This window comes from Macrotis lagotis, chromosome X (genome assembly GCF_037893015.1).
Source record: "Macrotis lagotis isolate mMagLag1 chromosome X, bilby.v1.9.chrom.fasta, whole genome shotgun sequence".
Classification (NCBI taxonomy): domain Eukaryota; kingdom Metazoa; phylum Chordata; class Mammalia; order Peramelemorphia; family Peramelidae; genus Macrotis; species Macrotis lagotis.
In genome coordinates this window covers 227979663-228051751 of record NC_133666.1, presented here as the reverse complement: position 1 = coordinate 228051751, position 72089 = coordinate 227979663, and the positions used below count along the sequence as shown (strand labels likewise).

Genomic DNA, 72089 nt, shown 5'->3' with positions numbered 1-72089 from the left:
TTTCCAGAATGGTTGAGTCATTCACAACTCCACAAAAATGTGTGTAAATGTTCTTGGCTTTTTTCCCAACTCTTCCAATATTGATGACTTCCTTATTTTGTCATCTTTACCAATTTGGGGGGTTTAAGGTAAAACCTCACAATTTTACTGTTCATTTCCCATGTTATTAGTGGTTTAATCAGTATTTAGGAAAAAAGCTTTGATTCTAAAGTACCAGAATGTCTTCATAAAGATGTTTATTAGTCAATATTCTGGTAGATCAGAAGGTATTGTAATTAATATACCTACATTTTGGCAAAATGTTTTATGTAGTCTCATACTATTACTGTAGAAAGATGTGGACCATATGATCAGTTGTATTGTTTTGGAATTGACTTCTAATTCAAAGAAAAGTCATTAAAAGCCCAGCCATTAATGGTTTAATGCTAACTTGGAAAGAGAATTCCAGGATAATGTCTTGGAATCTGTAGTTACTTCTGCCATACTTAATATTCTTATCAACAATATGGTTAAAGGCATAGATAGCATGCTTATCAAACTGACAGATGTCACAAAATTAATTAGGAAAGCAAATATTTTGGATGACCAAGTAAAGATCTAAATCAATATTGAAGAATAGTTTATATAATGATAGCAATTTCATAAAAACAACTATAAAAGTCTAAGGAACTCTGATCAATGCAATGTCAACCCTATTTCAGAAGACTCATGATAAAACATTCTATCTACCTCCAAATAGAGAGATGATAGACTCAGAGTGTTGTGGATATGTGTTATGTCTCTGCTGTTTGCATGTGCACACATATATTTGTATAAATGGACAGTAACATGTTTTGTTTGACTACACATTTGTAACAGGGAAAATGGATATTATTGGTGATTTTTTTCTCTGAAATGTTTAAGTTTGTTAACTTTAAAATACAACTGGGTTTATTAAGTTTGTTAACTTTCAAATACAATAGCAACAGTAACCCTACCTTGAAAGACTAAAGCATTGGTCTGAATATAAGAAGATGAATTTAGTAGGGATAAAAGTCTTATACATGGGTAAAAAAAATAACTTTCACAAGTATAAGATATAGGACATATGGATAACAGAAATTTTCCTGAAAAAGTAAGGGGCTTTTAGTAGTATGGAACAGGTATCAAAGAAATTAATGCAATTTTTGCATTATAAGAGAGATGGCTGCAGGAATAAGGAGCTGTGCTCTGACCTAGTCAGTACAAATCTGAAGCATTTTGTTCAGTTATTGGCACTATAGGAATGACTTTGGTAGCTGGGTCTAGTGGCACAGCCTGTTATTCCCAGCTGTTAGGGAGGCTGAAGCTGGTAGATTTCTTGAGCACTGGAGGTCTGAGCTGCAGTGGCTATACCAACCAATGTCCTTACTATGTTCAGTATTAATATGGGAGGTCCTGAGAGTTGGAGGTCCCTAAGTTGTCTAAGAAGGGACAGAGTGGCCAAAGGTCAGAAAAATGTCAAAAAACTCCTATGCTTATCAGTAGTGGGTTTGGGTCTATCAGCAACCCTTATATTTCCAAACTGGGCAAGATAGAAAGAGTGGGTCTTTAAAAAAGAAAAAAAAAGAAATTACCCTGATAAGGAGAATATTTTGAGAAAAGCAACCAGGATGTTGGAGGGCCTCGAGTCAATGTCATGATAACAATTAAGCAATAAGTATTTATTAAACATCTATATGCCACTTTCCTTGTATAAAATGAAGATACAAATAGAAATAAAGCACTCTCTGCCTTCAAGAAGTTGCCATTCTACCAAAATGCCATCTAACATTCTACCATTATCCCAGTATAACATGTACTCATATAAGAGTGTGCAAAATCTATGCAAAATAAAATGAAGGTAATTGGAGGGGAAGCATTTGTAATTAGGTGTGATGGGAAATCAGTAAAGGTCTCATGTAAAAGTTGTCATTTGAGTTGTTTTGGGGTTTTTTTTGCAAGGCAATGGGGTTACGTGACTTGCCCAGGGTCACATAGCTAGGTAATAAGTGTTGGATTTGAACTAGGGTCTTCCTGACTCCAGGACCAGATCTTTATCCACTGTGCCACCTAGCTTCCCCTTTTTGAACTATTTTTTAAAAAGAGACTTCAGCCTTTGTTTAAAGTCCACAGTTCTTTATGTTGTTGTTTGTTTTTTGAAAGGCAGTGAGGTTAGGTGACTTGCCCAAGGTCACACAGCTAGGTAATTATTAAGTGTCTGAGGTCATATTTGAACTCAGGTCCTCCTGACTTCAGGGCTGGTACCCTATTCACTGCCACCTAGTTGCCCCAACTCCACAGTTCTTTCTCTGTATACAGGTGATATTCCATTGCATGTACTCTAAAATTGTCCCTTATTGCATTGATGGAATGAGCAAGTCCATTAGGGTTGATCATCACCCCCATGTTGCTGTTAGGGTGTACAGTGTTTTTCTGGTTCTGCTTATCTCACTCAACATTAGTTCATGCAAGTCCTTCCAGATTTCTCTGAAATCCCATCTGTCTTGGTTTCTAATAGAACAATAGCAATCCATAACATACATATACCACAATTTGTTTAGCCATTCCTCAATTTATGGATATTCACTCGACTTCCAGTTCTTTGCCACCACAACAGGGATGCTATTATATTTTTGTATGAATGATATTTTTACCCTTTTTCATGATCTCTTCAGGGTATAGACCCAGTAATGGTATTGCCGGATCAAAGAGTATGCACATTTTTATTGCCCTTTGGGCATAATTCCAGATTTGAGCTAACTTAAAAGAAGCTAAAGATTCTAAAAGACAAAGGTAAGGGAAAAGTATATTCCAGACATAGGAGACAACTGTGCAATGACTCTGAAATGAAAGTTTGCTCGGCATGTGTGAGGAACAGCTTAGGAGCCCCATTAAGGAGGAATGTAGAGTGAATCAAGGGCGGGGGTAATATATAATAAGCCTGGAGAGGCATGTTGGAGCCAAGTTGTAGTAACTGCCATGATATTAACTGTGGATAGTGAGGATCAGACAAGGTGACAAATCTGGGAGTCACTGTGATCTGAGTCCCATCTGACTCCAGCTTCAATTTAAGTAAAAGTTGAATGAATGTGTCTTCACTGACTTGAGCAAAGCATTTTCCTTCTCTGAAGTTTCATCCTCTCTAAAATAATCAAGAAATTGGACTCCCCCCCCCAAAAAAAACTTTAAGATTATTTCTTATTCTATCATAATACTTGGAGGAGTTGAGAGAGGGAGTTTGACTTGGAGGCCAGGGGCATGCTGAAGCCAACTCTATGCTAGCCACCCTGTACTTGATCACTCCAGTTTGCATCTGCTGCCCAGCCTGGTTTCAGTTCCACAATGCATACCTGTTCCAGGATAAACTCATCACTTCTAATCTTACCAACAGACATCTCAAGACTTGATTAATGCCACCTGCCTCTTCTCCCCTTGGATTAGAGGGCTAGAGGAGAATATAAAAATTCTCCCAATGCTTTCCTTCTTAGAGGACAGAAACTGAACTTTCAGTTCATTCCACATCTGCTGCCCTGACTGATATTAACTCCATGGAATAAGATACTCCTGAGCCAGATACTTTCTCTTGCTCTCCTGTACTATAGTTTTTCTACCTCCTTTTTACTCATTGTCTCTCCCTTTTACATTGTAACCTTGGTGGGGGCAGGGACTCTTTTTTTATGAATGATTATTGGATTAGACCATTAAATATTCAATGTGAGCATTTACACTTTAAAAATCAGCAGATACTATAAATCAAGGCTTCATTAATTGTTTTAATGATTATCTAGACTTAAAGTGATATGTTGTGTGCCCCCTTCAGAGTTAACTCTGTTACCAAATAGTTGTAAAGCATTTACCCTGCACATCATTGCTTACAGTTCTCTTTCAGATTTACTCCCCCTAAAGCATCTGTGTGTAAAGATTATCATTTGCCTTAAAATCCAAATAAATAGGCTTTCTCAGTACTAAATATAGAAGAGACAAAAAAACCCAAAACAAAACACCTGACATTAGCAATTTGGCTTTTGGGTTTTTTCCTTTTTTGTTTTTATTTCCTTGGACTGAATGCTATCTGTGATTTCATCACCATAGAGTACTACCAACATGAAAAACCCCTTCACCAATATAGATCTAGGCAAACAATTAATCTTTAACTTTTATGGTCTTATACTCTGAAGTTGTGACCCTGTTCATGGTCACACAGCAGGTAGTATCAGAGACAGGACTGGAAACCAGGTCTTCTTGACTTCTTAGCTGTCACATTCTCCAATACTGCAGTGGTATCTCTAAGTATAAATAATAATTCATTTAAATAATAAAACTTCCAAATATCTTGATTTTTCTTGAGGAATAGAGTGTTACAGTCTCTTCAGAAATGGTCTTGTGGTATCTTGGGATATTTGTTTCCACTCATAGTATGCTGTTTGCCCCATTCTTAAGGTTGCCTTTGGCACAATTTACCCCAGCAGAGATTTGTAGTGCTTACCCTACAAATATGTGAAAAAATCGTACTTGTAGCTTGAACCTTTCCTGCCTTTCAAGACTTGTCATGGGCCACTTCTTTGCATCTTCAGTATTGATAATCTTATCAAGTCCTGTTGGTTCAGTTATCATCTCTAGAAAGATATCTTTCATATTTTTTCCCCTAAATTCCAGTATCAAATCTCCTGCTCCTGGCTGGATAACTTTATTTGGATGACCCACAGACATCTTAAACCTAACATTCAAAACAGAACTAATTATCTTTCCCTCAAACCTATCCTTCCTCTAAACTTCCCTGTGCATGGAGTTTTTTTAACTTTTTTTGTATTATGCATTCTTTTGGGCTGGTTGAAACCTTAGGAACCTTTCATAGAATAATATTTTTAAACTCATAAAATTAAATATATAGAATTACAAATTAAGCCATTTATACTGAAATGTTACTGAAATATAAAAGAAAAAAGCTCACAGAGCTCATGCTAAAACTCTTGCTTTGGAGGGTGCCACAATCCTTTCCAGTCACTAGAGATATTTGTTGTTATTGTTATTGTTGCTGCTATTTTGTGCCACACTATGCATGATTTGAGGCATGAGCCCTAAAAACTTCCAAAAATACTTTTGGGTCTCTCTCCCTCGGGAAACCTAAGCAATTAAATTTGTTATATGGAGTCATTAATTTAAAAAATTTATCCTATCCCATGTTTGATTTCATAGGTAGCAAGAACAAATCAACTATTATTGGTCTCATTTTCTGGGGTCCAGGAGACAGGACCATGGAATTCCTGCTCCATTCATGCCTCCAAATGCTTTTTAGGTTAAATCGTAGAAGTACTTCTTCCTTCTCCCAATCAGTCAAAGGGCAATACTACCGAGTCATGTTTCACCTACAGTGCTTTAGCTCTGTATTTGAACCAGTCATTACATCTTCAGGCAGATGTAACCAGGACTGCTGTAATGATCTGACAAAAGACTGATTCTTTCAACGTTACCAGTCGTTAACTTCCTTAGACAAGATAGAACAAGCCATAGTCTTCAGACAGTTCATCCAGGAGGAGCCTCTCTTTGACATAGGAAATCCCTTTTTCACCTTTGTTCATGACAATTTTATTTTTTCCACTGTGTCAAACTACCAATTTTTCCAAGTCAGCACTTCTTAGTTGGACCAGGGTTTTTTTTCATTCCACAGAGAGGAACTAGTATCTTTTTCATTAATGATTATTTTTATCAGAGGTCCACAGAATAGTCATTTCTAATTGAGAATTTTTATGAGCTAGCTTATTCTAAAACTAAGAACTGGGAGAAACAACGACTGAGTGTTGATAAAGCTACACATTTCCTTTCCTATTATTTGAATCCCAAAGTTTCTGGTTTGAAGTTTACAAACACAGTTTAAGCAAATATACCATTTTCTTATGACAAGTATACAGCAAAGTCAGGATAGCTGAAAATGGAATAGATCAAGAAAAATGCCTGAAAGAGGAGAAACAGACTATTTAGATCAAAGGTTTCTATTCCCAATTTACTGAACACTTTGGTAAAATGTTGCATATTCTCTCATAAAAAGAGATTATTACTTTAAGCTGTCTTTGCTTTTCTCTAAATAGTTCTATTTCTATAAACTGAAAAAAATTAACATCAGGAACAAAATACTGAGAAGAACTAGCTCTCACTATCATGTAAGCCACTAGTCATTTTGCAAGTTCCCCTGGAGGGTCTCATTAGCCAGAAGTCAGAAGCAACTATCTGCCACATAGCACCAGGTTCTGAACAGAGGTAGAGTAGGACATGGTTCTTGTACAATGGGTTTTAAATCTAATTAGGCCAACAATATAAAAAGATACAGGGAAATTGGTGTGATAAACTCAGAGGAAAGATAAGTGACAAATAACATGATGATCTCACACCAATCTGTCTTCAGGTAGCCTTAGGGTGGTCAAGCTAAAGCATTGCAAAGGAACTTTTGAAGACAGATTGAAAAGAAGGAAGGGGAGTGAAAGGATATTACCAAGTGACACATGAATGCATAATGGAACAGAATCATGTATAGGGCTCAAGTTTTCTCAATATTTTTCTGGAGTACAAAGTTAAAGAAGCAGATTTTGGAATGAGAGCATTTTTGTAAAGATTTAGCTGAGAGTGACCGAGAAAGGGATATAACAAATTGATTGAGCAAGTGATACAGAGTATTAGTACTTTAAACAAAAGGGTCTTAAGGGATATTTGGAGAGGAAATTTGCCACATTGAGTTAATTATACACGCTTTCTAACCCAGGATTTTTCTCTCTAGTGGTGGTACCAAGAGACCATGCTTATATAACTTCCTTTAGATCAACCTCAGAAGGTAGGGTAGAAGTTTTTTTTTAAATCTGAGTTTTCATTAGACCATTTATGGATTTGCCAGTTCTCTCCCTTTGACAAGAATTCAGATCATCACTATTAGGAAAGAGTTCCTTAAAGTTGTTCCCTCTTGTACTTTCTGCATCTCACTTTTTTTTTAATCTGCCCTCAGTTAGATTTCAATCTTATTTCTTCTCAGCTTTCATCTTTCCAAATCTAAGTTCTATTTTTCTTTTTTAGTCTCTTTTTAGCAAACATTTCCCACATTCTTTGATCATTTCATTTTCCACTTTTCTGACCTTCTATCAATTGTATTTTTTTTGAGATAAGACTTGTAGAACTTTGCAGAATCATGGTTTTATAAGAGGAAAAGAAAATAGTATCTATTTTGTTCCCAGTTCTTTCCCAATGATTCCCTGCAATTTATTGCCACAATACACAACACATGAAGTAAATGTTACTCTTGACTCTCAAACATATCTTTAGATTGACAGGGAAGAAGACTCCAAGATTCACCTTATCAAAAATATATTCTCGGCAGTCTCAGAATTGCCTTATTATCTCATATTTATTATCTTTAACCAGAAAACTATTCTTCTGAAACCATAGACAGTGCTAAGCATTTCCACAGAATGGAAGAAGGGCTGAGAAGATGAAGGAAGGCATTAAAGGAAGGAGAGACACAAACACTGCCATATCAATTGCTTGCCTTCTACTGTAAGCATTTATGCGAGGGGAAAGAGGGAAGCCAAAAACAGAGGTTAATGTCATTTCCTAGAACTCTGAGACAATGAAGTGATTTAATTTCCAAATCCTGGAGTCTTTATAAGAATCTAACTCTTCATTTGTGAATGCCAATTACCTAAAGGCAACAAAAGCAGTTAGACTAATTATCTACCAACAAACAATAACAGCCCTACCTCCTTCTTAAACATTCCAACTAAGTCTACCCCAATAGATTAAAAACTATGGCATAAAACAACTCAACAACTAGAGCCATAGTTTGTCTTGCTATAGTGCTGTGTAAAGTAGCTTCTTCTAATTACTGTTCTTGATTCATTTCCTGGGTTGCAATGGACAACTCATTGTCTTTTTAATTTTTTAGTCTGTTTATATGATTTTCTAGTTTTTCACTTGGTAAATCAAAAAATTATTTCAGGAAAAGTTAATAAAGTAATTTTTAAAGTTGCTCTTAATATATGAATTAGAGTTGTTACTTGTTACAAGTACAAAACTAAGAGGGGATTAATAGGTCTTTTCATCCAGCCTCTTACTCAAATGACATTTTACCATCTCCTCAGGAATGTTTCACTGAAAATGATTAATCAACTTTCTCTTTCAGACTATTAGTGACCGAAGCACACTACCTCCTGATACAACCCATTTTACTTTGTAGAAAATTCTAATTGTTATGAAATATTATCGAGCCTACTTCCCTGTAGTTTCTACCTATTGGTGCTTATTTTTCTTCCTCTTGGGTCAAGCAGAACAGATCAAAAGCCTATTCTATATGATTACTTTTCAAATATTTGAAATCTGTGATCCTCCTACTTGGTCCAAACATTTATTTTTGGCTAAATATCTTTCTACTTAACCTTCTATGCACTGGGATATGTCATTGGATCCAGTCTTGAGTCTATAGTCCAAATCAACCATATTTGAACTCAGATTTTTCCTGACTTAAGGTCCAGAGTTCTATGCACTGTACTACCCAGCTGTGTGACCCTCAGAAAGTCATTTAATTACTTTGGTTTTCTCAACTATAGGACTAGACAATGAGTCTCTGTAAAAATGGAAGTTGTATTAAAGGATGATTGTGAGGAAAACTTTTTTGTAAATTTTAAGTATGGAAATTCAGTGATCATTATTATTATTACTAATCAAAATGTAATTAAAATTCATTGAATAATTTTAAACATTAACATATTATGTTTACATAATGATGTAATATTTTTTTTACTACAATAGAAAATGACAGTAAGCTAAAATAATTCCATGTCTCAGATTCATGTCTCAATAAACAAATAAAAATCATTTGGGCCTAATTCTTCTTTAATAAAGGTTTAGGGGATTATGTGACTTCATACTAGTTATTCAAGAAATGGTTTATGTTATTGGTCATTCTCTTTTAAAGCTAAATCCTAGAGAAGATCATTGGTGGTTAGTTTTTTTAGTCACGTCTGACTCTTTGTGACCCCATTTGGAGTTTTCTTGGCAAAGATACCGGTATCATTTGCCATTTCCTTCTCCAATTCATTTTACAGATGAGGTAATTGAGGCAAAGAGGATGAAATGATATGCAGCAGATCACACAGCCAATAAGCATCGGAGGCCTGATTTGAACTCAGCAAGATGAGTCTTCCTGACTCCAGGTGTAATACTCTATCCACTATACCATCTAGCTGCCTCTTTGGTTACTAGTAGACAGTGGTTATTGAGAAGAGCAAGGTGGGGGGGGCTGGCATGGGGAGGAAAAGATTAGAGATAACAGAAAAAGATTCTCTATTTCATAGTGTTCAGTCTCCTGATGAAAAGGAGAATCACTGTCACTGACTAAGGTGTTCCCTTTTCTCAACACCTTGATAATGCTTTATTTGAGGAATGAAATATACTCTTCCACTCCATTGCCCAAGGCAAGTATAGAATGAAGAAGTAATTCTCTTACCCCTGAAACAGGGCACACTCTGCCACCTTCAAACGTCACCGTGCCTGTATCTTTTATAGGTCTAGAGAGAGGGCAAAATAAAAACCATTAAGTTTATAGAGGAAAAGGCCATAAAAATGTTATTAAGATGTTTTTCAATCCTATTTATTAGTTATTGACTGTCCTGTCATATAAAGTAAATCAGGATAGTAAGATTATGTCACTGTACCTCTAGGATTCCTCTCCTACATTTGCAACTTGATGTGGTTTTTATTTTTCAAATGAAGTCTATAAATCAGAATTTTTAATAACATCAACAATAATAATGTATTAAAATATATTAAATTATATATTAATATACATATAAACATATTTCTTTAATAATAGTTAGCATTTATATAGCATTTTAAAGTTTGCAAATCATTTTTGGATAAGGGAAGAGCATAGGCTTTTATTTAGTTTCTATATTTCAAATACTATTTGAGCACTTTTATGAGATAGTTGTAATTATTATCCCCATTTTATACAGATGAGGAAGCTGAGATTGTGGGAGGCTAGGTATATTGCCCAACTTCTTGCAGGAAGCAAATGTCTAAAGTAGGATTTGAATGCAAGCCTTTCTCAATCCAGGTCAAGTACTCTATCTACTGAGCCACCTTACTTGACTTCTTAAGTAAGTACTTGCTGAATTCACAGCACTATTATCTAACACAGATATTGAACTAACATAATAGGTCATCTCATCCAGGCTCATATCCAAATGATGCATCACCATCAATATATTTCTGAAAAATGATTAATCAGCTTACCCTTGCTGAATATTGGTGACAGAATGCATACTACCTCTTGAAATAGTCCATTTTACTTTGGAGGCAATTCTAAATGATACACAAAATTCTTCTTTCTTTCAAGCCCAGATCAAGTCCCCTGTAGTTTCTATCCACTGCTACTTATTTGGGACCAAGCAGAATAAATTGTCAATAAATAAATTATTACTAAATTGTATATGTGCACACATGCATGTGCACACACATGCACACACACACACACACACAGTCAATTCAAAACCTGTCCCTGAATTTCTTGCCATCTAGTTCAGAGACACAAGATGTAGAATGAAGAATATGTGGAATAATAAGATGAAACCATAGAATGTCAATATTATTCAGGATTTGAGTGGCATCATGAAACAAATAAAAGCTAAATTAACACAGAAAAAGGAATATTCAAATCACCTTCTTTGACACTGTCTTTAAGCCTCAGTTTTCTCATCTGTAAAATCAAACTTCTAGTCCTTACCTCATTGGTGATTGTGAGAAACAAATAAAATCATATACTTCTATAAACTCTTTTGTAAATTAAGTTCCACATAGATTTATGCTATTTTTCTAATGTCTTCTGATTCATTTTTATAGACAATAATAATGATGACAACAACAGTAAATATAACATGTAAATTTGCATTAAGGTTTGCACAACGCTTTACAAATAATATCTTAACAACCACCCAGGAGGTACATGACATTCTTATCTACATTTTAAAGATGAGAAAACTGAGACTGACAGAGGTTAAGTGCTTCTCCTTTTCATCAGAGACTGAACACTAAAGAATTTTTGTTTCCCCTAATCTTCTCTTCCTCATGCCATCCCTCCTTGCCTTTCTCAATAACCATTGTCTGCTGGTTACCAAAGAGGCAGTTAGATGGTACATTAGATAGAGTATTGGGTCTGGAGTTAGGAAAACATCTTGCTGAGTTCAAATCAGACCTCAGATGCTTACTGGTTGTGTTATCCTGGGTAAATCACTTCATCCTCTTTGCCTCAATTTCATCATCTGTAAAATGATGTGAAGGAAATAGGAAACAATGTCTATATCTTTGCCATATACTTCTTTGTAACCCAATTTGGGTTACAAAGAGACAAATATGACCGAACAGCCAACCACCAATGAACTTCCCTAATTTGGCTTTAAAAGAAGGTTACATGACTAATAAGTTTCTAAGCAGGATTTAAACTCGGGTCCTCTTGATTCCAAGTCTGCCCCTCTAGGCACTGGTTGGAGTGTGGTGGGAGGAGAGGGGAGGAGAGGAGAACTAAAGTACCATATCTAATGTCACCCAGAGAGGTAGTGATACTGCTTGCACTTGAATCCAGATGACTAGTCTATTGTTCTTTCCCATATATGAATGCCTCAAGCATTTGCGTGGCAGAGCATAATCAAACTTAAAATTCTGTGGTACAAACCACTAGAACCAACAAAATTCTGGGATTTCAAGGATGTTATTGAATTTGTAATCAAGTTCAGTAACTTCAAGCTTAGGTTTGAAGATTGAAGCACTTATATTTTCAATTGAATATGTATGTTTTATAACATCGACACAACCTTAAGCAGTTTTACATTCATTCTTCTGTTATAATTCTAAACTTAGCTTTTTTAACTTTTGTAAAGTAACTTAATGTGAGGAATATAATTTGTTACTTTCAAAATTTTTTGATTTTTGAATGAACACCTAATTTGCTTTTATTGTAGAATTAACATTGTAGAATAGGCTATGAAGAAGAACTCTCACAAAGGAAGTTACTCGAGCTGGTTCTTAAAGGAACAACTTCTGGAAGGATTTAGCACTAAGTTCCTTAAAACAGGGAGCCTAAAATAATGGAAATTGAAAGGAACAAAACAAATGAAGTCAAAGAAACCAGAATGAGTAAAGCTTGTGGGGACACTAGCAAGATGAGTCTCAATAAGGGTGAGAGAATCATATTTGGAAGTAATGAGAAAGATTTGGATAAGGAAGGTGAGGCCAACCTATGAAAAAAAATCTTTGAACTAAGATTCAAGGCTTGGATGCTTGGTATTGTAGACTATCAGCAGGAGAATGATATGATGAAAGCAGTGTTTTAGCAGTTCATGAATTCAAATATGGCTTCTGACACTTAATACCTGTGTGACCTTGAGCAAGTCATCTAACCCTGTTTGCCTCAGTTTCCCCATCTGTAAAATGAGCTGGAGAAGGAATGGCAAATCACTCCATCATCTTTACCAAGAAAAACCCAAAAGGGATCATGGAGAATCAGACATGACTGAAAACTGAAAATATGATTGAAAACCTCAATACTAACAAAAGTATTTTTAGATTTACCTGATAGTGATTATGCATGCCATAGTAGCCTTGATAATTGGAAAGATTAAAGGAAAGAAGACTGGTTTAGAAACAACTCCAACCAACCAGTTGTGAAATGGTGAGGTTGTAGATTAGGATGTCACTGACCAAAAGGTAAAGAATACAATAACAGAAGAGACATTGTGAAGAAAAGGGAAGGAAGGTTACAAGTATTTATTAAATGCCTGTTATGTATCAGATACTATGCTTAGCATGTTACAAATATTATCTCATTTGATCCCAACAACTCTGAGAGGCAGATGCTATTATTATAATACTCATCTTACAGTTAAGGAGGCTCAGACAGTAAGTGATATTCCCAGTATCACTTCACTACTAAGTATCTGGAATTGAACTCAGATCTTTCTGACTCCAGGCCCAGCCAGCAGCAATTTAAACCAAAATGACTGGGAAATTGATTGGCCATGGGAGAGAGAGAGGAAAAATAAAAGATTTCAAGCATAAATGACCAGAAAGCATGATGAATATTGGATTTTGGGATAGTAGAAGATCAAAGTTCACAGTACACAACTCCCCTTGCCCTCATGAGTGGGTTTCCCATGGAGCTGGGTCTCTGCTAATAGGCATGTGGTTCTCTTCAGACTAAGCCCTCTGATCATGATCAATTCAGCTTTCTTGTTAAACATTATTATCCCCTATTGTAAGAATTCCCTAGAACATCTCAGCCAGAGAGGGAAACACAACTCCTTCCTGACCAGGAGGTATATGCCTTTCAGTAAGGTCAAAGTACCAGTCCCAATGGGTATTTCTCATTCTGCTGGGCTGACAGAATTAGATACAAACATATAACATGCAATCATGTTTTACCTTTATTTCTAATTGGCTACACTCTGCTGATCATAAGCATTTACTAATAACTAATAGGTATTCATGCCACCCTGTAGGTATCATGCCATACATTTTGCTAATTACACCTATATTATCAGTGACCAAAAAAACCCCTTTGACCTACCCACCCACCCTCCAACTGCAAGGCTGATTGTTCCTGTCTGTTCTCTACCTAGCCCTTTTTCCCACTGTGATGTGGCCTTGAAGCTAACCTGGGCTTTTCTTATCCCTCCTCATTTCATGCTCTGTTAGGTATAGCTCATCTTCTTTCTTATTATTGGACCTTCACCACCACTACCCCCTCCTAACTTCTGTACTGAATGGGAAGGGAACTCCAGGCAGCTTCTGGCAAGACTATTATGCTCACCATGACATCCCTATATCAGACAGTGACACTCTGGCAATTTACACTCTACAATAATCCCACCCTCTCTTAATCTTTGGTCTCTCCGTGGGCACTGGTTTCTTCCACACTGCCTTCAAACATGCCCAAATCATTTTAAAGAACCTTCACTGGACCTTACCATCACCTCCAGCTATCGTCGTTTATTTTTCTTTCCTCCCTCAACCAAATTTCTAGGAAAAAACTAACTAAACTTATTATTTTCATTTCCTCTCCTCTCATTAACTCCTCGGTTATTTGACTTTAATTGAACTTTATTACTCAATTGAATTTACTCTTTCCAAAGTTACCAGTGATCGCTTAATTTTAAGAAGATTTACCTCATAGTGTATCTAATGGCCCTTTTACAGTCTTCAACCTGCTTGACCTCTCAGCTGCATTAGCCACTGAGAGTTGCCCTCTCCTCTGGTACACTTTCTCTTTTCTGAGCTTTTAAGACCTTGATCTGCAACTACTTTTCATGCCAACTTGACTATTCCTTCTCATTTCCTTTTCCTAGTTCATAATTCTTATCCTGCCCACTACTGTGGGTGTTTTCCATATGTCTCTAACCTGCCCCTTCTTTCCTTTTCTTACTATTCTCTTTGTCTGTCTCTCTGTCTCTGTCTCGCTGTCTCTGTCTGTCTCTGTCTGTCTCTCTGTCTCTCTCTGTCTCTCTCTGTCTCTCTGTCTCTCTGTCTCTCTGTCTGTCTCTCTCTCTCTCTCCCTCCCTTCCACTTAACTCCCATGGATTTATCATCCATGCAGATGACTCTCAGATCTTTATATTTAGCCTAATCTATCTAGTCTCTCTACTCACCTTAACTTCTTATCAACAATCCCATATCATATCAACTACCTAATGGACATTTTGAAATGGATGTCCTAGCCAGGTACAATGGCAAAATACCTCAAATCTCTGCTACTGGGAGCTGATGCATTTCCAGAATTTGGAAATTCTGAGCTGCAGTGGGACTGAAGTCTTTTGGGTGTCCACATTAAATATAGCACCAATATGGTAAGTATTTAGGAGAGACAGAGTTGTGGGTTACCTAAAGGTACAGAATAAGGATCAAAGTAATCCAGGTCAAAAATGGAGTAGATCAAAATTCTCTTGTTGCTTAATGGTGAGGTCAGGCCCATGAATATTGAAGTGTCAATTATGTCTCATTCTTTAGGCCCTCTTTTGGGGTTTTCTTGGCAGAGATACTGGAGGGTTTGCCATTTCCTTCTCCAACTCACTTTACAGATGAGGAAACTGAGGCAAACAGGATAAAGTGACTTACCGGGGTCACATAGCTAATAAGTGTCTGAAGTCAATTTGAACTCGATGCTTCCTAATTCCAGGCCTGGATCTTTATCCTCTAAACTACCTGGCTGTCCTTCTGTCAGTTTTAGACCTTCATTGACTTTCTTTGGGACTTTGAAAGTGATTTCCTAATTTTACTTTCTGCCTCCAGTTTCTCACCATTTCAATCAATCCTCCACATAGCTGCCAAAGTGGCTTTCTTTAAGAGCTATTCTTACCATGTTAATGCTCTCTTCAATCAAAATATAGAACTTTCTGTTTAATTTTTTGACCCTAATCTAAGGCCTCAGTTTCCTCAACTGTATAATAACAGCACCTACTTTGTAAAGTTGTGACAATTAAATAAGAAATTTATAAAGTGTCCTCTGTGAAAAGTGGGGAGAAGGCCAGTTTGATAAGAACATAAAGTACAGGAAAAGGATAACATAAAAACTAGAAAGATAGATTAGGGTCAAAAAATTAAACAGAAAGTTCTATATTTTTGATTGAAGAGAGCATTAACATGCTAATAATAGCTCTTAAAGAAAGCCACTTGGACAGCTATGTGGAGGATTGATTGAAATGGTGAGAAACTGGAGGCAGAAAGTCCAATTAGGCTAAATGACTTGCCCAGGGTCACACAATAGCAAATGTCTAAGGATTTACACCAAGGTCTTCCTGGCTCCAAAACCCTCTCCACTGCAATCCAGGACTCTTTTCCATTGGCCTGATACATATCTGGTCACTGGACTCAGATAACTCCTGAGAAGAAAGTGAGCTACAAAGGGAAAAGTAACAATTCCTCCCTGAAGGAGTTTAATGTTCTATCAAGCAGAGACAATATTTGTATAGATATGTGTGTGTATACATATACACACCCACATGTGAAATATATACAAAACATATTGTGTATATTTTTGTAAGGAAGGCACAAGTCACACAGATCACAGAGACAGGATCTGAACCTAGGTCTTTTCACTACATATCCAATGTTTGACTCTTTTGTTTAAGAAATGTTGAATCCAAGGTGCTTAGATAGAAACATGTAAATTAATTTAAATCTCAAATGAGAAGTCAGAACTTTGAAATAACTGTAGGTGAGTCCAATGACAGAATAAGATTAAAGACCTATTAAGGGAGAAGGAGAGAGACCCTTGAAAGAGACAAAGAATCCAGGATCAAAGAGATAAGAGGAGTGCCAGAAAAATACAATATCATAGAAGATTCATTCATTAGTGTTTATACACTAAGCTCTCTAGATATTTTTAATTGAATATTTTGTAATGATTGATAATCTATTCAGGACAATAATGCATCATATATTACTTCCTATAGCCCCTAGCCTGGTGGTACACATGCTCAGTACTAAATAATGTTTGGGAAATTAATTTTCCATTTCACAAAAGTGATGAATTTTAAATGTTTATGTTTCTGGGTTCTTATTTAAATTTTCTGATATCATTTTGAATTCTCATGCTGTAAGCCAAAGTGTTAGACATTTCCTTCAGTGATTCTCTCTTGTCTAATTCCCCCTGGCAAGGTATCTTGGTGTTTATAAGACTTAAATCACTGACTCTCTTTGGCCAAGAGTAGGTTCCAGGCCAAGCCCCAGATGATCATTGTTTGAGTTCTAATTGGCTCAGAGTGAATGTAAATAGCAGTTCTTTCTGTTTTGGTCAGTAACCCTCATGGTTTTCCCCTCCCAGATTTATTTATTTTTTTTACTATATTACAGGGGTCACTCTTGTTCTCATGTCTTTCTTATATAGCCTTAAACATTGAAAAAGCATTTCCTCAGTCAGACTAAGACTTTTGTTTCCAGGACCCTCTCCTATTGTTCTGATCCATATCTGGCACTGGACTCAGATGGCTCCAGAGGAGAAAATGAGACTGGTGATTTTGCATAGCCCCTCCCTTTCCTTAATACAATTCACTTGCATGTCATGGAATCATGTCCTTAATGTTATGTTTCTCTTTGAAAATAAAGGACAATCAAAAAACTGTCCTGACAAATTTCCTTTCTATTTGCCTCTAACCTTCAATTGCCAAGTAAAAGAGATTTTTTTCTATTTCATTATCAGAATCAATATTGAAAATGAATCCACTATCAATATGTCCTTATGTCGGTTCTGGTTGACTTTGACCCATTAATAACTTTTTGAAAGTCTTACTAAAGACATTGCATTGTTTACCCATTATGTAGTCTACAAAGATCTCATTTCCTGATTTATTGATGAGAATGTCATGTGGAATAATAGACTTGTTCAAATTGAGATAGATTATAACTTTTGTTTGTTTTTTTTCTTCTGTCTAATACCCTTGTCATTCCAATATAGACGAATTATTTTGACAGGATTTCTTTTTCAGTAATGCCATATGTAAATATATATATATATAGTTTATATTGACTCTCTGTGGATATAGGTATAGGACACATTATTTTTATATGTATTTGAAATTGAAGTATTTAAAAAGTTAAATAAGTTTATTAAATTAACATAAACTAGAAAAAAAAGCTTTTGTCCCTATTCTGGTAAAATAGAAATGGAAAAGGAAGATCTGATGAGTAAAACAAAAAATAAATTACATAGGATTCGATTTGGTTTCACATACAATACTAAAGAAAATTTTACAGTATATTATAGTTAGTAAATAATTATTAAATATAAACTGAAGACAAATAATCCTTACCTATAGAATTCAGCTTTGTCCTGAAGTGGTTTGGCCCTAGGGCTGCTCTGTTAATTAAAAGACTGACATTCCAGTCTTGTCTTACCTACTTTATAGCTGTGTGATCATGGGAAATTCATTTAAGTTCCTAGGGCTATCAGTACTTACATCTGTATTAATATACTACAGCCAACTCAAAAATTTTTCAGAGTTAGCATTTATGCCTTGGAAATTGGCAAATTCTCTATATAAGAATCAGGACTTGATTCATTGTTTTGTTAATTATCTAGATTTTAAAAAGTGATAGAAAAATGTGATTCATTCATATTAAACTTAAAAGTGTTTTAAGTTAATTTTTCTTCTTCAGAGAGCTGGGAGTTAAACATTAACCAACACATGCCTATGGTATGTATAAAATGAGAATATTATTTGCATCCATTTTCCTCGTGAGATTATTGTGAAGAAAATATTGTCATTTTACAAATGCGAATAATTATCTCTAAGTCGTTGTCAATAGCATAGCTAGCTGTATAGCAAAAGAATTAGATTTCATAGAATAGTACAACATATATAAATCATATTTCTATTTGGAATTTTGATTGGTAAAGCAAGAGAACTGATGAAGAAAGAAAGAAATATTTAGGAAATTCTGAACTAAAATTAAGACTAATCTTTAAAGGGGGCACTCTGTGGAAAAAAATAGAACTTGCTTTTTATGTATCAATAATTGAATTAAAATGTGAAGCATAATAGTGCCCTTCTGATTTTAAAAGTAAGTAATCAAAGATACAGGTGGTCTTTTATTTGTTTTAGCCTAGAAGACTTGTTTTGGTGGTTTCTTTTTAGACTAAAAATAAAAAAATGCTACAATAAGAATATAATGCACGGGAGTCTGTGCCTTTGCTATTCCGTTTTACTCGTTCAGTTGATAAATGATAGATTTTAGTCTTCCAAGCTGTCAATTTGACACCTCTCAGCAGTACTAAATTCACTAAAAAAGTAATCATATTTTTATTATCTTATATACTTTCAGAAAGTAAGTAAACTGGTGATTTTATTAAGCATTTATTAACTTTGTCACTGGTTTGTGCCTTACCTCATGCTTAATGGTAAACATCAGACTTGTACATTGTAAGGATTTGAAACATATTTCTTAAATGGGGAGGACATAGAACATGTCCTGAAGGACAGAAGAAAACAGCACTGAGAAAATAAACATGTCGACATCCCATAAAAATGAAAATGACAATTTCTAGAGAAGAAAAATTGCTTTTTTCTCTCTTCCTAGATAGCACAAAGTTTTCTTTAGGAATCTTCTAAAGACTAACACTTAGGACAGTGACAATAATAAAGAAGAAACAATAATTAATTATTGTGGTAAAGAGGCACATTTAAGATGAACACTTAACTTAAAGGACATGATAGAAATAAGAACACTAGTAACTCAGACATTCAATAATCTGATATTCCATGGTTCCTCTTTAAAATAAAATAGATACTTCTATGTCAGTAAAGTAAAATTTTTCTTAGAGGTGGTTGTTGGGTTTTCTTGGAAAGATAATATAGTAGTTTGGAATTTCGTTTTCTAACTCATTTTACAGACAAGAAAACAGTTTAGTGACTTGCCCTGGATCACACAGTTAATAAGTGTCTAAGGTAAAATTTGAACTCAGTTCTTCCTGATTCCAGACCAAACTCTCTTCCCACTTTTCCTCTTATAATAATAACAATAATATTAGTGCTTCATTTTTTGACATCAGGGAGGTGATGCCATGACAAGCACATGAATTGGATTTGAGTGAGGGGTTGTTGTGCTAAGTCATCAACCTCATTCTCTCCTCCAAAGCAGAGATATGAATCAGGAAGACTTGAGATGGCCCTGGATGTGATGCAATCAGGGTTAAGTTACTTGCCAAAGATCATATAGCTATTAAGTGGCAAGTATCTGAGGCTGGATTCAAATTTCTGTCCTTCTGACTCCAAGGCCAGTGCTCTGTCCACTGTACCACCTGGCTGCCCTACTGTTCCTCTTAACTGCTTAGAGATAAAAGTTGAGAGAAAACTTCACTTCACTTTCAAGAGAAAAGATTAGCCCTATATTTCATTTACCCGGCCAATTCTAGTTACAACTCATCAGCTAATAATATGTTTCTCTTTCTCTCTTCCATTTTCTCTTCACTCACTTCTATGTGTGAATTTAGTATTGTCCTACAAATCACATTCAACAAATTCAACCTAAATGTATCCACATTTTCTTCCTTTAGTAGATATTAACAAGGAAAACACTTAAAATGTGATTTTCATCTTTTCTATTCCAAATGACCCCCATGGATTATTGTAAAGAGCTTTAATGCTTTGAGATATTAAAGTCATAGCAATCAGATAATTCTGACCATGGTTTAAAAAAAGTGTGGCACTCCTTAAAGGATCTGGGATTTCATTCCTATGGGTGTTTCCTCCTTCAGTATTTGTGGTTGCTTTCTTGAGTTGATGTGGCCAAAAAGTTTCATTACCCTTACTGTCTCTGGTGCTTAAACTGACATGGAGTCAGAAACAGCATTGGGCTTGAATCCAAAGGCACTGGATTTAGAGAAAGAAGGGCTGAATTTGAATAATGGCTCTGCCACTTATTACCAGTGTGAATTAGGATAATATCACTTATGCTAATATGGGACTCAAGTTTCTCACCTGTAAAGGAGGGGTGAATCCTATGACCCAAAGTGAAGGTTCTTCCAGATCTATAGATATGATAGATAGATAGCTGTCTGCTAGCTAAGGATGCTCAGAATTAAAAAAAAAAAAAACTAACCCCATTCTTTGTTTTCTTTTTTTTTTGTAATTTTTGTATCTTTTTTACATTGAATTTATCCTATGCCATAAGGAAAAACTACTCATTATCACCTCTTTTCTGGGTTTTTTTAATTTTTATTTTTTTATTCTTATTTTTGTACAATGATTTTTTTATACATTACTAAAATATTCTTGTTTGAGTAAACAGAATACACCCTCCCCCCACAAATATTGACCCACATGAGCAATAAAGAGAAAAATTTAAATTTAAATTAAAAAAATAATAATAATAGGGGCAACCAGGTGGTACAGTGGATGGAGCACTGGTCCTGGATCCAGGAGCACCTGAGCCCAAATCTGTTCCCAGACACCCAACAATCACCCAGCTGTGTGACCCTGGGCAAGCCACCAGAACTCCATTGTCCTGCAAACCACCCCCCCAAAACAAAATAAAATAATAATAATAGTAGGGGCGCCCAGGTGGCACAGTGGACGGAGCACTGGCCCTGGAGTCAGGAGCACCAGGGTACAAATCCGGGCTCATGCACCCAACAAGCACCCAGCTGTGCGGCCCCAACAAGCCACCCAACCCCATTTGCTCTGCAACCCCCAAAATAATAATAATAATAATAATAATAATAATAATAATAATAATAATAAAATATGCATCAGTCTGTGTTCCAACACCTCCAGCTCTGCCACGAGTAGATCACCTTCTTTAGGATAAGTCCATCACAAAAGCTACTTCCATATTTTTCCACCATTGCCATTGCTGATCGCAACTCCCTCCATTTGTACTTCCCCACTACCATATACTACATTTTCTCTCTCCTTTCACTTTGTCCCTCTTCTTAAATGTGCTGTAGGGTAGCTGAGTGGTGCAGCAGACAGATCCCCAGCCCTGGAGCCAAGAGGCCCCGAGCCCACATACCATCCCTTAGACCCAGCAACCAACCAGCCCTGTGGTCCTGGACAGGCCATCCAATCCCAGCCCCTTGAAAGAAGTAAAAAAAGAAAATGTGTTATATCTGACCATTCTCCCCCCATGGTCCACTCTCTCCTCCATCACTCACATCCCCCCTTTCCCTGTTCCTCTTCTTTTCTTCTTATTCTAGATGTCTATACCCCATTGACTATATATATACTGTTTCCTCTCCTAGTCACCTCTGATGAGAGCAAAGATTCCCTTGCCTTCCCCCCTTCCATATCATTGCAATAGCTCATTGTAATAAAAAACCCGTTTTATTTTCAAAATCTATTCATTGAATACATACCTTGCTCTGGGATGTGTAAGTAAATGTTTAACAAGCCACTGGGAATGGGGGGAAGGGGAAGAAGAGAAGTTTACACATACACACATATGTTTTTTGAAGGCAATTGGGGTTAAGTGACTTATATGTACATACTTTTAAGTTTAATCTGAAATATTAATATTTTCTCCATCACTCTGAAGTTCAGACAACTCACAGGATAATAAATCAATCTCTGTTTTGCAGTATTTGATGATTTCTAAGGTTTAAATGCTCAAAATTTAACAATCAACTTTCTTGAGTCATTTTGAGATGGCTCTGGTACATTCATAGGCTCTTTCTGCCTTTATTCTTTGCCTCATCATGACCTCTAATCCCTCCACTTCTCTTTACTTTAATAAGATCTTGGACTAGTAGCTAAAGGGGACCTTACAGGTTATCCAGTAGGATCCCCTTATTTTGCAGACGAGGAGCTAGAGCCCAGAGTTGTCACTTGCCTAGGATCACACAGTAATAATAGAGAAGAATTCAAATCCAACAATCCTTCTATTGTACCACACTACCTCCCCCATTTTCACTTTGTCTTCAGTTCTGAGCTTGAAGCTTTAGTTATCCAGTTCAACCCCCTAGTTTTCTCTACCTTTGAATCCCTTGCTATCTCAGGTCAAACCATGCTAAGGCCCAGCTAGATAACTTTTACCTTCAGCCAAAACTAGAAAAAACTGTCTTCACTTATTGCCTCCATTTTCTTTTCTCTTCTTCATTCCTCAACCCATTGCAATATGACTTCTGCCCTCAGACCTTTGCTGAAATTGCTCTTTCTAAAATACCAATGATCTCTGATAAATTGGAAGACAATTTCTTCAGCCTCTGCGCACAAAGTCCCCAAATTATCTTGTATCTATTAGGTTATATCATGTAAATGAGGCAAATCCAGGTGGTACAGTGGATGAAGTTCTAGACCTCAAGTCAGGAAGACATGAATTGAAAGCCTTCTCAGAAACTTATTTTCTCTCAGACTCAGTTTCCTCATCTATAAAATGAGAATGAAATGAGTGAAGATTGAGTGAGATAATAGGTAAAGGACTTTACAAACTTTTTGAGTGCTAATATAAATGCTAATTACTTTTATTATTTTGTATTACAAATGTAATTATCTGTTTGAATTTATCTGTCCTTTTTCCCCTTCTGAAATTGTAAACTCCTCTAGGAGAGGAATTATTTATCTTTTGTGGTGCAGTGGATAGAGCACTGGCCTTGGAGTCAGAAGGACAGGAATTTGAATCCAACCTCAGACACTTGCCACAGCTCTTCTTTCTCTAAATCCAGCTGTTTCTCCTCAGATGGTGCCTTTGGATTCAAGCCCAATGTTGTTCCTGACTCCAGGTCAGTCTAGTCACCAGAGATGGTAAGGGTAATGAAACTTTTTTGGCCACATCAACTCTAGAAAACAACCACAAATACTGAAGGAGGAAAGTGGGCATTGAATTAATACTTGTAGATTGATTAATTTCTCTGAATCTCAGTTTCCCCAAATATAAAGGGAGGTAATAACATCTTCTAAGCAATATTGTCTATGACACAGATTTGATATGAGAATTGAATAAGATAAAATATATAAAATTATTTATAAACGTTAAGGCATTTTCATGTTTCATGAGCTAAATATCAGCTGACTCAGTCTTTAGAGTTCTGGACTTGGAATCAGGATGACTACCATGGTTCAGATTCTGCCTCTGACATTTATCTGGTACATGCCCATGAGCTGGACAATATACCTCTATGAGCTTCAGTTTCCTCTACTGTCAAATGGGAGTAATAACACTGTAGTCAATGCTTCAAGAGTTCTTTATGAGGCTCAAATAAGATGGCATGTTAAGGAACATGCTTGGCTGACCAAATATGGTAGCACACACTCATAATGCCTATAAAGGCATTAGAAGGAAGGCTGAGGTCAACACTGGAGAATTTTAAGGAGAGTTGAGGCTGATCTTTCAATTCCACTCAGTCCTGCCCAAGTGTCGGGATCACCCCATAGAGGGGTGAAGCCAGGGGAATGCTGGAACCAGCTTGTACTGGGCTAGTGAGAAATGATTGTTAAATTACCAAAGTGAGCATCTCCACTTTGGAAATGGGCAGCAGAGGACAACTAGGTGGCTTAGTGAGTAGAGTTCCTGCCCTGAGTTCAAATGTGACCTCAATCACTTACTAGCTATGTGATCCTGACCCTGATTGATTCTAAGGGGAAAAAAAAGGAAATGGGAAAACACTATAAACCAGGGCTTAATTTATTGTTTTATGGATTGCTAGATGAGGAGTGGGAAGCATCTGGGCCTATACTTTATAAAGCCCAGGAAATTATTTGGAGTGGCACTGCCAATGCAACACAGACAGGACTTGAAATTCAATAAATGTAGCAGCTTTTTAAGGTTGAATTCATTAAATGTTTGACCAAATACAGCAGGCTAATTTTAAAATTTTGGCACTTGGCAGAAAAAAGATTCCTCACCCTGGTCTAGTTTTACAAAAGTGATGGAGAAAATGTTAATAATACATATTAAACTTAAAAGTGTATCCTACACACTGTTGTTGTTTTTGATGGCGAGCCAGTTGTTAAGCATTTACCTGCACTCTAAGTATTGACCACACCTACAATTTTGTAGAGCAACAGACTACTGTTGATTGAACTCCATGCTTCACAGATTTGTTATAGGATTCAAAATGAGATAAATTTTGTGCTTTGAAAAACTACTATATAAATGATAAATGTTGTTGTTTGTTGTTGCTTTGTGGTTCTAGCCAGGCATACAATGGAAGGCACCAGTATCCTTGATTCCAAATCCCTTTTCATTTACTTAGTAGTGGTAGGGCTGAAAAATAAATGAGCTCCAAATAAATCTGATGGAATTGCTAAATCTTAGCAAATTTTAGAGGGTTTGACTTTGAGGTGAATAGAGAATGCTCTGGGAATAGAAAACTCTTCAAGGGAAGATGCATTTGTTTTGTATGCACATTCCATTGTCAGGAAAAGATCATTTGCTAAATTGTTGATAATCTAGAGGAAATAATGCTTTTCTTTTGGTGCAGAGGAAAAAATGTTGAGTTTGGAGGCGGAAAATAAGGGTTCAAATCATTTTCCACTTCCTACCAGTGCAACCTGAAGCAAATCATTTCTCTTTGTCTCTGTGTCTGTGTCTATGGAGTTTTTCACCTAAATAAGTAATTTACTTTCTCAGCTGACTATATCAGATAGCTCTTATGCTGAGGATGAATTTTACCTGTGTAGGTAGGTAAGCAATGATTCTCCTTTTTCTAGTATTGCTAGGATCCCATACTTCCACAATTCTGGATCAGCAAAAGCACATCCAGTCTAGTCATTTGAACAAATAATTGAAGGAATCAAGCAATGCAGACAAGGCCAAAGAGTCAACCATTATTTTCCCTTAGCAACAGCTCCATAACTTTATATTGATTTGGTAATTGTCATTCTAGTTGATCAAATAAAGTACTTGAAAAAAATAAAATCCTCATTTAAAATAAGGATCTTAAAAAAATAAGGATCCTTATTTAATGAAAGTTTCAGTCTATTGTCAAGTTGTCTATTGTCCAGTCTATTGCACCACAGAGTGATGACTATTGCTAGCTATTTTAGATGAATTCCCTAGAATTCCCTAGACTCTACTCGACATGAGGGCAGGGAGGATGTTTTATTCTATTCTGTATCTCCCTTTTCACCACCCACTCAGCTGGGAGGTGCTCATTAATATTTGTTTAATTACCCAATAAATGAACAAATAATGACTGTTGAAATTATGAATTCAGTGCCATGTTTACACACTTTAAATTTAAAAACCCTGCTATAGAAACTATGTAGTAGTATTGCAATTTAATATACTTTGTGATCAAGAATCCTACTTAGAAAAGGTTTATGACATTAATCTATGAACTATACAATTTATTAGTCACAATTTCTTCTTATATAGATCCAAGAAGAGATTTATAATGAAAAGTACCAAGAATTCTGTAATTCTAGGTAGTTATTTAGATCTCAAGTAAGCCAGTATTTTGTTATTTAAAACATGCAGCACTGGGTGACGAGACTTAGTGTTTAAATACTTAATTCATGAGATTAGGACAATCTGACATTTTTTTCCCATTTTCAAGTTCACAAGACAACAAATAGCATAACTAGTATAAAATATTAGGAAATGAATATTCTATTTCTTGAAAATATTTTTATTTTTGTGAATAGTGAACTCATGCAAATTCTTTTACTTTTCAGATTGGATTTGGGTCAAACATTTCCTTTATTAGGCTACCTTCTCATCCTTCCCAAATTTGTTCTCTAGTCCCTATTTGTATTGTCTCTCTCCTCCCATGACCCTTCTCCCCTTCCTTTATTGCTTCCTCGCTCTACCTCGCCCCCTTCTTTTTATTCTTGCATTTCTGTCCCTGGCACTTAGCACGGTGCTTAACTAATTTTTGTTGTCTTGTCTTATTCTTTGTTCAAACACTGTTCTGAATCTCTTATTTAACTCCTTCCCCTATTGTTTATATAATTTTAAAAACTTTATTTCCTTCTCTTTTTCTTTTCTTTTCTTTTTCCTTTGTCAAACTGCTAACTGATAAATAAACAAATTTATATTGACATCATTGAGTCCTAAAGAGACTCTGGTTCTCTAAAGGTTATTTAAAAAATTCATTCTTCCTGGTTTTCCCAAGATGGAAGTACTTCAAGGACTTTATTTCTGTCATGGGATCACAGAAAGGAAATTTTAGAGTGGGAACAGATCTCAGAGATGATCTAGTCTGATCCTTTCAATTTTTGGTGTGGAAACTGAGACCCTTAGAATTTACAGGACTTTTCTATGATTACACCACTATTGGGTTTCTAAGGTAGAATTTGAACTCAGGTCTCCTGATTTTCATTTCATATCCTACTTTGCCAACAAAATCACTTTGTAGTGAACTGCCACTTAGGTAAAATGTATATTGTATTCCAATTTAATTCAATCACTTATTTATAAATTATAATACAATGCAGATTTTTCTTTGTAGAGGAAGTTAAATCTAGTTCCATATAAATTTTTTGTTTATTTGCTTTACTTTTCAATTTTATTTTCTCTTTTCTATGGATCACACAGGGTCATAACTGGAAGAAGTAGAATCTGTGGAGGAACCTAGCTAAGCTTACAAGTGTTCATCTTTGGCCTGACTGTGGGAACATTTTTGATCCCATCAATTCTCAAAAAATATACATCAAGAAGAAATCAAAGTGATCCATAGTCATATAAAAATTGTTCTAAATCACTACTTATTAGAGAAATGCAAATTAAAGGTTCTCTGCGGTACCACCTCACACCTCTCAGACTGGCCAATACAAACAGAAAGGACAATGATCAGTGTTGGAAGGGATGTAGGAATTCTGGGACACTAACACATTGTTGGAGGAGCTGTGAACTCATTCAACCTTTCTGGAGAGCAATTTGAAATTACACCCAAAGGACAAAAAAATTGTACATACCCTTTGATCCAGCAATACCTGAAGAGATTATGAAAAAGGGTAAAAATATCACTTGTACAAAAAATATTCATAGTAGCCCTGTTTATGGTGGCAAAGAATTGTAAATTAAGTGAATGTCCTTCAATTGGGGAATGGCTTGACAAACTGTGATATGTGTATGTGATGGAACACTATTATTCTATTAGAATCCAGGAAGGATAAGAATTCAGGGAAGCCTGGAGGGATTTGCATGAACTGATGCTGAGTGAGATGAGCAGAACCAGAACAACATTGTGCACCCTAACAGCAACATGGGGTTGATGATCAACCTTAATGGACTTGCTCATTCCATCAGTGCAACAACCAGGCACAATTTGGGGGTTCTGCGATGGAGAATACCATCTGTATCCAGAGAAAGAATTGTGGAATTTGAACAAAGACCAAAGACTATTACCTTCAAATTAGAAAAAAAGTTATCTTATTATGTAATTTTGCTATCTCATACTTTATTTTTCTTCCTTAAGGATATGATTTCTCTCTCATCACATTCAACTTAGATCAGTGTCCATCATGGAAATAATGTAAAGACTAACAGACTGCCTCCTGTTGGGGGGTTAGGAAAGGGAAGCAAGATTGGGGGGGAAATTGTAAAATTCAAAATAAATGAAATCTTTCTAAAAATACATCAAGTTATAGAGGGGTTGAAATATGCATTCTTTTAAAAAATTTATTATTTTTTTTTGAAAGGCAGTGGGGCTAAGTGATATGTCCAAGGTCACACAGCTAAGTAATTATTAAGTATCTGAGGTCAGATTTGAACTCAGGTCTTCCTGATTCCACTGTGTCACTTATCTGCCCCTCCAATATGCATTCTTATTGAAGAGAGAGCTTTTATCCCAATAGCTGGACTCTTTGGGTTTATCAAAGAGCAGATTACTATAATCATTTCCTGCTATCGCACCAGGTATTTCACTGGTCCACCATTCTATTTCTTATCCAATACCAGACAGTTTTGTCGGCTGATGCATTATAATATAATTTTGGATCTGGTAGGGCTACACCCCTTCTTTTGCCCTTTTTTAATTGAATCCCTGGAAATTCTTGACTTTTTATTTCTCCATATGAATTGACTTGCAACTTTTTGTAACTCATTAAAGTAATTTTTTGCAATTTTGATTTATAGGGCACTAAACAGGTAGTTTAGTTTGGGTAGAATTGTCATTTTTATTATATTGGCTCCACCGGTCCATGAGCAGGTGATGTTTGCCCAGTTATTTAAATCTGATTTTGTTTGTGTGAGAAGTGTTTTATAACTGTTTTCAAAAAGTTTCTGAGTCTTCCTTGGCAAATAGACTCGCAGGTATTTTATATTGTCTGAGGTTACTTTGAATGGGATTTCGCTTTCTAGCTCTTCCTGCGGTATCTTGCCTAGTCATATATAGAAAATTTGAGGATTTATGAGGGTTTATTTGATATCCTGAAACTTTGCTAAAGTTTTTAATTGTTTCCAGTAGTTTTTTGGATGATTTCTTGGGATTGTCTAGGTAGACTATCGTGTCCCTTCCTGATTCTAATTCCTTCAATTTCTTTTTCTTCTCTAATTGCTGAAGCTAATATTTCTAACATGATATTGAATAGTAGTGGTGATAATGGGCATCCTTGTTTCACCCCTGATCTTATTGGGAATGCCTCTAGCCTCTCTCCATTGAATATAATGCTTGTTGATGGTTTCAGATACATACTGCTTATTATTCTAAGGAACAGTCCATTTATTCCTACACTCACTATTGTTTTTAGTAGGAATGGGTGATGTATTTTGTCAAAATCTTTTTCAGCATCTATTGATATAATCATATAATTTCTGATAGGTTTGTTGTTGATATAATTAATTATACTAACAGTTTTCCCAATATTGAACCAACTCTGCATTCCTGGGATAAATCCTACTTGGTCATAATGTATTATCCTGGTGATAACTTGTAATCATTTTGCTAAGATTTTATTTAAGATTTTTGCATCTATATTTATTGGTGAAATAGGTCTATAATTTTCTTTTTCTGTTTTAACTCTTCCTGGTTTAGGTATCAGCATCATATTGCTGTCATAGAAAGAGTTAGACAGAGTTCTGTCTTCCCCTATTTTTTTTAAAGTGTTTTTGCAAGGCAATTTGGGTTAAGTGACTTGCCCAAGCCCACACAGCTAGGTAATTATCAAGTGTCTGAGACCCGATTTGAGTCTAGGTACTCCTGATTCCATGGCTGGTGCTTTATCCACTCCACCACCTAGCCGCCCCTTCCCCTATTTTTCCAAAGAGTTTATATAGAGTTGGAAGCAATTGTTCTTTAAATGTTTGATAGGATTCACCTATGAATCCATCAGGCCCTGGAGATTTTTTCTCAGGGAGTTCAGTGATGGCTTGTTGAAATTCTTTTTCTGAGATAGTGTTGTTTAGGTATTTAATCTCTTCATGTTACCTGGGCAACTTCTATTTTTGTAAATATTCTTCCATTTCACTTAGAGTGTCAAATTTATTGGTATAGAGTTTGGCAAAATAATTCTGAAATATTACTTTAATTTCCTCCTCATTGATGGTGAGTTCATCTTTTTCATTTATGATGCTAGTCATTTGGTTTTCTTTTTTTAATCAAATTGACCAGAGGTTTATCAATTTTATTGTTTTTTTATAAAACCAATTCTTGGTATTATTTATTAATCCAATCATTTTTTTTGCTTTCTATTTTATAAATTTATCTTTTAATTTTTAGAATTTCTAATTTGGTATTTAATTGGGGGAGTTAATTTGTTCTTTTTCTAATTTTTTTAGTTGCATATATAGTTCATTGATTTCCCCTTTCTCTAATTTATTCATGTAAGCATTTAAAGATATAATATATTCCCTGACAGCCACTTTGAGTGAATCCCATAGGTTTGGATAAGTTGTTTCATTATTGTCATTATCTAGGATAAAATAATTAATTCTTTCTATAATTTGTTGTTTGATCCATTCTTTCTTTAAAATGAGGTTATTCAGTTTCCAATGAGTTCTGGGTCTATATATCCCTGCCCCAATATTGCAAATGATTTTTATTGTATTATGATCTGAGAAAGATGCATTCACTATTTCTGCCTTTCTGCAATTGATTATTAGGATTATATGCCATAGTACATGGTCAATTTTTGTGTAAGTGCCATGTACTGCAGGAAAAAAGTATATTCCTTTCTATCCTGATTCAATTTCCTCCATAAGTCTATCATATCTAGATTTTCTAACAATCTATTTACCTCCTTAAACTTCTTTCTTGTTTATGATTCAGTTTATCTAGATCTGATAGTGGGAGGTTGAGCTCTCCCACTAGTAGAGTTTTGCTGTCTATGTCTTCCTGTAGTTCTTTCAGCTTCTCCTCTAATAATGTGGATGCTATCCCATTGGGTGCATACATATTCAATATTAAAATCACTTTATTATCTATAGTACCTTTTAGGAGGATATAAATTCCTTCCTTATCTCTTTTAATGCTATCTATTTTGCAGCTGCTTTATCTAAGATAAGGATTTTATCATTTTTTTCACTTCAGCTGAAGCAAAATATATTTTGCTCCAACCTTTTGCCTTAACTCTATATGTATCTCTCTGTTTCAAATGAGTTTCTTCTAAGCAGCATATTGTAGGATTCTGGTTTTTAATCCAGTCTGCTATTTGCTTATATTTTAAAGGAGAGTTCTTCCCATTCACATTCAAAGTTATAATTAAAAACTCTTTATTGCCCTCCATGCTATCTCCCTTCTGTTTGTATTTTCCCCCTTTTCCCCTTTATCTGTATTCCCCCAGTATTTTGTTTCTGAATACCACCACCTTCAGAGTCTTTGCCCTCCTATATCCACCCCCTCCCCTTTCTTTCCCCTTTCCATTTTTCCCTTTTCCCTTCCCTTCCTTCTGTGAGTTCCCCCTTTTCTCCCCCCTCCCTGTCTCCATTCCTCCCCTTCCCTTTTCCCCTTTTAATGCTTGAAAGATTAGATGTTTTTTAAGTTAACTGAGTATGTGTAAATTAACTTTAAGCCAAGTCTGATGAGAGGAAGATTCAAGTGTTTCTCATCTCCTTCCTTCTTCCCCTCTTTTATAATAGGTCTTTTGTGCTTTTTTAATGTAATGAGATTTACCCCATTCAATACCCTCCCTCCTCCCATCTCCTTCCTGTCTCCTTTTTGAGGAGGACGTGTTTTTAAATCATTCTGAGTCATAGAAAATCCTGAGTATCCATCACTTCTGCTAAGTGTATTCTCTCTAATAGAGTTACAAATCTTGAGAGTTATTAGAGTCTTTCTCCCAAGTAAGGATGTAACCAGTTTCATCCCATTGGGTAGCAATGTCATGGATAAATCATGAGTGTCCATCACTTCTGGCTAAGTATATTCTCTCTGATAAGTTACAATTCTCAAGAGTTTTGAGAATCTTTTCCCCATGCTGGGATATATAGCCAGTTTCATCTTATTGGATAGCTGTTTCTTTTTCTTTACCCCCCCCCACCTTTTTTAACCTTTTCATGTGTCTCTTGAACCTCTTGTTTGATGTCCAAATTTTCTATTTAGCTCTGTTTTTTCATCATGAATTGTTGGAAGTCTTCTCTTTTGTTAAATGTCCATCTTTTCCCCTGAAAGAGAAGGCTCAACTTTGGGATTTGAACCCAGGTACTCCTGACTCCAGGGCCAGTGCTTTATCCACTGCACCACCTAGGCGTGCCCAGATTGTGAATTCTTTACTGCATTCCAAGTTCCCTTGTTCTTTGGAACATCTCTTTCCAGTACCTTCGATCCCTTAACATTGATACAGCCAGGTCTTGCATAATCCTTACTCTGGCTCCTTGGCATTTAAATTGTTTCTTTCTGGAAGCTTGCAGGATTTTCTCTTTTATCTGATAGTTCTGGAATTTGGCCACAACATTCCTTGGTATTTTCATTTTAGGATTTCTTTCCAGAGGGGATAGATATATTCTTTCCATAACTATTTTGCCCTCTGGTTCCATGATATCAGGGCAATTTTCCATCATTAAATCCTGTAATATTAAGCTAGGCTTTTTTTTCTCTTCAATGCTTTCAGGAAGACCTAAAATTCTCCAATTGTCCCTTCTTGATTTCTTCTTGAGGTCAGTGGTTTTTGCTGATGAGGTATTTTACATTTTCTTCTATTTTTTCTATTTTTTTGGTTTTGTTTTACAGAAGTCATCAGTTTCCACAGTCTCCATTTTTTTTATTTTGAAAGAGTTTTCTTCATTTAACTTTTGGAACTCCTTTTCCAATTGGTCAGTTCTATTTTTGAAAGAATTTTCATTTTACCAATTGAAGTTTTGAGGAAATTATTTTCTTTTTGTATTTGTCCAATTGTCTTGTCCAATGATGTGGTTTTTTTTGTTGCAAGGTAATGTTCTCTTGTTTTTTTTCCCCAAATTTTTCAATTGATTTTTTTTTTGTTTTTTGTTTTGCAAGGCAGTGGGGTTAAGTGACTTGCCCAAGGCCACACAAGCTAAGTAATTATTAAGTGTCTTAGGCCAACTTTGAACTCAGGTACACCTGACTCCAGGGCTGGTGTTCTATCTACTGTGCCACCTAGCTGCCCCTCCAATTGATTTTTAAACTCCTTCCTTATTTCTTCAAGTAGGTCTTTCTGTTCTGGAGTCCAGATCATATTCTCCTCAGAGGTTCTAGATCTCTCTGAGTTTGGATCTTTTCCTTCCAAGAATTTTTCTATGGACCCTCCTTTCCACTGGCCATTCTTCATTTTTACTAAGACCTTGTGTTCAGGAAAGGCTGGTTCACAGAGGTTTGGTGTTGGGATCCCTAGAGGTTTTACTCACTTAGTGTAATAGCTCCAGTTGGCCAGTAGGGGTGCTGGTTGCTTTTTCTGGAATCTCTGTGACCTTGTTTGAAGCCCTGTCCCTTGGCCTGAAGGGCATGGTTGAAGCTGTTGAATACTTTTGTATGCAGTCAATGGTGGGCTAATGCTCTGGGGTGAGGTGATCACTCTCCCTATTGTCAGCTGAGGTAGTTCTGCTGCTCACACACCTGTGCCTGGGGCAGAAGTAGTCAGTTATTGTGTTTGTTCTGGAAAGAGACTTCAGCTGAAATGGAGATGTGGACTCTGTGTTCCTCCTTAGGAGAGGAGCTCAGGGATTGATGTCTGTAACTCTCCTTCACTGGAACTCTCCCTCCAGCCCTGACAAGAAGCTCCAGAAGGTCAGAGCCACCACCAATGCCTCTGCTCCCTAGCTGACCCAGGCAACCCCCCCAATTGGTCAACCAGGTTCTAGCCCCGCTGCTGATTGAGCCTGTCTAGTTCTTGGGCCCTCAGGCTCCCTGGCTCCAGCCCCACAGCTAATCAGGCTGATCCGAGGCTAATCCAGGCTCCCAGGCTCTCACTGTCTGTGCTCCTGGCAGAATTCACTCTCTGCACCCATACTCACCCACATTTGAAGAAGACAAATCCTGAGGTAGATGTTCTTCTCCTGTCTTTTCTTTCTGGGTTTTGTTGATTGGATTTCTGTTAAGAGGTTTGTCTCATATTATTTATGAGGAAGGTCAGGAGACTTTAGAACTGTGCCTGTCTTCTCTCTGCCATCTTGACTGGAAGTCTCCTCAGTATGCATTCTTGAAGAAAATACTCAAACAGTTGAAATCATATCCTTGAAGTATTGAAATATATATGTATATATATATATATATATATATATATATATATATATACATACATATATAGGGAATGTAGAAAGTTAAAACTTTCAAGTTCAAATCAAAAAGTATTTAGTACTCAGCTTTATAAATATAATTCACTTTGTGTACTAATTGTTGTTCATCCTCCATTTTCAAAAAGAAGCAAGATTTCTTGGATGAAGTCTTTGACTTGCAAATGAATAGAATACAAGTGAGGCAGCATATTGTCAGTCTCATTCTCTGAGAATAAACAAAATCCAATGGTAGGACAAAAGTAAAGATGACTGCTGATGGCCTAGGATGCAGGTGATGACCTTCGCATTTTCAAAGACTGATCAAGTTCTAAGTGCTCCACAACCACCTTTATGCCTTGGGAAGGAATTGTTCTCTTTCACATATTCTACTGGAAGTTTTCATTTGGGGTAGACATCCTTCTAATTCATCTATGAGTTTGAGGGCTATTGATGATCCTTAATCTGATTTAGTTTATTTACTCAGAGTTTTACCACAGCATGACCTCGATGCATCCTACAGCTTCTTGGAACTGCAGGTAAGAACTGAGTGAAGGTGGACATGAAAGATGGAAAAGTAGTCCTGAAAAAGGTTCAGCAAGTGTGCTCAACAGAGATGTTAGTCTTCCCTTAACACTCCCATATGCTAATAGAGTATTGTTTAAAGTCAAACATGAAGATGTCTTAAATTCTACTTTAGAGCAAAGATGACAAAATCAAATAGATCCCTGCACCACATATTGTCTTAGAAAACCATACAGTAATATTAACTGTGTTGTATATGTATTTATTTGGTTAAATAGTTCCCAATTTAATTTTAATCTGATTTGGGCTGACCTAGGGAGTTTTGCCTTAGAGTTCTTTTGTCTAATGATACACATTCTCTACCTTCTAGTGTCTAGCAAAATTTAATATAGTGAAGTATTGAAGAGATTTTCACTCTGAAGTGTGTTGAAAATAGCACTAATAGAACAGATGTGTTTTCCCCTTGGTAAAGCACAATAAACTTCCTTACCAAACTTTGTGAATTTGTATTTTTCATTATAATCATCCATCTTATTTTTGGAAGAGATGAGTCAAGTACAGTATTTATTTATACACTAGGGTAAGGAAAAAATATGAATTGTGACAGAAAGAAAAAACTTTCCTGTTTACAAATACTCTGGAAATATTCAGGTTGAAAGACTTATGAAATCTGATCAATGAAATGATCAGCCATGATTCCAGAAGCCTGATGATGAAGCCTGTTAGCCATGCACTTGACTGAGATATCCATCTTCAGACATGGCCAATGTATAGATTTGTTTTGCTATACTATGCTTATTTGTCAGAAAGTGTTTTTATTTTTTAAAATGGGGGCGGGGTAGTCTGAAGGAAAAGGGAGCAAATGATAATGGAGAATGATATTACAAAACTGGGAAAAAGGAGAGGGTCAATAAAGCATTTATTAAAGTGTAGGAACTGAATCATAAAACAACACAGGCAAGGAGACAGATAGTTTTTAAAAAATCGTTTTTAAAAGAATAGATTTTTCAACTGGAGATTTGGAAGTTTATTTTTAAGCCTCTTCTGTTCTTTGCAGTTAGAAATGTTCATGTTAATTGGCAATTGTGAAACATAAAATAACAAAAATAGAGGTTATTTTTAAAAATACAAATGGGAAAAACAGCAAAACAATTGAAATTGAAAATTGGTAAATTATAGCCACCAATCTTGGCATTATAGATATGGAACATTGTATATGATGCCAGACTACAGTCCCTTATCATATGAGGGTCAAATGAAGTAACTAGGATTGCTTAGCCTAAGCAAAATAAGACTCAAGAGAGACATGATACCTTCAAATGTTTGAAGGTCTTTCATATGCAGAAATTAAACTTTTTCTGCTTGACTCTAGAGAAAAATTTACTCTTGATGGTAGGAAAAATTTTCTTATAATTAAAGCTATTACTAAGAGGAATGGGAATCTCAGGAGTTAGAGAGGTCTTCCCTCATTGGAGGTCTTCAATCAGAGGGTAAGTAACCACTTTCTGAGTATGACTATTCCTTTTTAGGTATAAGTCATATCATATATCAATGGATAGAAATCCAGTGCTAAAATTCTGATTTTGTGAATCTCTTAATTTTATCTTTCTTATACATGTAATATTTCCTAACATATAATAGTAACTCATAGGCATTTCTCACTCAAATTCAATTGACAATAAGCTTTTTGAGAATAGAGACAAATAATATTTTTCATTCTTGTATCCTCAGTGCATAGTACAGATGTTTCTAACCAATGGACACTTTATAAAGGTTTAATTAAAAATTTTTAAGCAACATACTTGAAGACATTACTTCTAGGATAAAATATAAAGCCCTCTGTTTGGCTTTTAAATCTCTTTATAACTTGTTTCCTGTTTTTTTGTTTAGTTGTTTCAGTCATAACTGACTCTTTTTTTCACCATTTGGAATTTTCTTGGCAAAGATACTGGAGTGATTTGCCATCTACTTTTCCAGATCATTTTACAGATAAGAAACTGAGACAAAGAAGGTGAATTGATTTGCCCAGGATCATAAAGCTAGGAAGTATCTGAGGTCAGATTTGAATTCAGTAAAATGAGTCTTCATGACTCTAGGGCCAGCACTCTATTGACTACTCCATCTAGCTATCCATGCTCCCTCTTACCTTTCCAATATTCTTACACTTTGCTCCCCCTCCAACAATACAATGACTAGCCTTCTTGCAGTTCTTTGAACAAAAAATTCCAAGCATTTTCATTGACATCCTCCATACCTGGAATGCTCTTCCTTCTCGACCTTCTGGCTTCAATGACTTCCTTTAAATTTCTGGTAAAATCCCATCTTCTTCAAGAAACTTTTCCTGATTCTTTTTAATTTTAATGTCTTCTCTCTGATATTACTTCCAAGTTATCCTGTGTGTATTATATTTTGTTTTTATGTGGTGGTTTACATGTTGTCTTTCCCATTACATGTAAATTTCTTGAAGTAATAACCATTTTTATTCTGTTTTGTTTGCTTTTGCCCTTCTTTGTATCCTCAGTATCCTTTGTATCCACAGTCTCATTAGTGCCGTTCTTAGAACCAGTAAACTTCATAAATGTTTATTAAATGCTTATAGACTTAAAGATGATTTTTTGAGCCAACAAGAAGAAAATTTATCTTTTTTTTTTTGGTGTGACTTTTTCTCTAGAACTGGTAACCTTTACAACCTCTTCAAACTAGCTTTCATAGAAAATTTATAAATGGAAGAGGAGATAGGTAGAATATACTATTTCACTTTCCTCTTCCCTATATGAACTCAATTAAATTCATCTAGCATTTGTTAAATTCTCACTACTTCAAGAGATTGGGTCAGACACTGGAGAAACAAAAGGAAAACACAATAATCTTCAAAGGAAGTTATACTCTACTGAAGGTAGTATATGTAATCAGAATTGAAATTGCACAATGACTTGAAGTAGAGATAATTAACAACTCTAAATATCAGGAAAGACTTTTAAGTTGCATCTTAAAGGAGTTTAAATATTCTAATATGAAAGATGAGAAGATAATACCTTCCAGGCCTGGGGAATAGCCCATGCATAGGAACAACATAGATAGAAGGATATATTTGAAGAACAAAATGTAGGACAGTTTGACCAGGATGTAACATATGTGAAGAGGAAGCAATTCAATCCTTTACTTGGGCTGAATGAAATAAAATTCAGACAAGTGAAACAGCTCTCAATAGAAATAGTTCTTCTATGCATGGAGGGAAAAGGGGAGAAGGGTCTTACTCCCTATACCACAGTATAGGATTTCCATGACCACGTGTCATGTGATTGTTTAGCATACATGAATGCGTACCACATATCTTTACTAAAGTTTTAAGTCTCATGCATTATCATGATGTATAGATGAATTTGAATTCTTAACAGCCATGCTAACAAAGAGTAAACTGGAAATACTGTGAGTACTTACTACCTGAAGGGTGTGTGTCAGGTGATTCTGGAAAAGGACTTGAATTTAATAAGGAGAAGGAGATGGAGAAGATGATTTGAAATGGCTATGAAATTTTGAAGAATGTTGGAGATTGAATTTAGGGAGGAGAAATTTGAGAGATCTTGAGGAAAGATTAAAAGATGAAAGGGACTTAGTCTAAAGGAAAAAACTTAAACACATGAGAAGGGAAAAGATTTAAAGGGAAGAAAAAGGTGGCTAAGACACAGTATCCTAGAAGACAATGTTTTGCAAAATAGACTGAGAGGAAATAAAAGGGTTAACATCATGGTAAAACACTTCCTTTAATTATCAGAAGATGTTTATTTCCTTTTTCTAAGGATACTCCATTCACAATGGTCACAGGTAAACTCAAAGTTCTAATTGGATTAAATAGTAACACTTCCATTTTTAGTTGAATTATCATAATAGATTATAAATGTCTTATTTCTAGGAAATTCATATTCCATCATGAATTGGATTAAATTTTTGATTTAAAATGATTTTTAAAAAACAACTTGATTTGTTCTTTGCTTTAAGTGGAACTAATTATTTCAGACTAAAATACTTTTTACAAACATATTCCAAAAGAACAAGAAGAGACCTCAGTGCTTGCTATATAGTTATACACCAAAGAAGCCATTATATCATGAGCAAAAATATTAACTTTATTGATTTTTTTGCCTATGATTTCCTCAGTGTTTTTGAAAATAGTATTGCTGTAGATACATTTTCTAGAGCTATATCAAATAATAGCAGTGACAGTGAATAACCTCGCTTTACCCTTGGTCTTATGGAAAAAACTCTAGCTCTTCTTTTTTTTTTTTTTTTTTTTTAGGTTTTCACAAGGCAAACGGGGTTAAGTGGCTTGCCCAAGGCCATACAGCTAGGTAATTATTAAGTGTCTGAGATCAGATTTGAACTCAGGTACTCCTGACTCCAGGGCCGGTGCTCTATCTACTGTACCACCTAGCCAACCCTTATTCTTTATAAATGATAGTGTTTGCTTTTTAAGATAAACACTAGCAAATTAATAAAAAGTCTATTTATTCCTATACTTTATAAATAATATTTATATTTTAGTTTTTACTATTGATAAAATTATATGATTTTATTTTTATTAATGGAGTCAATTATTTTTATTGTTTTTTTCTAACATTGTATCCCTGATAGAAAATAACCAGCATATAGTATATAATCTTTTAAATGTATTGCTTGAGTCTCTTTGCTAATAATTTATTCAGAATATCAATCCATACTTTGTATTATTCTTCCCTTGTTTGGATATGATAACATGTTTGTCTTGCAGAGGGAATTTGGTCATATTCTATTTTTTTGATAATATTGTCCTTCATTTTCATAGAAGACCACAACATCAGGGAGATGATGCCATGACAAGCATATGAACTGGATTTGAGTGGGGGGGGGTGCTGTGCTAAATCACTAATCTCGCTTTCTCTTCCAGAGTCATCTGGGTCCAGTGTCCAAATATGAATCAGGATGACAGGAGATGGTCCTGGATGCAAGGCAGTCATGGTTAAATGACTTGCCCAAGGACACACTTCTCATTTAGTATAAATTCTTCATTTTCATTTTTTTTTATAGTGGCAAATCCTGTCTCTTTTCTCAAATAAGCTAGTGACATCTATTTTATAATTTAAAAAATAGCTCTAAAGTTTTTAAAATTAATTAATGGTTCTTTTTTATTTACTAGATTTTCTAAACATTTTTATTTTCATTTCAATCCATTAATCTGTTTTTTAAAAATGAATAATATAAGTTTTTAGAGACATAAAGGTGTGCTTTTTTCTATATCATACAACTTTTAATATTTCTGTAATTTTCTTTGATTAAATTCTAGACTATTTCTATGATTTGTTCTTTGTCCAATCTGTTTTATTGCCTTTGTGAGATTTTTGTATTCTAGTATGTGATCAATTTTTGTGAAGATGTCATATGGTGCTAAGAAATAGTTAAAAGCAAGTATATGTATAAATGTGTTTGTCATTACTTTTTTACTATTCCTATTCAGTAATGATCAAAGATTGTAATTGTTGAGGTTTGAAAAGTGTATTGATGTTTCCAACTGCTAACCAATTTTATTGTCAGTGTTTCCCTCATAATTCATTTAATTTTTCCTTTGTATAGGTAGATGCTATGCCATTTTGTGCCTCCATATTGTCTTGAGATTAATTGTTATTCTTGGTATCATTTATGATTATGCCTTTACCCTATTTATTTTTTTTATTTTTGCAAGGCAGTGGGGTTAAGTGACTTGCCCAAGTTCACACAGCTAGTTAATTAAGTGTTTGAGACCAAATTTGAACTCAGGTCCTCGTGACTCCAGGGCCAGTGCTCTATCCACTGTACCACCTAGCTGCCCTGAATTTAATTTCTTTTAATCAAGTCTGTTTTTGCTATGACCTTACCTGAAATCACAATGCTACCCCTACTTTTTTTAGTTCAACTGAAACATAATGACTCACTTTTAACTCTTCATTTTAACTCTATGTGAATCTTTATATTTCTAGTGTTTCTTATACATGACATATTGTTACCTTGTTTCTTCTAATTCATTTTGTTATTCCTCTTCTTTGTTATGAATGACTTTATCCCATTAACATTCATAGTTATGATCATTTATTAGATATTTCCCTTCATTCTATTTTCTTATACTTTTTCCCTCTCTTTGTTTTTTTGTCCTGCTTCTTTACAAAGAAGATGATAGTGAGAGGAGAGAGGAATATGCTTAGCAGCTGTTCTCTGTGCTTGATTAATCTGTTTCTGCTTCCCTAGACCCCTTCCTCCTCCTAGCACCCAGATCCTAATCGCTGATTCTTACCCTTTATTTATTTACTTTTAAATCCCTCTTTATGACCTGCTCTTTGAGGCTATAGTTTGTTTTACTTATGACTAAATCTTCCTTCCTATTTCCCCCTTTCTTGCTTTCCCATTACTTCATTTTTTCCATTTGAGTTCATTGCATCTCTATATCAAACTCTGTGTGGGTCTGTATGCACATGCATGGTCTACCCTTTTTTAATTTATTTAGAAGAAGATGAGGTTCAAATGATACCTATTCCTCCTGCTTCCGCTTGATCATTCTGATTATATAATAGCCAGTTCTATTCTCTCTCCTAAACTGTCCTATACTGTTTATTGAACATCTCAATCTAAAACACAATTCATTATTTCTCCTCCCTTAACCTGCTTTTACTCTCAATTTCTTGTTTCTAGTAGTTGCTTCAGGAGCACATATATTAAAACTTAAATGATGCAGAGAACAGCAAACCCCCTAAATAAGAAAGAAATTACATACATGCATGAAGTATTCCATATTTTTATTACATGATCATAGAAGAAATTACTTGTCAAATATATCGATGGGGAGGAATTTATGTCCAAATAAGAAATAGGTTCCCAGGAGCAATACTTTGATTACATAAAAATAAAAAAAAGTTTTGGAACAAAAAATATCAGCTAAAATTAGAAGAGAATCGGGAAATTGGTGGGGGGGGAATCTTTGCAACAAGCTTCTCTGATTGAGATCTCATTTTCCTCCCCACATATATATTAATGTATATATCTATATCTATAGATATATAGATATAGATAGATAGAAAGACAAATATATCCATACATATGAAAATGAATCAAATTGATAAGAATAAGAGCCATTTCCTGGTTGATAAATAGTCAAAGATATATGCAGTTTTCAGAAGAAAAAAACCTAAGCTTTACAAATAGCCATACAAAGTGATCTAAATCACTAATAATGAGAGAAATTCAAATTAAAACAACTCTGATGCATCACCTCACAGTCATCAAATTGACTAAGTTGATAGGAAAATAATATGCTGGAGGCATTTTGGGAAAACAAATACTTTAATGCATTATTGCTGGAGGTATGAAGTAATCCAACCATTCTGGAAAGTATTTTGTAGTACTGCCAAAAAAAAAAAACCCCATTAAACTGTGCATACCCTTTGACTCAACTATACTATTATTCACTCTCTTCCCCAAAGAGAACAAAGAAAGAAATGTACCCATATGTACAGAAATAATTATAGCAGTTAATTTTGTGGCAGAAAAAATTTGAGGTTGAAGAAATGCCTATCAATTGTGGAATGACTGAATAATTTGTGCTATATAAATGTAATGAAAAACTATTGTATTGTAAGAAATGAAAAAGGTAATGATTTCAGAGAAACCTAAGAAGACTTGTATGAATAGTACCTGGACAACATTTACAAATTAGAATATGATAAAGAAAACTTTGAAGGAATTAGGGATACTGATCATTGTAATGAATGACCATATATACAGAGGCTAAATCCTGAAACATACTTCCCACCTTTTGATAAAGAAATGAAGGACCTAGAGAGAATGAGACATGTATTTTTTTGAGAAATCAACAGTTCTGGTTTGTTTTGCTTTTACTATGCATGTTTGTTATAGGAATTTTGTTTCTCTTTTTTAGCTGATGGTGGATGGAGAGTTTGGGGGAAAATGAGAAGGAAGTTTTTTGCAGGTTGAAAAAACTAAAAATAATTTTAAAATGAATATAAGATCCTTCTGTCATTATTGTTGATTTCAAAAGAGAATTTGACTTCATAGAATATAACTAGCCCCTCTTCAAATTAAATATTCACTACAAATATGTTAAAATCTTAAAAGATTTTATGAAAGATGTATTCATGGAAATAATTTAGTTCAATGATCTGTTGATTATTAATATGTAAGGAAATATATGATTATCTTTCTGGGTTTCATTTTCGAATCTGTAAAATAAGGGTCGTAGATATAAGATGAGCTCTGAGGTCCCTTTCTGCTCGAAATGTCATCATCTTATTGTCCCATGGACTATAAAATTTTCTAGTTTCATGGAGGATATACTACTCAAATTCTCTATACCAAAAGCATTCTGGATCAACAGTGAAATGTTCTACAAATGCTTCTCTTAGCAAGTAATATTATGCTAACTTCATTGAACTCCCAAAATACAACAAGGTTTCCCCAATAAAATCCATCTGGAAGAAATTAGAATTTGATATATACATATATATATATATATATATATATATATATATATACAAGAAAATATAAAATTATGCATGTTACTCAGATTATAATGGATGAATTAGTCCATGTGTGTATATCAAATAAGAAAAGAATTATAAAGCATTTAGTTTTATAAATGCCTGGCATTAGGAACTTAATAAATGCTTGTTCCCTTCCCCCTATTTGTTATCATGTATATGGTCATGGATAATATGCTTTATTCATTGTTTTTTCCAACATAAATACACTAACATATATGTCCATATATAAATATATACATACATAAACATATATGAAAATATCTTATACAAATGCTGAAGATAGCATCCTATATGCAGAATTGAACAAAGAAGATGAACAAAAAGGGTGAATCACTTTTAGTAAATTTTGTGGATTTTTAATTATCTCCTGTTGCTTGTTAACACAAAAACCCATCTCTATCTGCATAAACTATGTCCAAAAAAAAAATCACAGAGAACTTTTATATAAGAACTAAAATTACAGATGATTGATTCCAAGATAATGGAAAGATGCACGATAGATGTTCTGTGAGCATATTACTACAAATGTTAATTTGTATTTGAAAGTAGAGTAGAAGACATGAGCAAGAACATATACATTGAGTTGGTCATGCAGAGAAAGTGAGGGATCTTGCTAAACAGTTGAGTACTTTGCTAATATCCTTAAAATGTGATTAGAATTGGAAGAAGATTTCAAGTACATTTGGTGGATCCTAAGTGAAGGACTTATTGAAAGGCAATGATTGGAGCTAACTTCATTATCCATCAAGAACTCTTCTTAGTTTTGACTCCAGGAATATCATGCTTCCCCCCAGGATAAATTCAGTGCCTGAAATCTAATCATCTTGGATATCAATTTGGCTCTAATAATCAATAGCCCCTCAGTTGCTTCTCCCCTCTGATTGGAGAGCAATGAACTCCTCCCAGAGTCTTTCTTTAAAGAGGGCTCAGATTTTTTTCAGATAATGACATTTACTATCATCTTTCATATTAGTTTCATTGTGCCATGTCAGTCAGGTATTCTCTGACATGTCACTCTCTTTGTCACTCCCTTATGTATATTGTCTTCCTCTATTAGATTGTAAGATCCTGAAAGGACTGTCTTTCTTTTCCTTATATGTATCCTCATCACTTAGAATAGTAAGTGCTTAATCAGGATTTATTAACTATTGACTGTGAGTTCAAAGAATGCCTTGACAATAGATCCTTTTGTTGTTGTTTGTGTTTTTGTTTTATATGTTGTAGGCTATTTGACAAATCTTAGACTTTCTTTGCATACATGGCTGAGGAAACATTCTGACCATTTACTCAAACCAGTCAGCTCAGTCTTTGTACACAGCACCTTCATCAGAATTCACAATGCTTTTGTTTCTTTGCCAATCTGGTCACCCTGGAGATGGCCCACATTTGATAGTTGGACTATAAGTGATGGTCAGAATGTTCTGCCCCTGATGTGTTGTAGGCGCTGACTGAAAAAGAAGCCAAGACACAAATAGTAACAAAAAATCTGTTCTCTAAAAGAACAGATGGAGCCATGAATTAAAGAATAGGCTTTATGTGTGCCCAGTATAGAAAGTGCTATTGATCATGAATTGATTTCTGCATTTACATTTACATTGAAGATATATATATATATATATATATATATATATATATACTTTCATATTCAAAGATAAGAATCCTACATTGATCACTTTCAATGATCAAATCACAATTGTCATTGATAAGAATATTAACATTATTCCATATGGCACATATTTATTAAACCACTACCTCTTCCTCAATTTTTTATTCCTTTGTCTGGGTACTGTCAGAATCAGAGTCCTTTTTCGATCATTGAGTTATGATGTCCAGAGGCATAATCAAGAAAATTCCAAGTTTAAGAATTCTAATTCTAGTTGTTGAGCTTTTCAGCCCATTGAATTCCAGTGCCCTCTGTGAGTGTTCCTAAAATCATTTTTATTATCCTTTTTAAGCACCCACATGACAGATTGGGTGCCTTCTGTTCTGATGCCCAAGTTTGAAAATTAGTCTCTCTATATCGATTATGTAATGGTTACTGTTTTTCTATAGCTAACTTTTAATTTAGTTCCCAATGTTAAAACTGAGTTTCTTTTGTGAGTTAAGAATCAAGTTGTTGAGAGGAAAGTGGACTCTTGCTGAGCAATGTGGGAAGTACTGGGAAGACCTGCAGTGTGTTATGACTTGGTGTAACCACTAAACACTAATACAATTTTAACAATAACTCTCATTTGAGTCCTGCATTCCCTTTTAAATAGAACTGAGAGGTTTGAATATTTCCTTCTTCATACATCATTTGGGCTGGTTGTTTCATTTTTTGAAATATTTACGTTTCAGGTATATTCAAATCCTTCACAATTGGTATTTGAGAATGATGATAAGAATTTAATTTAGTTAAATGTAGCCCATTTTCTCACTTGTGGCCTGAATATTTGAACATCTTAGCTTGAATATGAGAACTTAAAATTGAGGGAAATGTTCTAGATGTATAGTGCATAAAATGTAAGCTCCTTTCAATACTCTAGTTAATAGATGTGAACAATGGGTTTACACCTGCCGTGTGTGAGTAGGAAAAGTAGCTTTGGCAAGTCTGCGGGAACTAGATCACTGAAGGTCTTGAAGGTCAGGAATGGAATTTTAAATCCACTCCACTGCTTCACAAGGAACAAGCATAAAGAATAAAGTCAGTGCAGTATGCTCTGAGGCTAAGGAGCAAGCTAACAGACTGATGGCAACCTTCTTCAAAAAGCCGTGCTAAAGTGCCTTCAGCCTATATTGTCTTACATTCTAAGGAAAGGGCATGACATTCTCATCTCCTGATCCTCAGTCCTGATGAAAGAGGAACCACAGCTGGCCAAGAAGATAATGTTTCTTTGGAGAGCACCTAAGGGAGAGTGAAAGGCTTTTAAAGAAGCTCCAACTCGAGAAATTCTGTCAATAAATGGTTATCCTGGTATAAACTCATCAGTACTACACAGCCCCAGTTCCAGCCTTCTTGGAAATCTTCTGCCATAGTCCCAACTCAGAATGGTTGGTATAAAATTCCTTGAAAGAACTTGAGATTTTGAACCTTTAAGATGACAGTCTCCTTTCCTAATGAGAAAACTAAGAAATAGTAGGCTGAGTTATAGGTGTGTTCATGTGTGTATCAACCAAAATATGAGTTATAATGGGCTTTTCTGGGATAGAAATTATTCAGTGTTCCATGAATACTCATTATGTATTGTGTACAACTAATATAATGTGTGTTATTGCTGCCATGGCATTAGATAGAAGTGTTCAGTGATTACCAAATAAAAGCTTCTGAAGATTTCAATCATTTTCATTTAATGCTTATTTTCTATAATTGACATTAGATGAATGAGTATTATCTCTTTTTACTGGAGGAAATGTCTCAAAACATGCTACCAAAGTATTCAAAAGCAAATTTTAGTCAAGAGAAGGGTGTTCAGATTCCACAAGATTATGTGTAAAAGCCTATCTTTTTCTGGTAATGATCACAAAATCATTCTCATGACAAATATTTGGAAAAAAACCTGACAGTCTATAACAATGCTAAGTAGTTTTGAGGAGTTCTATACCAGTTAGCTTGGGTAAGAATATGGCATATTCTGAATATGGCATAAACTGAAACATTGAAGTTGTAACTGGCATTGGTAAACAAATAATATGCCCTTGGCTTATGAATGAATACTCAGAAAAGAATATTTTATTTAGGAGTAATATATTAGTAGGTGATGAAATTCATTAATTACTGATATGGAAAATCAATCAATGAACAGGATAATCTAATTTCTGACAAATGGGTGCACATAGTAAATATTTTGTTGTTCAGCAGGAAAATATTCATTTCTGGATAACAATTGAGTTTTGAGAGACCTTTGATGAAGCAGAGTGCTTTCAACCATGCCTTGGTGTGCTATTTTGATTAAAAAAGTAGCCCCTAAGGTAAAATTTAAATATATTTTTCATTTAAAAAAAACCACCTTGTTAGTATATTTTCTAGCAAAAGCAAACAGTTCCTAAGAAGCACAGTCAACAATATTAGCAATAATTAGTAATAATGGCTATGAAATATTTATGTGAACAATGAACACAATTATTTCCTTCTAAAATTTACTTTGTAATCAAGCAAACATACTCTAAACCTGATCTTAAATAGTGCACTGGTGAGTGAACATTTTTCCATTTAATATCCTTGTTCGTTCTTCTAGATGCTTATTTGTATATTTCTATCGATGTAATAGTTTGCAAGAAAAAGAGCTCATGTCTCTGCCCGAAGGTAGAAGCTTATGAATATGCAAATAATGTTTTGATGTGATGAAGTTTTTCTTTGGAATGGAGCTGGGCCTTCTTACATACGTTGTACTGAATATTAGCCACGGCTTGGAAGGGCACAAAGCCAATGAAGAGCTAAGTTTTTAAAGAGGAAATATCTGAGAAATACTTGCTTTTCTGGTTATAAAATACTACATTGTTGAACCTGGTATTCCTATTTAGATAAATGCTTTCTTGTTAAAAAAAAAACCTGCCATTTAATTTGTATTTTAGAAAGGACTAGTGAACCAGCAATGTGAAAAAGTGTATTTATTATCTGCACTGTTTGTTATAGTGCACTTTTTAAAATGCAAATTCTAGGGCACTTCTTTGAACATTTTAAATTTAACTTGGTGCCTATGTCCATGAGGTTTAAAACTACTCTTTTGGCGAACTCTACAGAATAAGCCAGATTTTTATAATATTAAATGATTGCATATGTTTAGTAATTTTATTAAATGATCAATATTAGATAATTTTTATATTATTAAACACTGAGGAAATATTCGATAAATTCTCCATACTGCCACACATATAGGTAAGACACAAGTCTTCAACAATTAGTATGTGATGGCAAAGTGAATAGAGGGCTGAACTTGGAGTCAGGAAGTCTTGAGTTCAAATCTATCCTTAAACATCTACTAACTGAATGAACCTGGGCAAATCCCTTAGCCCAGTTTGCCTCAGTTTCCTATTCATAGAATGAACTGGAGTAGGAAAAGGCAAACCATTGGCAACCAATGGCAAACTACTTCAATATCTTTGCCAAGAAAACCTAAGACAGGGTCATAATGAGTCAGATAGGACTGAATTGACTCAACAGCAATGCTGAATGTTATGATACAAACAGGTTTCTACTAAGATTCATTGACCTCTCAGGTTCTTTTAAACTAATAGAATTGAACTGTAAGGGAGAGAGCAAAATGGACCACTACACCTGGAATCAGAAAGACTAGATTTCAAATCCTGATTCAGATGTTTACTTAATTGTGTGATCCTAGGTATATCACTTATTTTAGTATTCTTATTTATAAAATGAAGATAATAAAAGATTCTACCTGAAAGGTTTGTTGTGAAGATTTGTTGTGAAGAGCAAATGAAATCCGTATTTAGAATGTTTTGCAAATGTTACAATGTTATATAAATTCAATTTTTTAAATGTATGGGTATATTAAAAGAATTCATTGTCAAATGACTTTTCTAATGACCATTCTCCAGAGACATTCCCAAATGCTAGTAAAAAATTTGAACCTCTGCTAAAAATTGCAATGACTCCTTTCTTGCTTTTACAAAAAATATTGACTCCTCGATCTAATATTTAAAGTTTTCCATAGTCAGTCTTTCTATTCATTAGAAATATATATTATTATAGTAATGTATAGTTCATTTCCCTCCAGATTTTTATTTATTCCAGACATGCTGGCCTACTTGCTGTTCCTCAAATGATGATTGCATCTCATGCCTCTACATCTTTGTACAAGCTGTTCCTCTTAGGTCCCCTAGAATCCCTCACTTCATTTATTGCACATTTCAGGTGCTTTCTCCTAATTAATTATCTGGTTCTATTAATTGTTAGAACTCTCCACTTTCTTCAAATTTTATAGTTCAATAGTAGATAGATATGTGTTCACACACATATATGTATCTGCTTACATGTGACATCTATTTTTTTTAGAAAAAAGGATGCTGTCAAAGAAATGTATGACTAAAAAAAGATGATCTTAGTCACATGAAAAAAAAGGAAAAAAACGAGAGTAATTAAAAGATAGCCTCTATGTTCAGGGTATATTACCAAAAATCTAAAGAAGTCCTCAGCACACTGGTGTGTTTCCTGTGGGAAATATCTAACAAGACATGGACAAAAATCCCACAAGAATAGTAGACATGGATAGGAGGGAGAGAGAGAGGATTACACATTTTGGTTGGTGTCTACTATATGCCAAATACTTAAAATTCTTATCTCATTTGATCCTCACAACAACCCTATAAGATAGGTCCTGTCATTATCCCCATTTTACAGATTGAGAAACTGAGTGTGATAGAGATTAATGACTTGTCCAGGATCACTTAGGGAGTTAGTGTTTTAGAATAGATCTAAACTTGTGGGTCTGAATCATTGGTGGCAATATCAGCATCAATGAGATCACAAAAACCATTTGAATATTTGAGTCTCTCTCATTGGTCTCTAAACTTCTTCTGTATAGGGATTATTTTTCTTTCTTTCTTTTTTTTGTCTCTGTATGCCCAATGCTTCACAGAGGTAGATGCCCAAGAAAAGTGTGCTAAGTTGCTTTTTTATATTGGGTCTTTAGGTATAGTGGAGCATCTTACTCTTCTTACCTTTTCATCAAATACTGGGCAGAGTCTAGTTCAGTGGGGTAAGAAAGGAATTCAAAGGAGAAGGGAAATGCTCCTAATAATCCTCTCCAAAAAAAAGGTTACCAATTATGTCCACTTTGAAATATATGAGGTTCGACTACAAAGTAATACAAAATGAGAGAGAGAGAGAAAATCTTTCAGTGCATAGGATTTTTAGAAGTTAGCCAATCCAACCTATAGCACTTCCTCTGTAACATTCCTAAACATAGCCATATAGCTCTATTTAAAGACCTTTAGAGATAGGAACTTAACTGCCTCCTGAAGTAACCAGTTCTGATTTCAGCTTTAGTGATTAAGAAGGTTTCACTTATAGCTAACATTTATATTAAACCTCACAGCAACAATATTTTTCAAAGGATGAAACTGAGACAGAGAGAAGTTAAATAACTTGCCCAGGATCATACGACAGCTAGTAAGTGTGTATGAGGCGAAATTTGAACTCCAATCTTCCTGACTCCAAGTCCAACACTCTATCCACTTCACCTTCCAGCTTCCTCTTACACAACAAAAATCTGCTGCCTCATTATTTTTACCCATTAGTTCTAGTACTGCCCCCTGGACCAAACCAGTTCTTCTAGTTCTTCCTCTACGTGATAGTTCTTTAAATATTTGAAAACAACTATCATTCCTCCACCAGGTCTTCTCTTTCCCAGTCTTAAAAGTTTTAAATTCTTTCAAGCTATGTATGAATGGTATGATTTGGGTCTCTTTGTACCTCTACTCTGAAAGTGCTGTTAGATTGTCAGCAAGACTCTCAAATTAAATATAATGTTCTAGTCATAGTGTAATGAAAACAAAATGTAACTTCTTTTGTATCTATGAAAATAACCAAAGATTATTGTTCTTCTCAACTTCTATTCTGATTCCTCATTGTGGCATGGATATAATATTGGGTTCTCAAAGGCTCAGTCAGCAGAAGCTCATTACCAGAAGATTGGCCTCTATGTAATGATTTGAGTGAAGCCCTTTTTCTATCTTCTATCTTCTATCTATTGATGGTGGTAAAATGATAGCGAAAAAGGAAGAGAGGGCCAAAAATCACACCTATTTTTATCAATTATAAATATTATTTTAATTGTTTTTTCTCTAAATGTGAGATTCTTGTCCAATGACCCATAAATGAATTAAATTAAATTAAATTCTCAATAGAAATGAAATCAGAAGATAAAAGGAAGTTGTATTTAATTCAAAACATGACTTATGTTTCCTTGGAGAAACAAAGGAATTGGCAGAATTTTTGTTACTGCACAACACTATCACAAGCAACATCATTTCATAAGACTCTTGATCAGCATGCCTGACAGTGTTTCTGATGAGAATAAGGAAAAAGATCATCATGAAGAGAATTAAAGCTAATAGACCAACACTGGATATAAAAGAACTATGATGACACTCAATAAATTCTACAAAGCAAGTCAATATATGCATTGATATTCAGTGACTTTCATGTGAAGGGTGGCACAGGGGGGAAATGGTAAAGAATGTGTTGGAAAATAGTTTTGATTAAGAAAGCAAAAAAGACCAACTTATAGATTACTTAGCTTATATATAAATGCCTGAATATTATATATTATTATAAATACTTTCTTCAAGAAGTGTCAGTCACTGACCAACATCAGAAAAATGAAGTTGTCTATTCCTTAACAGACAGGATGTGGAACTCATTTAAGAATCAGCAGATACAATATTTATTTATGGGAGCAAAGATAAGAATGAGGAGCAAAGTAGAAGAAAGGATAAAGAAGAAACACTCAAAAAAGAAGGTGGGATAGTGTTTTATGTGAGGATGTATAGTTAAGAAGATATGACTTAAAATCATCACAGTTTCAATATAAATTCCTAATAATGTTCAAATAAATTGTTAGTGATAAAAATTAGAGATACATTAGAAAGTATATATTGATTCAACTTATCACCATTTCCTATAGATATCTATCCTGAATAAAGCAATCACTAAAAACGTAGATCCTAGATTTAGAGATGTAAGGGCCATCTAATTCATCCTTTTCATTTTTTCAGTTAAGAAGACTGAAACCCATAGTGATTAAATGACTTGTCAAAAAATCATTCAAGGTTAAGATTAAAAATAGTATGAAAGATGTCATTCAGAAAAATCTAGACTCAGAAAAGAATATGGAATAGAGATGCATGTGAGGGATAATAGATGCACAGTATATGGGAGGATATGGATTAAGGTCATACAGAATGAGAAGATAGGGATGGATTGTTATCTGCGTTGTGAAATCATGGATTCATTAAAGCCATGAATAAGTATATTGTATTGCTTCTTTAACTATCATGTTGAGTTGTTGATAAATTGAGATTATAATCCCCTTGCTCTTTTTCATATGAATTGTACTGTCTAATCACATCTTCCCTATCTTTTTGCTTTTACAGTTGATTTTTTGTACTCTGATTTCATACAACTTTTACTTATCTCTGTGAAATGTGAACCTTTTTTTGGATAAAATTTTAGCTTCCTCCACTGAAGTTCTACATTCAATGTATTATGAGGGGTGACCCTGGGTTTGCAAAGGTTATGTTGGTAGAGAACAAGCTCATAACCTCATAATATAAAGTTGGTAGGATCAAGAACCCCTGTTATCCAATTTATAGCTATTTTTATTTTAATCTGTGGTCTAGGGTTCCTAAAAGGCTCTCAAAAACCAGATTTGATCTTGGGAACTGACCCCAAGAGGATAATTCTCTCTTAGGCTCAATAACCCCACCTGGAATCACTATATTAAATCTCTAGATACAGCTCATATTTGAGCTCTGTATAGTTTCCAGCTCCTATACAGACATTCAAAGTAATAATTAATAATTTATTGTAAATAAAAGAATAGTCTTTATCTCACACTATAGAAAAGGCAGAAGTCACAAAAGATTCATAGTAACCCATAAACAGACTCAGGAAACACATAACTCTCCTTAAAAGGCAACTCAGCTAGAGGTTCTCATCAGGGAAACATTTTGACATTCTGGAGGATTCTTAATCCTCCCATGATGTTCTACAAGTCCCTTACAGACCTTTAGTGTTACACAGTGGTTTAGATTCCCTTCAGAAGACAAACTTATTTCAGGACTACTGAACAAGTAATCAATCCCTTTCCCATTGATCCTTCACTAGATGAATATCTTTTCTCTGATAAAATTCTGCTCAGAAACACATGTATGATCACACTGCTTCAGGAAATTTGCTCTTCCCTCTTAAAGGTTCAATTTCTGAAACTTTAAACTTGAAAACTCACAAACTTGGTAAAACCCACAAGAAAAACCTCAAAACTGACACAATCCAGGTAATCTCCCCTCTTGGATTAGAGAATTAGGCACATGTCTTGATCCTGCTACCTAGGTCCTTCAAAATTCACCTTTCCTCCACACAAAATTTGTTTTTCATACATATTATTCAAAGACTCTGCCTCTGTTTCTGGAAGAAATCTGCTAGTTCCCCTCAGAATTCAGTTCCATTACTCTGCACACTAGTCTGTTTTCTAATCAAGAAAAAACATAAATGAAACCCAAAAGAAACTCAAAAAGGCTCATTTCTTATAATCTTATAAAGTTAACTGGAGGAATTCATCAAATTGAGCAGTTTCTCTTCTGATCACATACACACCCCCTTCCTCACCTTCCATTTTATCATAAAAATGAGAAAGACTTTGAATATGAATGCAATTATGGACAATGTATTGTTCTAGGACTAGTCTAATATTAGAAGAGAAACTCTTCAAAGGAATATTTGTAACTCAGGGATGTAATTTTCTCACCACAGCAACTAATAAAACTATTAACTGTCTACTAATATTTCTGACTGGATTACCTTCATACCCCATACCTCCCATACCCCAAATTTAATTCATTAACTTCTCCCTCCCCCACCCCAACCCATCCCTTTTCCAAACATCCACATTTCTGTCAAGGGCTCCTTCCTGTAATTAAGTTTCACAATCTAAATTATCTTCAAATCCTCACTCTTGCTCAACTCCATATATAAATTGTTTCCAAATCTTCTACATTTAATCTTCATAACATCTTTTGTTTCCACCCCTTTCTCTCTACTCACACAACTACTACCATTCTTCAGTTCCTCATTACTTCTTGGCTATACCATTTGTAATAGTCTCAAGTCTCTCTAATTCATCTTTCTCACAGCTGGTAAACTGATTTTCCTAAATAAACTCCAGTAGTTCCTTATAAACTTCTTGAATCAAATATAAATGCCACTTGACATTTATAATTCTCTACATCCTAGCTGCCCCCTACTCTTTTTGCATTTTTATACATTAACATCCACCCAATTTGACCTTTTTTAAAAAACATTATTTTTTTTTTTTAAATTTTGAGTTTCAAATTCTCTCCATTCCACAAACCCTTCCTCTCTCATGGAGAAGACAAGCAATATAATAGCTATTACACAAGTGAAGTCATGCAAAGCATTTCCATATTAGTCATATTACAAAAAAAGCAAGAAACATAAAGAAAGTGAAAAAAATATGCTTCAATCTGTGCCCTGAGTTCATCAGTTCTCTCTCTGGAGATAGATGGTGTTTTGAAATTGACTTGGATCATTGAATTGATCTAATTATCTAAGATTTTCACAGCTGATCATCATTACAATATTGCAAGTGAGTAAGATTTAAGGACCACATTGTATGTCAATTCTGTCATAGTGATATCATTTTGATCCTTTTTCAAGCACAATGGACAACAACCAACCAGTAAGTGACAGAGTTAGTATTTGTAATATAGAGTTAGTGCTTTCAAATTTGCATTCCTTCCCACAGCATGGCACAGTGGAAAGTATGTAACATTTAGAATCAGAAGTTCTGGGTTTGAATACTGACTCCCCAATTTAGTATATTATTATTTTGAGCAAATCACCACTTCTCTAAGTCTCATCTGTAAAATGAGGTAGTTGAACTAAATGTCCTCTAAAGTCCCTTCTAGATCAAAAAGTAAAGTTCTATGAACATACTGAGAAATTTAATGTGAGCATTATTATATTCATTTGGCAGATGAAGAAATTAGAATTCAGATAGATTAAATAATTTGTTACAAGTCATACAGCTAGAAAATCCCAGATCTGGGTCTTATATTCATGTCTCTTAGCTTCTAGTCAACTTTTTTTTACAAGATACACATTGCTTTATAAAGATAAGTGGTTTATTTCTCTATTTTTATCTTATAACTGTTCTCCACCCAAAACAACATGTTGGATTGTGCAGGGAGGAAAAGTAAAAGTAAAGTAATGGACAAGTCTGACTCATCAGAGAAAGATCCTTGATTCTTTTCTCAGAGAATTTTGACTCTAAATCAGTAAAATCATGAATCAATTTTTAAAAATGGTTCTTCCCTATGGGGAGGCGATATTTATTTTTCAATAAATATATGAACTATTGAAAGAAATAAATGCCTTTTCACTGATAATTAAATTTTCATGTTTACATAAAAGGAGCTACTTTCATCTTCACTAGGAATACTTCTAGGTTAATTTCTTGGTTAGAGTAAAAGGTAGTAATTCTGTATTTTTTTAAAAGTTGACACCATATTATTGTTTGATTGAACAATAAAAACAAAAAAGGGTATTTTACAATGTGACTGAAATCTAGCTTGTCACAAGTTTTTTGCTTACTTATTTTTTTATTTTTTGGAATAAGTGGCCAGTGAATAGTTAAGGATGAAACTTAGGTTGCAAAGTATGAGTTACTAGGAGGTATAGTGAATGAAGTGGAGGTTTTAGGGGAAAAGATGAGTTTTGCTTTGGAAATGTTGAGTTTAAGATGTCTAAAGATCATCCTATTTGAGATGTACATCAAGCATTAATATTTCTATAGCAGTGGAAATAGGTGGAAGCAATATCTTTACAAAGGAACATGGTAGCTTCATCTTGTGTCCTTGTAACTTTTCACCAAAATAGAAGTTTGATATCTTTTGACAAGTTATTATTTTCATTTGACAGTTTATTATTTTCACCCAATTTCTACTTTATTTAAAAAAAAAATCCAAATTAGCCAATGGCTTATTTTATTTTTTTTAACTCCTACACTAATGCATTGTTGGTAAAGTTGCAAATTAGGCCTACTCTTCAGAGAACAATTTGGAACTATGCTCAAAGGGCCATATTGACCCAGAGATATAACTTTTAGGTCTTTATGCCAAAGAAATCAAAGAAAAGAGAAAAAGAGCTAATGTATAATAATAATTTATAGCAGCTCTTTTTGTGCTGGCAAAGAACTGGAAATTGAGGAGATGCCTATCAACTGAAGAATGACTGAACAAATTGTGGGATGTGATTGTGATGGAATATTATTGTGTTAGAATAAATGATGAGTAGATTTTCTGGATGGGGCCAAATTGATGGTCCAAAGTTAGGAAGCTCCAGAGCCTTTTCCAAAGCAGATATTTTAAAGGAACTTCAAGAAAAAGTGTGTTGAGAGGGAAAAGGGGGAGTATAGACTACTGGAGTCTGGAGAATTGGAAAAACAGTAAGAGGCTTTTAACCACAGCACACCTAATGTACTGGAGCAGCTCTTCCAGCAGTGAGGGTCTCAATTCCAGCTTGGAGAATAAGGTTTAGAAGCTGGAATGGAATGGGCCATCCTAGAGGGAGCAAACCAGGAATACTGGAAACACTAGAATGGAAAAGCCCAGGGACCAGAACCCAGCATCCAGCAAATAAAGCTTGGGTCTATACTGTCTATACCACAGGAACAGAACTCAATTTAACAAATGATCAGAAAAACAACAAAAAAAAATACTAACCATTGACAGCTGCTATTCTGATAGGGATGATAAAAACAATATATCAGAAGAGGAAAGCAGTGACAAAAAGCCTATATGTGAAGCCTTCCTAAAGGATTAATGAACTGGTCTCAATTCCAAAAGAGACTTCTTGGAAGTGCTCAAAAAGAATTTTAAAAAGTAAAGAAGAGGAGAAGAAAAATGGAGAAGAAAAATAAGATTCATTCAGGAGAAATTATTGAAAAATTAACTGAAGAAACTGTAATTTTAAAAGTAAAAATTGACCAGGTAGAAAATAAAATTAACTAATTAATAAAGGAAACAAAAATGCTAACTGAAGAAAAATAAAATTTAAAAAACCAGAATTGGGGAGGGGGCAGCTAGGTGGTACAGCAGTTAGAGCATTGATCCTGGAGTCCAGGAGGACCTGAATTCAAATCTGGCCTCAGACACTTAATAATTACTTAGCTGTATGTCCTTCAGCAAGTCACTTAACCTCATTGCCTTGCAGAAAAACCAAAAATAAAAAAACAAACAAAAATTGGACAAATGAAAATGAATGACTCTATGATACAGCAAGATTTCACCAAGCTAATCAAAAGGCTGAAAAAATAGAGAAAAAAATATAAAATACCTCAGAAAAAATGATCAATCTGGAAATTAGATCCAGAAGAGATAATTTATGAATTATTAGTCTTCCTGAAAGCCAGATCAGAAAAAGAGCCTGGATGATATCATGCAGGAAATTATCATGAAAAATTGTCCTAATGTCCTAGAAAAAGAAGACTAAAATAGTTCTTGAAAGAAACTTTTGATCACCTCCAGAAATAAAAACTCTAAAGAATATTGTAGTCAAATCTCAAAATTCTCAGCTAAAGAAGAAAATACTGCAAGCAGCCCAAAAAAGTACTTTAAACATTAGGTAGACACAATCAGGACTTTATTGGATTCAACATTAAAGGATTGAAGGACCTGAAATATGATATTCTGAAGGGTAAGTGTGTTTGTATTACAACCAAGAATCACCTATCCTGCAAAATTCAGCATATACTTTCAGGAGATCTTTCAGTAAAATAGAGGATTTTCAAACTTTCCTGATAAAAAAACCAGAACAGAAAATATAAAGACTCAAGAGATGCATAGAAAGGTAAATGGAAGGTGTGGGGAACTGTTAGTTAACTCTTGAGAACTGTACTGTCTTAAGACAATTGAAAGGAACATATTTTGACAAAGGGTTTGGGTATAAATTGACTGTAATGTGATCAAGCTTTTAGCTCTTGAGTGATTTTACTTTATATGATATAGGTCATGAGAATTATATTTCTATAGAGGGTACTTGGAAAGAGAGTGTGGTATAAGTTGGTTATTATTTAATGATGTTTAATGGCTCTTGAGAATTATATTTCTAATGGAAACAGTATACTTGGGACAAAAGTTGTGGATAGAAAGTGACTATGAAGTAATGTTGCTTATAAATTAATCAGTCAACTCTTTGAGAATTGTACTTCTATCTGGACAGATGAAAAGAGTGTATCTTGATAAAGGTTGTGGGAATAAGACAGATTTAAAACAATCAAGATGTGAAAAAAAAAGAATTATGCTAGTAGAAGGCAAGACATTAGAGGATAAATAACACCACATGAAGAGACACAAAGACATATTAAAGTAGAGGGAAAGAAGGGAGGATGTGAACCCTGAAGTATCAAAAACATATCCATTCTCAATTAGGTTTAACTTAGCTACTCTGATCAGTTCAATGACATAAGACAATTCCAAAGGACCAATGATGATAAATGTTCTCTACCTCTAGAGAGAGGACTGATGAATTCTGAATTCATTTTCATTTGTATAATTCATTTGTCCAATTTTTGTTTGTTTTTTGTTCTTTGGGGTTTTTTTACAAGGCATTGTGGTTAAGTGGCTTGCCCAAGGACACACAGCTAAGTATGAATGAAAAAACTGATTAAAGGGAGGGTAAAAGTAAAAATAAAGGTAAAGTAAAAATTAAAGTCAAAAAGAAAAGAAAAAAAGGAGAAAGGGAGAAGGAAGGGGGACAGGACTGAAAAAAAGAGCTCATCAAGAGACAGAAATTAAAAGCCAACTATTGATGGGGAGGGATAAAGGGAAAGGAAAGAGAAAAAAGGGGGGAAAATAACACAGAGGGAAATGGAGTTAATAATCATAACTGTAAATATAAATGGGATTTTTTTTCTTTCTTTCTCATAGTTTCCCCCCTCCCACAGTTCTAATTCCTCTTTCACAACATGACTAATATGGAAATATGTTAATCACTAGTGCATATGTGTAACTTTTACTAGATTGCTTCCATGGGGAGGGGTTAGGGAAGGTAGGGTGGTAGAAAAATGTGAAACTCATAAACTTGAAAAAGGATGAATGCTAAAAAACTGCCACTGCACATGATTTGAAAAATAAAACTAAAAAAAAGAAGAAAACATGAGGGATGGGACTTCAGAAAAGCCTGGAAATACTTGCATGAATTGAAGAGAGCAGATGCAGAAAAATCATGAAAACCAGATCAACAGCTTGGTGAAAGATATACCAAAAAATACTGAAGAAAATAATATGTTAAAAAGCAGTTTAGGCCCAATGGAAAAAGCAAAACAAAAGGCAAATAAGGAGAAGAATGCCTTTAAAAAGTGGACTTGGTCAGTTGGAAAATGAGATAAAAAAGCTCTCTGAAGAAAATAACTCCTTCAAATGCAGAATGAAACTAAAGGAAGCTGATGACTTTGCAAGAAATCAGGAAGAAATAAAACTTCCAAAAAAAAACCCAAATTAGAAGGAAATGTGAAATATCTCACTGGAAAAACAACCAACCGACCTTGAAAACAGATCCTGAAGAAATAATTTAAAAATTATTGGGCCATCTGAAAGCCATGATCAGGAGAAGAGCCTGGACTTCATTTTTTTTCCCAAGAAATAATACAGCAAAATTGCCCTGAGATCCTAGAAGCAGAGGGTAAAGTAGAAATAGAGAGAATTCACTGGTCACCTCCTGAAAGAGATCCCAAAAGAAATTTGGAATATTATAGCCAAATTCCAAAACTTCCAAATCAAAGAGAAAATTCTAAAAGTTGCCAGAAACAAGCAATTCAACTACTGAGGCTCCATAGGATTACACAGGATCTGGCAGCATCTACATTAAGGGCTCATAGGGATTGGAATATAATATTCTGGAAGGCAAAAGATCTTCTTTACAACCGAGAAAGCTGAACATCCTCTTTCAGGGTAGATGGACTTTTAATGAAACAGGGGACTTTCAAACTGTCCTACTGAAACAACCAGAGCTGAACAGAAAGTTTTATCTTCAAGTATAGGACTTTGGTGAACCATAGAGGGGATGAGAATGACTAACTATGAGGAACTTAATGATATTGAACTGTTTGTATTCCTGCATCAGAATAAGATATTGATAACTTACATGAACTTTCTCATTTATAAGAGCTGTTAGAAGGGGCATATATAGACAGGACACAGGAAGGAGAGGGATATAATGGTATAATATAGTGAAAAAAATGGAATGAATGGGTGATAAAGTGAAGAACTAGGAGGAAAGGAAAGGACATGAGGAAGAAGCTAAGAAATTTCACATGAGTCAAGAAAAAGCTTTTTCAATGGAGTGTAAGGGGGGAAGGCAAGGGGGAATGAATGAGCCTTCATTCTCATCAGAAATGGCTCAGAGAGGAAATAACATAAACACTTAATAGGGTGAGAATATCTATCTTACCCTAGAGAAAAATGAGTGGAAAGGGATGGGATAAGGGGGAATGGTGGGAGGGAAGGGGGGAATAGGAGAAAAGAGGGAAGATCAAGGGAGAGGGTACTCAGATTCAACACACTTTTGGACAGGGATAGGATGAAAAGAGAGAGAGAGAGAGAGAGAGAGAATAGAATAAATGAGAGTGGGGAGGAATAGAGTGGAGGGAAATACAGCTAGCAATAGCAACTGTGGGAAAAATATTGAAGCAACTTCTCTGGTAGACTTATGATAAAGAAAGCAACTCATCCCAGAGACAGGTACAATTGGAATCTCATATCCTTAAGGATATGATGTCTTTCTCATTATATTCAATTTAGATCAATGTCTACCATGGAAACAATGTAAAGACTAACAGACTGCCTTCTGTGGGGGGTGGGGGAGGGAAGCAAGATTAGAGGAAAAATTATAAAATTTAAAATAAATAAAATCTTTCTAAAAACTAAAAAAATAAAGTTATTGAATGGTTTATTTTTACATAGCAAACATTTACAGACTAACCCTAGTTCTTGAGAAGCCCTTTGTAACAAAGTATAAAGTAAAACTAATACTACAATGACCTCCTCTAAAAGTTCATGCATTTCACATATGTCATTCCTCTCTCTGTCTCTGTCAGTCTCTCTCTCTCTCTCTCTCTCTCTCTGTTAGAAACCTTTTTTCTTTCCTTCTTACCCCTACTCATTGAGAAAGAAAAAAATTCTTGTAACAATGATGTATAGTCAAATAAAACAAATTCCCTCAATGGCTATAGAGAGAAATATATATGACTCATTCTGCATCCTAAATCCATCACCTCGCTCCAGTATAATAGCATGTTTCATCATCAGTTCATTGGAATCATGAATGGTCATTGTATTGATTATAGCATTTACAGTCTTCAGAATTGCTTGTTTTTACAGTGTTATTGTATAAATTGTTCTGCTTGTTTTGCTAATTTATTCTTCATCCGTTTGTAAAAGTCTTCAGAATTGTTCACTTTTAAAATATTGATTTTATCATATAAATTGTTTTTCTAGTTCTGTTTACTTCAGCTCATTTAAATGTTTCCATCTTTTTTGAAATCATTAATTTCTTCATTTCTTACAGAATAATATTACTCTATCACATCCATAGATCACATCTTATTTAATCATTCTACAATTTATAGGCATTCCTTTGTTTCCAGGGTTTTTTCCCACTACAAAAAGAACTGCTATAAATATTTTTTATATAAAAAGGATTTTTTCCTTGCCTTTGATAACTCTTTTGACCATAGGACAAGCAGTGATAAAACTGGACCAGAGGGTACACATTGTTAGTAATTTTTGATGTAAAATTCCAAATTTTTTTCCAGAATAGTTGTACCTATTTACAGGTTCACCAGCAGTGTATCAAAGTTCCTATTTTCCTATAGCCCTTTCAATATTTATCGCTTTTCTTTTTTGTTACCTTTGCCAATTTGAAGAATATGAGATGAAATCTCACAATTGCTTTAATTTGCATTTATCTAATTACTAATATTTGGGAGCATTTTCTCATTGCTATAGATAACTCAGGTGTTTTCCCTTGATACCTGCTTGTGCCCAACCTTAAGTCATTTACCTATAGAGGAATGTCTCATAGTAGAGAATTCTTCTTATTATAAAATTTAATCAGGTCTTTCTTCATCTTGGAAATGAGACTTTATACATTATGAAAATCTAAGAAGAGGTTAATAAAATTGAAAACAACCTAAACCTGTAGAATTAAATAAAACTGGGATCTATTTAAAAATAAAATAAACCATTAACTAATTTAATTAAAAAGAACAGTATTAAAACACCAGTATTAAAAAGGGAAAAGGAAAATTTATAAGAAAAGAAGAAGAAATAAAGGATGCTATTAGAGACCATTCTGCACAATTATATAGCAATAAAACCATCACCTTAAACTAAATAACTGTTTTTCAAAAATATAAGATATCAGATTAGCACAAGATATAGAGAATTTAATCCAATTTCAAAGGAAGAAAATGAACAAGCTATAAATGAACTTTCAGAAGGGAAGAAAACTCCAAAACCAGAAGGATTCACAAATGGATTCAAAGAACAATCGATCTAAATATTATATAAACTATTTTTCAGAACTAGCAAAAAAGAAGTGATCCTTCATTCTGGAGATATGGGCTTGATACATAAACTAAGGAGAACTAAAACAGGAAAAGAAGCATAAACCATGAGCACATAAACATCAATACAAAAAATTTTAAATAAAATATTAGTAAACTCTACATCACATCACAATGATTTCCTCAAGACCAGTTTGGATTCGTACTAGAAATATTGGGTTAATCAAAATTAATATAATTATATCAATAGAGGCAGAATAAAGTTTTTGATAAAATGTATCAATTTCTGTTCAAAAGAAAGAACACTAGGAAACATGAATGAATGGGCCTTTCCTTAAGATGATCAATACTACAACTCTAACATTAAGATTTGCTATTTTACATAATGGAGATAACTAGAATCCTTTCCAATAAAATCAGGGATGAGACAAGCATGTCTGTTGTCAACAATTACTATCAATATTGTCCTACTTCTCCCTCACAATTTTCCCCACCTGCAAACAGAAATTCTCACCTGTAACAAATAAGTATAGTTAAGGAAAATAAATCCACACATTAGTCGTATCTGGAAATGTTAAATTTCATGCTGCACCACTAACCTACTGAGAGATGAGAACAAACAGCCTCTACAAACCCTCCCAGCAGCTGTATGGTCAGTACAGATAATTCTACATTACTTCTATGTATTTCATTGGTGGAATCACCAAGCAGATAAATTAACTCTCTTGTTCTTGATCAGATTTTGATACTAGTGCTGTGACTGGGTGGATAGCAAGATAGGCAGCACCAAGAATCAGAAGTTAGACAAATCATAGGAGTTGGGACACAAAATCCAAGGAGTTTTTAGTAGTCTATAATTGAAAAAAATACTATGTGACCATAACCAGAGGAATAGGGTAGGGAACTATGTAGTCATGACCCATAGACATAAATTTCATTTTTGTTTTGTCTTGCTAGCCCAGTGTCTTCTGACTTTATTTTTAAATAAAGCACATAGTTTTTGAAATAGTTTTATAAGTCTCTAGCCTCTCTTATTTCTAAGTCATAGTTTTCATCATTCTTTTTGAGACCCACTTTTGCACTGAAATAACAGTGTATTAAAATCTGTGTTGATTTAATTTGGAGAGTCCTATCGAGTTCTTAAAAGAATTTCTCTAATGGATACTAACATATATGATGCTCTGTGTTTGGCCTAACATGTTTCCATCTTCCCAAAATTATCTCATATGCAGTATTGTCAAATCTCTGTCCTTTCCACTCTAGCATGTAAAAAGTCATTTGACTTTATCTGTAAGAATACAGAACAAAAGTTATGAGCTTCAGTTTTATTCTAATTCCTCCCCATTTCCATTGTTGTAAGACTTAATGGACATTTCAAATGGGAAGTTTGGTAATATCTCTTGTAAATTGCATTTTTTTAAATTATTAAAGATCCACCTTCTCTACCTTGTCCCCTCCCCCACAACTGAGAACAAAAGAAAGACAAAATATGATACGAACATGTGTCAAATTAAAACAAATTTCTACAATGGCCATTTTTACCAGCTGAAGGCTAACATGTTTCTCTTCTTTTCTTTTTTAAATTTTTATTTATTTTATTATTAATTTAAGAAATAAAACAAGTATTTCCATAATATATCAGAATAGAGAAAAATGATTTTACAAGATTCTGAAAATCTATTTTGTTACAACTTGCTATTCCTTTAAACTATATAATAAAATTTTCATATGATTTTCCTTTTTCCTTCCCCCAGCCCTAGAGAAGATGGTTACCAATAGACACACATATTTCTGTGTGTGTGTGTGTGTGTGTGTGTGTGTGTATAAATGTATGTATATACACATATAAATGTGTGTATAATATGTATCCTATACATATATATAGTTATCAGTTCTTGCTCTGGATGCATATAACTGCTTCCCTTTATAGGTCCTTTACAGTTAATTTGAGTATTTATTATAGTCAAAATGACTTGGTTACTCAAAGTTGTTCTTAAAACAATATTGCTGCTACTGTATACAATGTTTTCTTGATTCTTCTCAGTTCTTTTCATTTTGCTTTTCATTATTTAATGGAAGACTATCCATGTTTTCCTAAAATCAATGAGCTCTTCATTTCTTATAGCTTTTAGTATTCCACCAGAATTGTATACCTTAACTTACTTGTTCAGCTATTCCTCAATTTACAAACATTCTCACAGTTTCCATTTATTTGCCTCCACAAAGAGAACTGCTATAAATATTTTAGAATATATAGATTCTTTTCATTTTTTCCTAATTTTCTTTAGAAATACATCTCCTGGTGGTATTGCTGGGTCAAAGGATTTAACCAGTTTAATAACTCTTTGAGAATAATTCCAACCATTCTTCAAAATGGTTGAATCAGTTTACAATTCCACCAATAATGAATTTTTCCACAACTCCTCCAACATTTGTAGTTTTTCCTTCAAGAATTTTAGTCAAGGGAAGCTAGGTGGCACAATGGATAGAGTACTGGTCCTGGAGTCAAGAGGACCTGAGTTCAAATCTAACCTCAGTCACTTAATAATTACCTGTGTGACCTTGGGCAAGGCACTTAACCCCATTGCCTTGCAAAAATCATTAATAATAATAATAACAATTTTAGCCTATATGATAAGTATAAAATGATATCTCAAAGTTGATCTAATTTGAATTTCTCTAATTAAAATCGATTAAAAGCATTTTTTCATATGACTACAAATTGTTTTGATTTCTTCACTGGAAAATTTCCCGTTCATATCCTTTGACATTTATCAGCTGGGGAATGTTTCATATTCTTGATTTTAGAAAGCTTTTTTATATATTTGAAACACTGAGACCTCTTTCTGAGAAACTGTATATAAAAACATTTCCCATTATTTTGCTAATTTTTTCTTCCATAAGGATATGATTTCTCTCTCAATACATTCAACTTAGATCAATGTTTGCCATGGAAACAATGCAAAGACTAACAGACTGCCTTCTGGGGGGGGGTAGGGGGAGGAAAGCAAGAATAGGGGAAAAATTGTAAAACTCAAAATAAATAAAATATTTCTTTAAAAATAATTTCCCCAATTTTTTGTTTTTCTTCTAATCTTTTCTTCTAATCTTGGCTACAAAACCGTTTTAATCTAATGTAATCAAAATTATTCATTCTACATCTTACACTGCTCTTTATCACCTGTTTATTTATTAATTGTTTACCTGTCCATAAAGAGCAGCTAGGTGGTACAGTGGATAGAGTACTGGTCTTGGAGTCAAGAGGGAGTTCAAATCTGGCCTTAGGCATTTGACACGTACTAGCTGTGTGACCTTGGGCAAGTCACTTAACCATCTCCAGTTGTCCTAATTCATATCTGGGTCCTGGACCCAGATGGCCCAGAGAAGAAAGTGAAGCTAGTGACTTAGCACAGCACCTCATTCAAATCTAATTCACATGCATGTCATGGCTTCACCTCCCCAATGTCATGATCTTCTTCATGAATGAAGGACAAATGTTATCAGCACTTCTCCATAAATCTGATAGGTTCTTCAAGTTTTCTTGTAATATCTCTCTTTATGTTTAGGTCATGTGATCCATTTTGATCTTATCTTACTAAGTGACATATGATATTGATCTGTGCTCAGTTTTTGCCAGGCTGATTTCCAGTTTTCCAACAATTTTTTTAAACCAAATAATGAATCCTTAACCTATAACATTAAATCTTTAAATTTGTCAAACATGAGGTTACTATGGTCTTTGCTGCTATAAATTTTATGTTTACTTTGTTCCACTGATCTTCCTTTCTATTTCTTAACCAGTACCAGACAGTCGATAATTGCAGCCTTATAATAAAGTATAAGATCTGATACTGCTAAACCGCCTTCTTTCATATTTTTTCAATTATTTCCTTTGCTTTCTTGACTTTTTGTTTTTCCAAATTAATTATTATTTTTTCTAATTTCATAAAATAGCATTTGGTAGTTTAATTGGGATGCATTAATATATAAATTACTTAAAATAAAATTGTCATTTTTATTAACTTGGCCCTGCCTACACATAAACAATGAATATTACTCCAATTATTTAAATCTATTTCTATTTTTATCAAAAAGGGTTTTTTAAATAATTTTTTTCTAATGGCTCCTGGGTTTGTTTTGGCAGATATTTTATACTTTCTAGAGGTATTTTAAATGCGGTCTCTTACTATCTCTTTTTGAAGATTTTATTTGGGATATATAAGAATAGTAACGTATCATTTATAGTCCTCAGAATTATGTTGATCAATAAAAATTCCTAGTTCTTTCAAAGTTGTTTGCCATTAACATAATGTTGACATTTTATAAATTGTTTTTCTGGTTCTGTTCATTTCACTTTGCATCAATTCATATAGGCCTTCCTATTTTTCTCAGAAATCATCTATTTCATCAATTGTTACAACACAATAATATTTTATCATTTTTATGATAACTTGTTCAGTCAATTCTCAATTTCTGCGTACCCCTTTAGATTCTCATTCTTTGCTGTTTCAGAAAGAATTATAAATGTTTTTGTGCATACCTAGAAATTGCTTTATTTAGGACCAATCCCTCCCTTAATCTACCCTTCCTCTAATTCTCCCCTCTTTTCCTCTTTCCCTTCCATTTCCTTATTGAATGAAATATATTTCTGAAACCAATTGTGTGTGTGTGTGTGTGTGTGTGTGTGTGTGTGTGTGTGTGTGTGTGTGTGTGTAGTATTGTGTGTGTGGTATTCCTTCTTTCGGCCAGTTTAGATAAAAACTTGGTTCAAGTGTCAGCCACTCTCCACCCTCCTCTCCCCTCCTTCCTTGGTCTGCCAGAACACCTTGATTATATGAGATAATTTCCTCTAAGTTTCCTCTTCCTTCTCACCTCCTTCCAGTGTATTCTTCCCCTCTCTTTCCATTCTTCTTTTAAAATCATTAAGACATAAAAACACTCTGAGAAATTGACTAATTAGATTCTTTCTAAGAGTTCTAAAGATGATAATGTTCAGAGAGGACACATGTATCATCTTGTCATATTTTGCATGTAAAAATTTATACTTCTTTCAGTCTTTATTATCATTCATTTATATTTATATTTATATGTTAAGAAATATTTTTATGCTTCTCTTAACTTCTGTGTCTAAACTTCAAGATTCCTATGTAGCTCTGGTCTTTTCATCAGGAATGCTTGGAAGTCTATTTCATTTAAAATTCATCTTTCAGTTTTGCTGGATAAGATATTCTTGGCTATAAACCTATATCTTTTGCTTCTAGTATATTATATTTCAAACTTCTTTATAGTAATACCTACTAAATAGTATGTTATCTTGACTGTGGTTCCTCAGTATTTAAATTCTTCTTTCTAGAAACTTGAAGCATTTTTTCTTTTATCTAGAAGTTCCAGATTTGGGCATAATGTTCCTGGGAGCTTTCACTTTGGGGTGTCTTTCAGGAGGTAACTAGTGAATTTTATTTCATTTTGTCCACTATAAGAGATTTGAGCAGTTTCTTTTATGATTTTTTGATATATAAGATGTATAATTGTCTGTCTGTCTCTTTTCTCTCTTGGAGATAGTTCAATGATTCTTAACATTTATTTTTCCTTGATCTGTTTTTTAGGTCATTTGATTTTTATATGAGGTATATTGTATTTTCTTCCATTTTTCAGTCTTTTGACTTTACTGTTATATTTCTTATTGTCTCATGAAGTCAGTCATTAGCTTTTCAATTCTTTCTTCTATAGTTCTCATTTATTTTCTATTTTTTCCCTCAAGCACCTTAATTTTATTTATAAAAACACTTCTAACCATGTTTTAAAACTGTTACTTCATTTCTTCCAGGTGTTATAATTGAGTTTGTTGCCCAAGCAATGTTTTCCTTTGTGGTTTTGCTTGTAAATATTTGGGAGTCATTCTGTATTTGGGTCTGCATTCTCTATCCCCTTAATCTCTCTTTATGGTGGAATTTTTTCTTAGTTTGCTTATTCTCCCAGTCCACTCCCTGATTTCAAAGAGTTGATATTTGGGCTGAATTTTGCTTTATTTTTGGAGGAAAAAACTGGACTGGTCCTTTTGTTGCTTTCCTAGGGTAGCACGTTTTGTGTCATTCTAAGATCTTCTAGAAAGACTGAGATGTAGATTTCCGTGCACCCAAAGTCTTATCCATGAGTTCTGCCCATAAATTCTGAGTTTCTAACCTGGGTTTGGGTCTAAGCAATAACAACTGCCACTAGACTCAGTCCCTATCAACTTATTGGAAAGCTCTGTTGGTTCAATGTGACAGCATTACTGGTTTTCCTTGAACTGGGATGCCTAGCCTGATTGTGCCTCCGTAGGAAAGGCTAGATGTGGAGCTGAGACTCTGCTCTGTTCCTGGAGTCTGTTTTATTGTTGCTGCTTGCTTTTGATCTTCTTCCTTTTTCTATATGGGAACCAGGGTCTCCCTATATGACAGTGTAATAGATCTAAGGAATAGTTCCATTTCTCAGTCTACCATAGTTCTATGATAGGGAACTCTGTAGTGGGCAACAAAATTTCCATTTTGCTCCTATCCCTGTCATATTGTCCACATTCCTCTCTATCTCTCTATGTCAAACTGACCTGGATACATGATTTATTTTTCTTTTGGATTTACCCATCAGTATTCAATCTAATGCATTTTGTTGTTATTGTTTTTCCTTTGTTCTCAAAGAAGACCATATATTGGGTGCATTTTATAGGTCTATTTGGAGGAATTTTGTGGAAGTGAGCTTGCTGAATTGCTTCCTGCTGTTCTACCATCCTGATTCCTCCTTTAACTCATAGAAAATTTTAAATCATAGATCCAAAACAGAATTCCCTTTTGAGGGGAAGTCCCCTATCAGACTAAGGGATCCCAGTAGTCACTATATGACTATATGACAAAATCAGTTCATATGTTCTAAAAAAAGAGGTTCTACTAATACAAATTTCTAAAATGTTCTCACAGATCTCTTGAACACCATAATTGTCCAATTATATATAATATTCTCACCTTAGCTAAACCCTAGAAAATTATAAGTAATACTAAAGATCAATTACTCAGCTTATTATGAATTAATAATTCCTTACATTTCTTAATTATTCATATGATATTTGCATGTTAAAAGGATGGTTGTAGTTGATGGATTATGTAGGAAAGATTAAAGGTAGCCTTTCCCTTTATACCTTGACTACTCTAACTGCTGACATACTTTACCCATTTTCACATGGAGGAACCAACCACCTGGTAGCCCTCTTCTAAGTTGGCTGACCCTTTTCCTAGGCTACTCACTGTTTTGTAACCCAAAGAAATAATAGATTAAATTATTTACTAACTCTGAGACAAGTCACCTAAACCTCTGCTTTTCTTTAAAATTAGATCATCTGGATTATATGGTCTCCTAGAACCTTTTCAACTCCAAATCCTGTGAACCAGGAAAATCTTCTGTCAATAAAAAAATTTGACTTTGATTTTCTTTTCTTCCTTATCCTTCTCTGAGTATTTTAAAATACATATGTGTTCTCTCTCTCTCTCTCTCTCTCTCTCTCTCTCTCTCTCTCTCTCTCTCTCTCTCTCTCTCTCTCTCCCTTTTATGACATTTAGAATACTAAAACTCTAAAACTGATCCCAGACATGACTCTACAAGATTGTAGAAATGGCGTTGTTGTTTTTCCTCCTATAAGTTAATTCATTCAATTCTGAAACTCTCACCACCCCCTGCCCTAGATCCCTCCCTTCTCTGATGGGAAGAGGTTACTGGTCATCGGTGAGCTCCTCCGTAATCCTCTTCCATTTGAGGAAGGTATTCAAGAAATTCATCTCATCATTCTTCCACCATCTGACCTCCTGGATTTCATGATCTCTAAAAACTCATTCTTCTGCAAGATGAAATCAACTCTATAACTCAAATGTCTTCAGATAATTTCCCAGTCCCACTGGCTGAACTTTGCTATGCCCCACATCACTGCATGTTCCTTTCCTTCATGTTTCCAACTTATTTTATGTGTTATTGTTCCACCTTAGATTGCAAGTTCCTTGAGAACAGGGACTGTCTTATACCTTTCTTTGTTTCTCCAGTGCTTAAAGCAGTGTCTGGCATACAGCAGAAACTTAATAAATGTTCAATGACTAATGACCGTTAATTCATTTATTGTTTTATTTACTTAACTTATATATTAATTTATTCTTCTGCTATTTATTTGCTAAATTATTTTACAATAATTATCTTTCCCTCCCATTACTATACCCTCTCCCCACCAAATCAACAATTTAAAAAAAGTAATAATGATGATAATATACTACTTAGACAGCTTAGGTGACACAAGGGACCTGAATTCAAATCTGGCTTTAAGATGCTTACTAGTTGTGTAACCCTGGGTAAATCACTTACCCCAGTTTACCTTAATTTTTTTATCTGTCAAATGAATTAAAAAAGGAATTGGAAAATCACTCTAGTATCTTTGCCAAGAAAATACCAAATGGGTTCATGAAGAGTCAGACATGACTGAAACAACTGACCAACAATAACCCTCATTGGAATAAATACTCAGAGTTAAGTAAAACAAATTCCTGAATTGGCCATGTTCAAAAACATATCTATTCTGCATTTAAGTCCATCACTTTTTTGGTAGGAGATGGGTACCATATTTCATCCCAACACCTCTGTATTGATGGTTTATTATTACATTGATCAGAATTTTAAAGTCATTCAAAATTGTTTTAGAAACACATTTTGTATACACATTTCTATGTTCCATAGTAACTAATGCAGCATCATGCAAATAGTAGATGTTCTTTAGAAGCTAACTGAATTGAATTTTAGGCATCCTTTAATTCTCATATTCTCTTACTTTCTCTGTCTTCCAGTGATTGATTCTCTACTACCACATTGGAAACGTTTTCATATTGTCTTTGACCAGTTAATCAAGATTCTTGCCACCTTTTCCACTTCAAATTTTCAGGTAAGTTTATTTTAAATTGACTGTTATAATAAAAAAAAATCGAAATGTCATAAAGGAAGTTAATTGTACAAGTTTCAACTGAGGTACAGGATAAAGAAGAAAATGCTTTAAAATGCAACATTAAAATATTATTTTTAATGAATAGTTCTTTACATTTCAAATCGCCATCATTCATCCCAAGATCATCTGTGTTCTGGGTCAACCCTAAACACACACACACACACACACACACACACACACACACACACACACAGAGAGAGAGAGAGAGAGAGAGAGAGAGAGAGAGAGAGAGAGAGAAACCCAGATTCAGAGAATATCCATGACATAGGTTGAGTAAATGGAGAGGTTTGAACTATAAGATATTCTACCAGTAATCTTGTTTCACCTATCCTTTCTTTTCCCCCTACTTTTCCTCCCATTTGTCCTATTCTTGCTTTGGATATCCTTGTCCTGGTATGAAGCATAAGACACAGATATAAAAATAGGACTTGGAAAAAGATAAAATATTGACTCAGTGGGCAAGAAGTAGATTGGTTATATAACTAGAGAATATTGTGTGGGAAAATATATGAGGACAGGAAAGGAATAAAAAGAAAAGTCATACCATTACCTTGAACAGGAAAAATAAACCATATTTAACACTTTGGTTTTTTTTGCTTTGATTTTTTTCCTGGAGAAATTCTA

At 34.4% G+C, this 72089-nt stretch overlaps 1 non-coding gene across 1 annotated transcript; it reads left to right on the top strand.

Moving 5' to 3' along the window:
• Nucleotides 1–41292: 41292 nt before the first annotated feature.
• On the top strand, nt 41293–41395 carry LOC141503793 (U6 spliceosomal RNA). The gene has a single exon (XR_012473099.1). It is a non-coding gene; the product is annotated as a U6 spliceosomal RNA (small nuclear RNA).
• Nucleotides 41396–72089: the final 30694 nt, after the last annotated feature.